At 42.3% G+C, this 72,089-nt stretch overlaps 1 protein-coding gene across 3 annotated transcripts; it reads right to left on the bottom strand.

The window, feature by feature from the left end:
* Positions 1–42,904: 42,904 nt before the first annotated feature.
* Positions 42,905–68,954, bottom strand: LOC147630366 (uncharacterized). Of its 3 annotated transcripts, none has more exons than XM_086810230.1 (4): positions 68,831–68,954; positions 68,084–68,406; positions 44,582–46,052; positions 42,905–44,443 (listed from the first exon to the last, which is right to left on the bottom strand). In XM_086810230.1, the coding sequence occupies exons 2-4, from the start codon at positions 68,319–68,321 to the stop codon at positions 43,582–43,584; spliced, it is 2,571 nt and encodes an 856-aa protein (XP_086666356.1). In that variant the 5' UTR covers positions 68,322–68,406; positions 68,831–68,954; the 3' UTR covers positions 42,905–43,581. The 3 variants fall into 3 exon arrangements, with proteins under 3 accessions (XP_086666356.1, XP_086666357.1, XP_086666355.1); XM_086810231.1 differs by having other exon boundaries at positions 68,084–68,425; positions 68,831–68,935; XM_086810229.1 differs by lacking the exon at positions 68,831–68,954 and adding an exon at positions 68,749–68,769.
* Positions 68,955–72,089: the final 3,135 nt, after the last annotated feature.

The following is a 72,089-nucleotide window of genomic DNA, read 5'->3' as shown; positions in this document are numbered from 1 at the left end:
AACCTGTGAAAAGGTGAGAAGTATCTACTAGGAGAGAATAAAGGGTAGCATGAGGAGATTTAGGAGGTGTGGAGATATTCTGGGAGAGGTGGAGAGAATCAAGCAAAAGAGGTGGAGTGAATCAAGGGGAAATTAGTGGGATTAGATGCTTGGATGTAAACTCTATAAACTGAGGCATTGGCCTAATGAGAATTTGTTGGTTTTTGATTATCCATGCCTACATTAAGCTATCAATTAATTACTCACTAATCATATCTTAATTAATTACTCACTAATCACATCTTAATTATCGTCTAATCTCTTTTCTAATTATGTTGATTCTAGCATTTGATCCACCATAGCTCATCACATTGCTGCAAATTTAACATAGACTACTGAAAGTAGCTCCAAGTCGTGGACAGTATAATTTCTTTCATGCGTTCTGAGTTTTTGGGATTCATAGGCCACTGCATGACCTTCCAGCGCAGCTCTCAGGGCAAAACCACTAGCATCAGTTACTACCTCAAAGGGTAAAGAGAGATTTGGTAACTTCAGAACGGGATTGCTTACCAAGGCAGCGGTCTTCAGCTTATCAAAAGCGCTCTGACACCTGGCAGACCACTGAAATGGGATATTCTTCTTGAGAAGATTATTCACAGGGGGGAAGCTATGAGAGCATACTTAGGTATAAAAATTCTATACCAACCAGTTAATCCCAAGAATCCCCTGACTTCTTTCACTGTCTTTGGTTCAGGCCAATCTATGACTGCTTGGACTTTTGCAGAATCTGGAAAAATTCCGTCTTTGGATACCAGAAAGCCCAAGTATTCAACATGGTCAACAGAGAAAGTGCATTTGCTCTTTTTTGCAAAGAGTTGGTGCTTCCTTAGAATCTCAAGAACTTTACAGACGTGAGCTTCATGGTCAGCTGCATTCTTTGAGTAAATCAGAATATCATCAAAGAAAGTAAGAACAAAATCATCCAAGTATTCTTTGAGAATGTCCTGCATTAGGTGATTGAATGTAGCTAGGGCATTTGTCAATCCAAATGGCATGACAATAAATTCATAGTGCCCATAGCGAGTATTGATGGCTATCTTTGGGATATCTTGATCATTAATCCTGATTTGGTAATACCTTGATTTGAGATCTATCTTTGTGAAGATCTGGGCTCCATTTAGCTTGTCCAGAAGCTCATCAGTTTTGGGGATAGGATACTTATTCTTAATTGTCAGCAGAGCTGATTGAGACCTCTGTAATCCACACAGAGTCTTAACGTTCCATCTTTCTTTTTTTTTGAAAGAGAACTGGCGCTCCCCAAGGTGAAACACTGGGTCTTACAAACCCTTGTTCTAATAGTTGCCTAAGCTGTTCCTTGAGTTCAATGGAATCAGGGACTGGCATTTTGTACATGCGTTGGGCTACTGGCTGAGCTTCGGGGGTCAATTCTATCACATGATCTACTTCCCGAATCGGAGGCATCTCAGTTAGCTCTTCTGCTGGGAATAAATCATCATACTCACTTAACCATTTTGGTTCTTTAGCCTTTAACTTTGTGTCTATTGGATTCATTTTGACAACATACATGAGCTGCTTCTTTCTAGGTCCTTTCAGTAACCTAGAAGCTTTTACTAATTGCAGATCTGGGGATCCAGAAATTCCAGTTCCTTGAACTTTGTTCCCGTGAAGGTCACGGAAGGAAATGGTTCCATTGTGACAGTGAATGTCAACTTGATTTTTGTGGAGCCAATGCATTCCAAGGATTCCATCGAAAACTCCCAAAGATAAGACTCTGAACTGGCAGTCAATTACATTCCCATCTAGATTAAACTGAATACGATCTGTCTTATGGTGAGTGAAAAGAATCTTCCCACTGGCCAATTCAACTTGCATAGGTTTCCTTGATTTCTGTTCTAAGACTAGCTTACGCAAGCATCCTGGGGAAATAAATGAATGAGTACTGCCTGAATCAATCAAAAGCTTAAATGGCTTACCCTTATACTAAGCTGGAGCATGGATGACAGAGAATTGACGATTTGGCCCTTGGTTTTCAATTGCGTCATAAATCTAACTTCTTTCCTCTTCCACTACATCTGCTATCGTAACTGCTCTGGCTGCTGTAGATTGGGGCGGAACTCTTTCTCTTTGGTTACCCTAGTTCTGGGAGGGAGTTTTGAGATTACTCTAAACAGAGGCAGATGGTTGAGCTGGAGTCCTCCTGGGATTACCCTGATTTTGGTGAGACAAACCCTGATTTGATTGATACGAAGGGGCTGGTCTTTGCACTTTGGGTCCTTGACTTCCTTATCCTCTTGACATGGCAAGAGTCGGGCAGTCTTTAAGCTGGTGATCGAAACCCTGACACCCAAAACACATGTTCTCACTTCTAAGCTCATCCCTTTGAATCCTTGAAAAAGGTGGGGCTCTTGAGAAAGTGTTCTGAGGGAAGGGTCTTCCTTCACTTTTGAATCTCCCAACATCTTGATTCTGATTAGGGCGTTGCTGCCTCTTTGTTGGGGGTGGAAAGTTTGAAGCGCTTCCCAGGGTTTGGAACCTTTTAAAGTTTGAGGGTGCAGGCTTTGGCGGGACCTTAACAACAAATGCTTTGGCAAAGTCCTTTGCCATTCTGACGGCTTCTGCCATTGAGACTGGTTTAGCATTTTTTACTAAAGTGTCCAATGGCTCGTTCATCCCTTGAATGAATCTGGCCATCAGCTGCTCTTCATCCAAAAGTGGAGAATATTTGAGGAGAAGGGCAAATGCCTGATGGTATTCTTCAATTGTTCGACTATCCTGCATTAGTTCCAAGAACTCATTCATTTTGGTTTCCAAGAAGCCCAGAGAGGACAGAACCTCTTCCTGAGGTAAGCTTTAAGATCTGACCAGGTCTGGGTATTTCGGTCGAGATGGTTTGTCTTGCAATGGTTCCTCCATGCGATCCTGGCCGTTTCCACAATTTTCAATCTGGCGAGAGCCATCTTGCTGCTCTCGTTATAACCGGTTACATCAAAATACTCTTCCATTGCCTCGATCCATTTTTCCACTACTTCTCCTAATTGTTCCCCTTCACCCTTGAAGGGACCAGGTTGGGATTGGTGCGGGGCTTTACGAACGTCTGGATCTAACTCTTCATCATCGATAAGAGGATCCGGTTGCCTACCACGGCCCGCGCGCCTCATGATTCTGACAAAACGATATTTTTGTCAACTTAACTTTGTCAGATTTATGACTATTTAATTTTTGAGATTTATTTCTTAAACAAATAAATATTCCATCATAATTCTTGAAAACAAGATTCACTCTGATAATTTTATTAAACCAATATTCACAACCACGAAAACAATTTGGAATCTTTTGCAAAACATCATTTATTATCAAAAGTTTTTGATATATAAATAGAGCGTCTCGGCTGCAAAAGTCACTGCCTCAATCACGTACACATAAAAAGGCGATACTGCGATGGAGACATGCTATGATATACACGATTCATCACTGTTAATGGTGCTATAATTATTCTCCTAGGAATAAAGCGGCTAAGAAGTCTAAAAATACGGCAAGAAATTCTAAAATTCCGGGGTGAATGATTATAGAGTTGTACATAATGAACAACTCCTAGCCTTATCAAGATCACGGCTAGCGAGATATTCTGTTTGAGTCTCTGTCGTTGATTGGTATTTACGTTAATACTTCGCCCTCTAGAGAACCACATATGCTGACGTCGCTCTACTGGATCAGGAAAGTATAGATCCTCAAAGTGACGAGCGAGTCTCACTCTACTTTCTCGGGTTGTAGCGGAGTTGATGAGATTATCAAAGGCAAAGGCGATCATATCCTGACTCTGGGAGAGTCCAGGAATGCTAGAGAGACTTGGGGTATCCATCTGAAAATCCAGTTCAATTTATGAGTTTTCAATTTATGAAGCTCATTTCAAACATAATCTTAACAAGTGAAAACATTATTTCCCAGATTTACTTTAAAATTTTAGGCAATTTCTGCTGCTGTTTCGTAAGTTTACAATAGCGCTCTAATACCAGCTGTGAGACCCCTTTTCCCCCTCTGCACATCGGATTCTCGGTAGCTAGCAGAAGCGGCGTGGGGTAGGGTTTCCCACTCGCGGGGCCTCACCCTCGAATGTCCGGACACGAGACTAATCTGGTGGTCATTCTGAAATCAAAACCGGAAAAATTTCCCTTACCTGGAAAACGGGGACGATTCCACCTTTTTGATTTTCTTACGAATTTTCTAATTGGGGTCAAGAGACTAAACTATCCTTCACCTGATTAAACCAGATAGAAGGAAAACTATCACTGACTTAATTTGAAGAAATCAATGCTTTTTTCCTAACCGAAATCAGGCACAGCCGTTGATCTAATCATTTGAGGAAATTCTTTAGGGTTTTATTTAGCTACTCAAATTCTAAGCGTATTTCTATTATTTTAATTTAATTATTAAAACTCCACTGATTCCAGGTTAGCCACCACCCAACCACTGGGTTAGCCATTAGCCACCACCCAACCACTGGAATTGATAGAACCATGGGTTAGCCACCACCCAACCACTGGAATCGATAGAACCAGACAATTACTCACCCATCCATAATTGAATGATTTTCTTAACTTTTTCTTTCGAATACAGATATGCACACACTCCTCTTTAAAACTTTAACATATAAAATAATCCATTGACAAACAGTTATTGGTTACAGATGTCATAACTCAAAATTTCCATCCAGTCCCTTGTTTCACTTTGGACTCTCCGATGAGACCAGCCGGTCAGCAACAACGAGATCTAGTAACAGATTACAATAACCATTTCGTCCATCATACATATCTTCCATGACATACGTATGGTTGTCCTAGGCACTGCGAGCCCGTGCATCGCCTGGTGGTCAAAACCCTCTAGGATCCTCCTTAGGTGTCCTGACACTTCACTCAGGGAGGACCGCTTTGTCAGCCCTCGTCCATCGTACTGGAAGCGCACCATTTTAACCGTATCGAGGCCGGTCAATAGGCTTTGCCACGTGAGCTGTTCTTTGAACACTCGCCTTCAAGGAGGCACCTATTTCACATGTGTGGAGGAGTTTTAAACTCAAAAATAATAAGATATTTTTATCTCTCCTCTCTCCTGGATAAAACCAAATCAAAAGGGGAGCCAAACTGGTCCATATCTTATCCAAATTCAGCCAACAAACTGAAGCTGGAAAATTCTAGAACTCAATTGGACTCAGTTATTGGCCTCCCTCACCTATAAATAGACCCTCATTCTTTTGTATTCTCATATGTGAACTAAACTATGCCGATATTACTCTAAAATAAGCATATTTTCTATTATCCTCTAATAATCCTCTACAAATTGAAGAGATTGGAGCTTCTCTCTCTCTTTAACCTTCCTTGGAGTCTTCATCAACATACTAAACCAATTGATTGGTTGGGGGCCTCTCCATAGACTAAAGAATCAAGCAAATTAAGAGTTAAAGTGTGATTTATGGTCTTTTTTCTTAATCTCTAAATGTTTCTCACTTCTCAACCCCTCTCAAGCTTAAGAAGCATTCAATTAAATGGCTCTTTAATGCAATTGAAGCTCTCTAATGAATTTTAGTGATAAATCTTATAAAGTTTCCAGTACTACAATTAGTCAAGGCTTCCAAATTATTAAAAGGGCTCAGAAAGAGGCAAGCTGTGTATGTCATTAAAATGAATCCAGTAGACATAAAATGCAAGGCTAAAGAACTAGAGTGGTTAAGTGAGTATGCAGATGTGTTTTCTGAAGAGCTGACTGAGATGCCTCCGTCTCGTGAAGTAGATCGTGAGATCGAGTTAACCCCCAGTGGCTCAACATGCATACAAAATGCCAGTCTTCCCTGAAGCCATAGAACTTAAGGAGTAGTTAAGACAACTGTTAGAATAGGGATTTGTCAAACCTAGTGTCTCACCTTGGGGTGCACCCATTCTCTTTCAAAAGAAGAAAGATGGAACGTTAAGGCTCTCTATTGACTACAGAGGATTGAATCAATTAACAATTAAAAATAAGATGGAACGTTAAGACTCTGTATTGACTACAGAGGATTGAATTAATTAACAATTAAAAATAAGTATCCTATTCCTAGGATTGATGAACTTCTGGATCGGTTAAGTGTAGGACCCAAATGTTCACAAAGATAGATCTCAAATCCGGGTACTACCAAATCGGAATCAAGGAGCAGGACATCCCAAAGACAGCATTCAATACTCGCTATGGGCATTATGAGTTCACATCATGGCATTTGGATTGACTACTAATGCCCCGATGACATTTAATCGTCTTATGCAGGGTATTCTCAGAGAATACTTGGATGATTTTGTTCTTGTCTTCTTTGATGATATCTTGGTATACTCAAAGAATGCTACAGATCATGAAGATCATGTGGGCAAGGTCCTCGAAATCCTACGAAAAAACCAACTCTTTGCAAAAAAGAGCAAGTGTTCTTTCTCTGTTGACCAGGTGGAATACTTGGGATTCATACTATCAAAGGATGGGATTTCTCCTGACCCCGCAAAGATTCAAGCAGTCGTAGAATGGTTGGAACCCAAGACAATAAAGGAAGTCAGAGGATTCCTAGGACTAACCGGATGGTTTAGGATCTTTATACCTAGGTATACTCAAATAGCATACCCTTTAACTAACCTTCTCAAGAAGAGTACACTTTTTCAGTGGACTACAATGTGTCAGAGTGCCTTTGACAGCCTTAGTAACCAACCCTATCCTTAAGTTGCCAGATTTTACCAAACACTTTGAGGTAGTTACTGATGCCAGTGGGTTTGCCTTAGCCGGTGCTCTTATGCAGGAAGGTCATGCAGTGGCCTATGAATCCAGAAAACTCAGAACACATGAGAGAAATTATGCCGTCCATGACTTGGAGTTACTCTCAGTAGTGTATGCTCTGAAGTTGTGGAGACATTATCTTTTGGGACAAAGGTTCACCTTTGATGACAGATCATCAAAGTCTGAAGTGGATCTTCACCCAAAGGGATCTCAACATGCGTCAAAGGAGATGGATGCAGACCCTGCAGGAATTCCATAATTAAGTATCGACCAGGGAAAGAAAATGTGGTGGCAGATGCGCTTAGTAGAAAAGCCTCCTTGCTTGCAATTACAGTGGTGTCAAATCCATTGATCAGTGAAGCAAAGGAGAAAATCATGCAGGACAAATTCTTTGCCCCTATTGCTACCCTTCTAATGCAAGAAAACATCAAGGTGAACCTTTGTCCCAAAAGATAATGTCTCCACAACTTCAGAGCATACACTACTGAGAGTAACTTCAAGTCATGGACGGCATAATTTCTCTCATGTGTTCTTAGTTTTCTGGATTCATAGGCCACTGCATGACCTTTGTGCATAAGAGCACCGGCTAAGGCAAACCCACTGGCATCAGTAACTACCTCAAAGTGTTTGGTAAAATCTGGCAACTTACTGTCTTCAGTCAACAACAAAGGCACTCTGACACATTGCAGTCCACTGAAAAAGTGTACTCTTCTTGAGAAGGTTAGTTAAAGGGGATGCTATTTGAGTATACCTAGGTATAAAGATCCTATGCCATCCGGTTAATCCTAGGAATCCTTTGACTTCCTTTATTATCTTGGGTTCCGGCCATTCTACGACTGCTTGGATCTTTGCGGGATCAGGAGAAATCCCATCCTTTGATACTATGAATCCCAAGTATTCCACCTGGTCAACAGAGAAAGGACACTTGCTCTTTTTTGCAAAGAGTTGGTTTTTTTGTAGGATTTCGAGGACCTTGCGCACATGATCTTCATGATCTGCAGCATTCTTTGAGTATACCAAGATATCATCAAAGAAGACAAGAACAAAATCATCCATGTATTCTCTGAGACTAGCTTGATGGAATTAATGGATATTTTTATGTAATTTTTTAGAAGAATTTTAGATAGATTTAATTTATGGTAAAAGAGGAATTCCCATGATAATTGGATTGCACTCATTAAATGAGAAAACGAGGGATTTAAGTTTATTCAAAAAAATAGGTATTGGTATTTAGTTAAAAGAAGAATTTTCATGATATTTAAGAAAAGATGGATTTGAATTAAATCTTAGTGTCAAAAGATGAATTTTCACCATAATTCTACCTAATGAATTAAGGTCGAGAAATTATGTGGCATAAGGAATATCTTTGGATATTTTAATTGGAAAAATCACTAAATTGATATTTACCCAAAACTAGATGTTTATCTGAAGGGAATCCTTGTTAGAACTAAACCGAATGAATTTGGTTAAACTACAAGAGGGACGGACAGTAAACCTACTTGTCCATCTCTTGATCTAAATCAAGAGATGGACAGTAAACCTACTTGTCCATCTCTTGATCTGAATCAAGCAAAAACTTAGTGAGACCAATTCTAGTTCCTAAATACAAAGAATAGACTACTGGAACTAAACTAGTTTTTTCTTTAACCGAACTCACCAAGAATCTAGTTGGACAAAAATGATGGGTAGATTACCCTCATGAGAGATCAAGGATCCTCATTATGAAACTGGGAATTATGGAGAAAGAGGTTTTGTGGAACCAATCTCAAACTGGGAATTTTACTTGCATTGGAACCTCCGTTTTTCCTTCAAAGGCTTGTTTTACGCCAGAATGCTGGGGAGGAAGCATTTGGCATATGTTTTACTAAGAGGAGGTTCGTGGAATAGCTGGCGGGGAGTAGTCGATGGACGTCACTTGCGGCAAAGCCTACTGAGGTCTTGAATAGCGTCGGTACGGTTAAAATGGTGCGCTTTCGGTACGATGGGCGAGGACCGATGAAGCGGTCCCTGAGTAAAGTGTTAGGACACCTAAGGAGGATCCTAGAGGGTTGTGACCAAGCAATGCACGGGCTCGCAGTTACTAGGACACCCATGCAGCGTACATCGAGGAAGATTTTGGATGGACTAAAAGGAAAGATTTTTGGGAACCAAATTTTGATACTGGATCTCGTTGGTTGGCCAGCTGGTCTTCAACAGAGAGTCCAGAGGACACATTTTGTAATACAATGGACTCAAAATTTTGGAAGATGATGATCAGTAATATTATGATTTTTATTGAAGCCAGCCGAATCTGTTATAAATGGCAATTTCATATTGGGTGTGTACGTGGTATGCCTACTTTAATTTTTGCATGAATCGCTGGTGGCTAGGGGGCCTGGGAACTCTTTTCCTCGGTACCCGAGAAAAACACAACCAAATCTTTATAAAGTAATCCCACCAATACAGTGGTCCGGGTGGTTGGCTAAACCCATGGGCCGATCGGAGGATTCCTATGAAACAACTAAATACGATTAGTTACGTTAATTAGAATAAATCCTGAGAAGACCTTGTTCTGTGGGAGGGGATCAGCGCGGCTGTGCCTCGTAAAAGTGAAAAAAAGCGGTGATTCCATGGACCAAGTGCAAGTCTCTTCTTGATCTGACCATGTGACTTCAGGTTCGATCAGATCAATTTAACTAGTTAAGACCTTGACTCGTTAGAGTAATTCCCCCGTTAGAAGATTTTCCCATGGTGGAATCGCTCGTGCCTTAAGGGCAAGGGGAGTTTTTTCGGGCTCGGTTTCGGAGGAACCGGCTAGGCTAGAATCTTGTCCGGACATCCACAGGCGAGGCCCCAAGTGTGGATCCCCGCCCTGCACGGGAGGCCGACACCGCTTCCACCACCTCCCGGCAGGGTACCATGGAGGGGGCAGGGGTCTCACATTTGCAAAGTCTTTTGCATGAATTTCATAATGTGTTTCCAAGCAACTTCGTATAGGCTTAGTGCTAGTGAAGCCAGTGAGGTAGAGCATCATCTTGCTGACTACCTCACTAGGGGTTTCATTAGGCTTAGCAATTTGCCATGGGCATCACCAATTTTATTGGTGAAGAAGAACGATGGGTCTATGCATTTATGCGTGGACTATCATGGTTTGAGTACAATCACGATAAAGAATAAGTATCCCGTTACCGCAAGTTGATGAGCTTTTTGATCAACTGCAAGGTGCGCGATACTTTAGCAAGATTGACTTAAGGTAAGGCTATCATCAACTCTGCATCCGCATGGAGGATGTGCCATTATGAGTTTTTAGTTATACCATTTGGTTTAACTAATGCTCCAACTACGTTTATGATGCTTATGGTGGATAGAGTCTTACACCTGTATCTTGGTTGATTCATTGTAGTATTTCTTGATGATATTTGTCTTTAGTCGCACCACAGAAGTGAATTTTGCAACACTTAAGATTAGTGTTCGAATTGCTAAGGCAAAATGCACTTTATGCTAAAGAGAGCAAGTGTGAGTTTTTTGCCAGAGAACCATTATTTGGGTCACATATGACCAAGATGTCTCGGTTTATTCCAACTAAAACCACAGTGAAAACGCCAGAGTTAGCTCGGCTTTTCATTGAGAATATCTATCGACTTTATATAGTCACAGTGATAGAGACTAGAAGTTTAATAGTCACTTCTGGGGCAAGCAATGTTCAAAAGGTTGGACACAATGCTCAGTATGAGCATTGCTGAGACCACCCCCAAAGTGATGGTGGTCAAATAGAAAGGGTTAACCAAGTACTCGAGGATATGCTAAGAGCATATGTGAGTAAATGGCAAACGAATTAGGAAGATTACCTACCAATTTTAGAATCTGCCTACAATAGTGTGAAGCATGTTGCTACAGGATTTAGTCCTTTCATGCTTATGTATGGGTTTCAACCCCAATCTCCAGTAGTTGTAGGGTTATCTACTGAAAGAATTTAACAAGTGAAAGTTTTTTTGCAAGATTTTCACAATATGCTGAAGATCGCTAAGGAAAATGTTAAACGGGCCTAAGATCATTACAAGCATTATGCGGATGAAGATCGCAGAGTGGTCACATTTGAACAAGGTGACCTAGTATTTCTCAAGGTTCCCTTGAGTTTGAAAACTTTAAAGATGGGAAAAGTACCAAAGTTGTCGCCTAAGTATTGTGGACCTTTCACAATACTTAAGCATGTAGGTGAAGTTGCCTACAAGTTAGGTTTGCCAGAAAATTCCAAGGTTCACCCAGTTTTTCATGTTAGTCATATGCAGAAACGACTAGGCTAAGATGCCAATTTGGTGGATACAAGTGTTCTTGTAGATTTAATTGAGCCTCTGGTATTACCACACGAGCTAGAGTGCATCTTGGATTATCAAGAGAAGCAAACTCATCTTGGATTATCAAGAGAAGCAAACTCATCACGAAATTAGACAACAGTGTCTAGTTAAGTGGAAGGATAGACCGGAAGAAGATTTAACTTGGGAGGATGTTAGTACTCTCAAGATATGATATCCTACCTTTGTTTTTTAGGACAAAAACTCTTCCAAAAGGGGGTAGTAGTGTCAAGACAAGAGTAGGACTAGGGAAAGTCGGCGGTTTAGGGGAGTCCATACATGTGTGAACAGCCAAGGCTATTTTAGTCGGCTAGGATTCTTATATCCGCCAGTTGGGTGTAGAGTTGCCCTATTCTCTTCTAGCAAGTTCATGGAGGTTTCATGGGGATCTCACACTCAGAAGAATGGCATGGATATCTTGGGGGTTATGTGTAAACTTAAACAGTTTAGAGGGCTATGGATATTGAACCCTTAAGTTTATGTTACTTATGAATGTAAAATTTTTGGTAAGATTTTTACTCTAAAGGCAACCCTAGGCTATTATGCTTATGGCTATGGTGGGTCAGTTTCAGGTGAGGTCTAAGGGTGGGTTTTGGAAGGGGCTAAACTAGATAGACAAGGTGTTTCTTTGGGCCTAGCTTAAGTGCAAAGGTTGTTTATGTGCTAACTTCTATTTGCATATGTGAAAGAAATATTTACCTACTTTGAAATGAAACCCCTCTATTTAGGTATACTCGTAGTTCTTTGATGGGGTGGAAAGCCTAGGTTTTTCTTGGTCCTTTGGCCATGATAAATGCCACATCTACTAGGAAATTGAATAACAAGGGTCTATTGGCCTTCTTTGAATTTTGGAACGGTCTTGTGTTGGGGTGGAGGCAGGCTGATCGACATAAAATTATGAATAACATGGCCTTCTCTCAAACCCCATTCTTGCAATAGTATACTAAACATAATAGAAACTTTGATGGTTAACTCTTAGTTTGATGGCCCTTCTTGGTTGTCTGACTGGGTGTGGGAATCTTCTACTCCTTCCCTTCAGTCTTCAACCACCAAAGTCATCTACAATTATCTAGTCTATTACCATGCTTAGTATGTAGGGTTGAACACATTGTGGAAGGTGCATTGGAATGTTAGTCTAGAATGGCATTATGTTTAGATTGTGGCATGATAAGATCCCTCCTAGGTTTAAGGTATTCTTGTGGAAAGTGGCTAGGCAAGTTCTTCCTTCTAGGCAAAATTGTTTAGTAGAGGAATGGGTTCCCCTTTTTGTTGTGCCTGTAAAGCTCCAATGGAGATAGTTTGGCACTTTTTGGGCTTGTCCTACTTTGAGGGTATTCTGGGCACATATCACTAGGTGGGTGCAAATCAAATTTTGTATGGGTATCAAACCTTATGGATGGTTATTTGGGACTGGTCCTGCTCTTAAACTTGACACTTTGTTATTCTCTAGGAGTTATGGATAAGGAGAAATCAGTTAAGGTTTGCGTGTGATTCTGTGATGCCTCTTGTGGTTAAAACTATTTGTACTAAAATGTGTGACACTATTATCTGATATGTTCAAGCTAATTCTGTAGTGATGTGGGAAGAGAGAGAAAGAGAATGCACTCATAATGGAGTACCACATGCACATGCACTCAAGGGAGTACCGCCATAGCCATGGAAGCTTGGAGCTCCAAGAAGTATGATTTTGATTAGTCAAATGATTAGAATCCCCTAATTACAATTTGTTCACTTATATGCTTGCCTACCTTTTCACACTCATTAATGTTGGGCCTCCATACTTGCATGACCATATCCATGCCTTTGGGCTCCCTTTATATCCAAGACCAAGCCCCCTTCATTACAAACCATCCCCACTCAAAGATTTCGTCCTCAAAACCATGCATGGAGCAATGTATGGGCTATTAGAAATCTTATTGACTTCCCTCATGAATGCGAAAGTACATTTATTGCAATCCCAAAAGTGTCTCACACAAAATCCACATAGAATTGTCCACTTTTTTACGTACATATGGACTACTCTCTATGATGTCCATAAGCTCACGGAGTCTTGTTGAGCTTTGATTGATGAGTGGAAAAGTACACCAATAGCCATGGCTCTCTATACAGTAAGTTTACAACAATGACACCCTTCATCCCATCAATGATTTTGATTAGTCAAATGATTAGATTTTCCTACTTATAAATTTTTCACTTATATACTTGCCCACCTTAATGTTGGGCCTCCATACTTGCCCGGCCATATCCATGCCCATGGGCTCCCTTTATATCCAAGACCAAGCCCCCTTCATTAGAAATTCTTTGTCAACACCTACATGGACTGAACTTAAAGGAATGTACTTCAGTATTTGATGTTGCTCTAGCCTATTATTGCTCAAATGTTTGATACAGTGGGGTCAACTCTTAGTGGATGATGATCAGTAGGTTCAAATTTGGAATGCAGGGCAAGGTGCATTTTCATCTAGATAAGTGCAGTTTCAAGAGGTGGATTGCTAGCTACCTTTGTTTATGGACTATGAGAATTTTCTTCACTACTCTGTGCTCAAAGATCCTGAGGTGGGGGTATCTCAGTCAAAATGTGGGGAGTTTATTGTTTCAACCATTTGTGGATATGGCTTTAAATGCTATGTACTTTCATATGTTAGATATGGAGGATTTTGAGATACTGGTGCAGGTTAGTTAGGCTTAGCAACATCGGGTTTTGGTGGCTACCTATTTTGTTGGTACTTGGGCTGGTGCTTAGAGTTCGTCTTCCTGTGGTTTTTTTGCTATCTATGGGCTTCTTGGGGTGTTGATAATGGTATTATAAATGATGTACATGATGATAGTGATGTAATCAATGTTTTTTATTTTTTTAATATATATTATATTCCACATAAATAAACATTTAGGTACAAAAAAAACATTTTGGAGACTCGATAGAAAAAAAACATTGGGGATTAGGTGAATGGAAAGGGGAATAAATGAAACATTTTGGGGAAGAAATTTATAAAAATATGTTTGGGATTAGGTAGAAATTTGGGGCATTAAGTAGAAAAAAATTCATTTGGGGGGGTTAGATAAATGAAAAGGGAAATAAATGAAATAGGAAAAAAACATTTTGGGAAAGCAATGAGAAGGGGAAATTTTGTGATAGTGGAATAAAATAATTTAATAAGTAAAAGGTCAATTAGATAATTACCTTGGTATTAAAATTTATACTCTCGATTTTATTGAAATAATAATATTTTTATGTACTTTTTAAATTTACATATTAATTGGATTTTACCATAAGTACATCTTAAATTACTGTTCTCACATCTCACAAACACTTGCACCTGCAAACTAACCTCATCAATTCCAACCCTCCATGTACATCTCTGGATGGGGGGGACTGGTGAGCACAAGCCTAGCCCATGGTACAACCCATCGCTTAGAGAACTCAGGTATATCCCTTAAACTTCCATGCCTATATCCTCCTCCAAAGCTTCAACTCCAATTTAAGCAATAAAACCTCACCCTAGTAGCAAATCTATTTGTCAAAGTAAAAGCCCATATAAGCACAATACCTTATCGCACCAAGAAACTCCCTGGACTATGCTAATCCTTCCATGGGGTCCTTGCACTCATTTTCTTGATCACAGGGTGCATATCGCTTCTTCCAACTACCTTATGTTGAAGGGTCCACACGAGTTTGACATCCAACAAAGGAGGCTCGTCACATGGAGTAGCTCTACATTGCCTATCGCTTCCCATGCTACCTTGACAAGCTGCCTACCATCAAGGCTGCCTAAACTGCCCATCACTTTGCCCTACATCTGGTTTTATGGATCGATCTTGAACCAACCACTTAACCTTGGCAACTCCATAGCATATCTTGGACCATCCACTTTCAACAGCATCCTCACCATTGACTCGGGTGACACAAGGACGTGGTTACTATTAAGAAGGGGGTTTAACATGGTCTTTCCCGCCTGACCTATCGTAAGGCACTTTGTCATCTTACTCGTGCAAATGGGCACTAATCTTTTGTAAGACAATATAAGAACATATAAAGCAACCTTACCACGTGCAAGTCTACGGACTTAATGTAGATAGTTTCTTAAGACTATTAATAGAGATCGGATAATTTTTAAGTTTGGTCGATCTAGTATGAAAACTACTCACTTGTATATAAGTCATTTTTTACAATAAGCAATACATAATCATTCCCTTGAAATAGTTTCTTCTAAGCTTTCCTTCTTCTTCTTTCTTGTTGGTATGCTTTTGCTTGCTAGATAGATGCATGCTTAAATGGGTATGATTGTAGGATTCCCTCTTTGATTAACTTCTTCTTCACTTTTGTTTTTTATGAAAGAGAACCATCATAAAGGATCATCTCTTCTTGCCTCCATCAAGGCATTGAGAGCTCTCCCTTCAACCCTTTAGCAAAAGAAGATTTTTGGTGTGACAACAAAGTGAGGACATGATAGATGAGCTAGTGCACCCATAATGGAGAGTTGCAAGACCCAACGACATATACTTTGGTAAGGGTAAGGTAATCTCTTGACTTGAACAATCACTCTAGTACACCTGTTAACAAATTTAATCATTCTTGTCTCATGAACTTTACACTTGTCAATTGTACTCTAGTTACACCTATCACATCAACAAATTTAATCACTAGGCTTGCCCTAGCAACAATGGTAGAGATTGACAACAAGTTCTTTTTAATGCCTACATAAAAAAGACTTCTGAGAGAGTGATTATCCCACCATTTGTAGTGAAAACAACCTTACCACTCCTTTCACTAGATACGAGGAATTGTTTACATGTGACGGTTCCTCCTTGAGGAGCAAACTCAAGGGAGGGAATTAAATCATGCTGAGAAGTAATATACTTGCTAGCACTAAGGGCCATAAATGCAGTGCACAATGAATGCCCAATCATCTTGTGCATAGTTCATTAACTTCGTATTTTCATCACCTTGTGTTGATGTATTAGCCCATAGACATGCCTGACTCTTTCTTCTTTTCCTTCTCCAATCTTTTTCTACATTCATTGATATGGGTGTGATTAGTGGAAGGCATGGTTCCATGGGTGGATGTTGGATAGACCATAAGGTAGGAAGAAATGTTTAGGTCTATGTGCTTATGTGCCAATGGCAAAAGGATGTGAGTGAAGGGGGTTAATTGTACATTGGAGACTTACCAGTTTCTAGTTATAAGTGGAAGTAGATTTAGGTTTGGTCTTAGCGAGATTTTATGTTGGACTTACGATTTATTTAATAATACTACTTAGGTGATGTACTTGCTGTTGAGATATCAAGCTCATCTAGTGAGGCGGTGGACACTGATGACCTGCCTGGGGGATAGGCCCCACACTTACACCACTGGCATGGTTGGTGAGATCATGGGTGATATGCGGCCAGTGGGATGACAGGCTATGTGACAGCCATTCTAGAGAGACTGGCATAGTTATAGCACCAGCTCATTTAGTTGGGTTCACACTATAGAGAATCCTAGTATGTATTTGGTTGAGTATCTTTTCATATCGTGTGCTCTTATCTTTATATATGGTGTGTTGAATGTTGTGTGAAGAAGAAGAAGAAGATTTTCAGCCTCTCACCTTGTGTGTTCTCTTTTAGGGTTTTGTGAGTGTGTGTGTGTGTGCGTGTGTGCTTGCAAGAGCTCGAGCTCTCTTCTCCCCTGCATCTTTTTATGGTATTAGAGCCTCGTTCATGCTATACCAGTCTTGAAAATGTGATTAATACATCACATAAAGGCAAAGAGAGTGGTTGAGCCCCTTAGTATGCCTGACATTTCCTCAGGGCATTCTCATGTTGATGGAGAGTCTAGTGGCTCAGAGATGAGCCTTGATGAGGATCTTGGGATACCAGCTATGAGAACACCTGGTGTAAAGAAGGCTATGGAAGCCATGAATGCAAAGCCGCGAAGATCTAGGAGAGTGAAGAATCATGTGCAGAGGTTTACCTATATGATGGTTATGTGGCACATCACTATGCATACATGGCAAAAGTTGTGCAGGTTGTAGAGCCTACATACATTGATGAGGCTATTGGAAATGTGTGTTGGGAGAAAGCTATGGATGAGGAGATGGATGCACTATATGGAAATGAGACTTGGGATTTATTGCAATTGCTTGAAGGCAAGAAAGCCATTGGATGCAAGTGGGTGTACAAAGTAAAACATAACAGTGATGGAAGCATAAGCATGTACAAGGCTAGATTGGTAGCCAAAGGATATGCGCAGACATATGGCATTGATTATGAGGAAACTTTCAACCCAGTTGCCAAGATGGCAACAATGAGAGTTGTGATAGTAGTGGCTACATCAAAGCAATGGTCTTTACATCAGATGAATGTAAAGAATGCATTCTTGCATGGGGATTTGCAGGAAGAGGTGTATATGTTGCAGCCACCTAGTTATGAGATGTGAGTCACCCCAAGCATGTTTGCAAGTTGAAGAAAGCCTTTTATGGCTTAAAACAAGCACCAAGAGCATGGTCTGACAAGATTTCTGAATATCTTGTCACTATTGGCTTTCATGTAGCCAATGCAGATTTCTCGCTGTATGTGAGACACAGTGATAGAGGGGTTGTGTTTGTTGTCATCTATGTAGATGACCTGATCATTACGGGGGACCATGATGCAGAGATCTTTGATGTAAAGATCTTGCTTAGACGACATAAGTTTGAGATGAAGGATTTGGGGGAGCTTAGATATTTCTTGGGCATTGAGGTGATTAGGTCACCACATGGTATTGGATTACTGCAGAGACAGTATGGCTTGGACATGTTGTCCAAGTATGGTATGACAGGCTGTAAGCCTATCTCAGTGCCATTGGATCAGAATGGCAAGTTGAGTGCAGATTCAAGAGAGATTTTGGAGGATCCTACTATGTATGGGCGCATAGTAGGAAGCTTGATCTACATGATGATCACCAGGCCACATTTGAGCTATGCTGTTTGGTTGGTGAGTCAGTTATGCATGTTCCTCAAAAGCCGCATTCAGTTGGTGAGTCAGTTTATGCAAGTTCCTCAAAAGCCACATTTGGATGCATTGAGACACATACTGAGGTATGTGAGGTCTACTTTGCATTGTGGACTATTTTATGGGACAGAGATATGTGTATATGGGTACACAGATGCTGATTGGGCTGGTAGTATCTCAGATAGAAGATCTACTAGTGGCTTCATGTTTTCTTTGGGGAGTGCTGCTGTGACTTAGAGCAGCAAGAAGCAGCCTACGGTTGCTCTATCTAGTACAGAGGCCGAGTACAGAGGTGCTGCTATGGTAGCTTGGTTGAGAAAGCTACTTGCAGATTTGGGTCTATCAATGGATAGACAAGTTGTCATTTTTTGTGACAACATTAGCAGTATACAGGTGGCCACAGGAACCCCGTTTTTCATGCTCACACAAAGCATATAGAGGTCCACTACCATTTTGTCAGAGAGAAGGTTTTGGGAGGAGATGTTGACCTTGTTTATGTCAGCACATAGGATCAGGTCTCGCTAAAAGCAATAAAAAGAGGGTGAAATGTTTTAACTTCACTTACCAATTGTCTAGAAGAGCATAGTTATCGGCATTTTTACATTAGTTGTCCCTTGTTAGAATGTCAGTAGAGACCACATTCACTCTTCTTCACACCAATGGCTTCTTGTCGGTGGTCATGGTGTTACCTTGTTTTTGACATTGGGTTTGGTGTATCGAGTGGTTGCTTGTGGTCACGCCAACTAGGGAGAAGGTAGTGGATGAAGATTTTTACACTACCAGAGAGCAGGAAAGGCGATGATGGCCATCAAGATCATCCCCAAACTTCCTAGTCTTGTAGACCTTCTTGTTCATTTTAGTCCAGTGATAGTAGCTATTTTGGCTAGCTCTCAACTTAATGAAGGACTCATGGGTAGGATGTCATGCATGGAGACAGGCCACCATGCAAAGACCACAAAAGTTACATTTATACCATGACCCTTGGTGACTTCGATGGTGTGGCAGCCATCTCAGCTACATGTGTAAACACTCCCAAAGGGTGATGCTTTGTTGTAGCAACCCTCAAACAAAGTGGGCCACCATAAGTCTATTAATAGAAATTTTTTTATAGTGGTGTCTGTGTCGAGAAATGTCCCCTCTCAGGATTGGACTTGCTCAAGTACATTGATATATTTAAATTCTCAAGGTCAACACCTCATGATCCTATCCATGCCTAGCTTGTACAATTTCCCTACAATTAATTGGTAAGGGGCTACCTTTTTAATAAGGTGCCATGCTCTATCTCGATTGAGGGGTCTCTCTTAGTAAAAACGGTTAGCCGAATAACGGCGGTTGATCTCTTCGGCCCATTCCAAAACAATGCAGTGTTTGAATAGCGGGGCATCAAGTAGTTTGTCCTTTACTTCGACCAGCAGTTCTCCATTAGGGATACATGGGCATGCACATAATGTGAGTCTTTCTGCACGGTCACAACGTGAAATCAAACTCTAGTAGGATAAAAAGCCATCGACTTATTAACCAAGTAGAGAAGCGCCCAATGATCTACGAAAAATACAAATTTCTTTGTCAAAAGATAACGAAATGGTGGTCTTTCTTTATAGCACAGACCATTAAGAGTCCTTCCCTTTGTGTGGTGGTGTAGTTTTGTTCATCATTGTGCAATTGGTGTGGCTAGCAAAACTAACAAGGAAGTCCATGTTATGCTCTCTTGGTTGTGCCAAAACATAGCCAATTGTGAAAGGCAAGGCATCTATGTGCACATGGAAAATAATATCCCAATTGGGAGATCTTAGGATTGGTGAAAGTGCTAAGGCTTTCTTTAAAAGTGTCATAGGATTTTTGACACTCATCTATCCACTCAAAGATGACAAGTAGTCTATATAAGAGTCTTTATGTGTTAGCGTACAGGATATCTTCTTATAGTATTTGACATTCCCCATGGAACTCTTGACACCCTTAAATTTAGTGGGTGGTGAAAGCTCAAGAATTAGCTTTATCTTGCTATCATCAATAGAGATGCCATGTTCAGAAATAACATGGCCTATTATTACTCCATGCCTCACCTAAAATTGGCATTTGAGTGAGCTAAGGGATATTCAATATACATCTTTACGGTACCTTCCTCTCAGCAGCAACAAGCAGCACCAGAGATGTGCTTTCCATTTGGAATTGATGTAAAGGTTATCTATGAAAACCTTGACGAACTCACTAAGGTATTCCTTGTATGTTATGTACATAAGACTTTGGAAAGTGCCTAGGGTGTTGGATAGACTGAATGGCATAACTCTATATGCATAAGTGTCCCATTTTGTGGCAAATGCAATCTTATGTTGATTATTCGAGCCTATTTTCACAAGCCTGAGAACCCATCAAGGAAGATGTAGGCCTACTACTCGTTATACTCAGTTTGATGAATGGTAATAGTAGGTAATGGTCCTTCATCGTGGCTATATTAAACTTTTTGAGGTTAACACAAACCTGAATCTTTCCATTTTTCTTAGGCACTATGACTATTGGGGATAGCCATTCCATGTGCTCTATTTCATAAATGAATCCAGCTTCAATAAGTTTGTCAATTTTATCCTTGACCATTCTAGAGTATTTTGGATTCATTTGATAGGCCATATGCCTTGATGGGGTCATGCTCCTTCTAGTGTGTTTGGCCACCTCCAAGGGTACGCTCTTCATGTCAGTGTATTTACAAGTGAAGTAGTCTTGGAATTCTATGAGAGTAGGCCAATGAGGTCTTTTTCTTCTTTTGGAGATAGGTCCTTTTCCAATGTATATAGGTTTTGGATCCTCATCAGGTCATGTTATGTTGATCTCCTTAACTTTAGCCGGTCTATTATAAGATGTTCATGCTTCCCCCACAAGCAGTTCTCTTTACCTTCCCAAAGTGTACAAAGTGATCACCCACATTATATGTTTACAAAGTGATCAGGCTTCCTCGCAAGGGGTTCTCTTTACCTTCTCAAAGTGTACAAAGTGATCACCCACATTATATGTTTTGAAATACTCAGGCACTTGTCTAAGGTCTTTAGCATAGGCACTCTCTTGCAAGATGTTTCACTTAGCTTCTTTTTCACTCTAAGGCTTTGTTTTTTGCCCATTTGGCAGAGAGAAAGAAGAACTAGAACTTGGTTTCATGTGATAAAGGTGCTTCTATAATGGGCTCTTATGGAGATAACAACTCTTGCTTGCACTATGTATACTTGCTATTGTGTGTATTATCCGTGGTGGTACAACAAAAGAGACATGTTCCGATTATCATAATTATGGTATTTGCACTGCTTGTTGGTGGTGGTTTTCTTGGGAGAAACCGAGCTCAAGGTCAACACCAAATGTTTGAAACATTATGCATTGGACATGGTTTGATTGCTTGCTATGGGAGAAAACCTTAAGGTTCTTAGTCCTGCTTCTCGATCCTTCACATGAGTTGCACCCAAAAATAGGGCGATTGAATGCCTTCTTCATAAAATTTAAGACATTGTTTATAGAGCTAATTGGTGAATCCAAAGTTTAGAAGACCGTAGCTCCTATTTCTAGGGGTTTTGTTATTCCCCTGTTCACTTGTGTGTTTTGTTTGGTCCATTTCTTCCCAAAGCTACTCACTTGAGGTGGATCTAAGGAGCACTCTATTGAGTGCTAGTCATTTACTAGATCAAAGGATTAGTAAGTTTGAGGAAGTGTGGTTTGATGAACTATAATTGATTATATTGTTGTTTCTAACAATTAGTCCTGATTGAGTTCACATCAAAGGTCTTTAGTGCTTCTGGTGTAAGACTCGAAATGATTTCAGACACTTTTTTTGGGCTGCTAGGCTCTCACATCTATAGGTTCATGTGTCCAAGTTTACATCTGTAAATTTACATGTCCATGTTCACACTTCTAGGCTCATGTCTATAGGCTCGTGTGTTTAGGTTCATGTCTATAGGCTGACATGTGCAGGCTAACATATTCACATTCAAGTTTAGAGGTTCACATGTCAAAGTTTACACCTCCAGACTCACGTTTCTTGGCTCACATCTTTAGGCTCATGTGTGTAAGCTCATGTCCTTGTATGAACTCAGCTCACGTACTTCCCTTTTTTTAAATAAGCCTATTTAGGCATGAAAGTCTAAGAATTAGACCTATGTGACAAGGTTAGTGTGCACTTCTTATATAATAATTATACTCCATTTTTTTAATATTCCAAAGGATAAGAATTTTCCTTAAAATTTATAGCTAGTACAGATTGTATGACAAGAAAATATTCCAAGGACATAAGTAGGTATATCCGTACGAGTCTTTATGGTAATAATAATTAGTATGTATAATGTTAGGTAGTCTCTAGGCTAATGTTTATATACCTAAGTGTCCAAACTCAGAGCTCACATATTCAGGCTCACGGCTCACGTCTCTCTACTCACATCTCCAGACTTGTGCCTTTCTATAGGAGATTATGGGCTCGTGTCCCCAACTCGAGTAGTTTGGCATATTTTTTGGTATTTTTAAAGGTTTTTAGACTTGATGGGAGGTGATTAAGGATCCTAATCCTAGTTAATGGTTATTATGTAAGTAATTGAGTGTATTTTAATTATTTTTTATTGCTTACATGATGCTAGCTACTAATTCAAAAGGCCAATGCAACGAACCCGCAAAATACTCAAGTCACCACACACCTAAGATTGAGTCGTATAAAATGCATAATTGACCATTTAATCAAAGATTGTCCCTATAGAGATGTTAGAGAGTCTTCACAACTACCACCACTAATCCAACCACCACGGGACTCTAAATGATTAGGGTATGATCAAGGATGGTGGCAACACTACTCAATGTCATAACTCATGCACAAGCACCTTTGTTAAATCTTCTACTCACATGACGAGAAGAAGAAGAAGGGAAAAAGAAGGTGGGGCGGGAGACTCTACAATGGTGATTTAGGATGGTTTAGATGAGGGAACAGTCAATACTACGACTGCCACCGAGTTGAGCCATGATAATGTGTTGACAAGGAAAAAAGAAGCAACGACACAGAAGGAAGCCAAACCGGCTAAGAAACCCAGGCGTGGGTGAGTACCCAAATGCCCATAAAGAAATAAAAAAACTAGAGGCTGTACAAGCCCTAGTTCGAGAAAGCCAAAAGAGGTTTGAGGAACGACTAAATGCCAACCAGGCTACTAGAATAGTATATCCTGGATGAAATACCATGAGGGAAGCAAGATAGCTAAATGTGCTAGAACCTATGTCAAAACACAGTGAAGGTGAGACCAACTTGGAAGAAGGAAGAAAGAATGATTTATTCTCAAGGATGTTTAAGAAAATAGGAGAATCTCCTTTGTATTAATCAACAATTCCTGTCCTAGAATAATGATGTTGGTCAAGACCGAATGCCCAGTGGTTGGCAGGGCTAACAGTGTTTCACCACCTGCGAAGATAAAAATGTCAATTAGAACATAGCTGAGAGGAAACCCTCGATTGTGAATTGATTTAAAAGATTGGGTGGAAGACAAAATGCAGCCCAATCCACCAATAAACAAAGAATTACCTTTTCCTCTTGAAGAGAATTTAGAATTGGTTAAAGGAAGGGACAACCTCCCAGAACTAGTTCAAATTTTGGTTAATCAGATAGGAAAGTATTATGAGAGTGACGACACGGATACAACACTTCTGATGGTGCATAAGGGTTATCAATCTCTTGGGATCCTTGATGGTGGAGCCGCAGTAAGTATTGTCATGAAGCAATGTTAGAAAAAATGGGGTAAACTAGCCTTAGAGCGGACGAACCTCATTGTGAAAATGGCACGCCCTATGGGAATTTTACAGAACCTAAAGATGAACTTGTCTTCTCATTCTGCTAATACTACCATAAGTTTGCAGTCATGAATTTTATTGAGCACACAGATTCGTATGATGTTACAAGTTGGTACACGATTTGGCCACGGATCACATTTACTTATGAAGGACTCACAAATGTTAAAAGTAGACGGTATGAACTTGAAAGGCGTATTCAATGGATGGGAGGTTGTTAATGATTATGAAACAACGGACAGAATAACATTGGTACAATTATGTACAACCCATGAGCAACTAGAAGTGTCATAGGAAGATAATAACTTGTACACTCCTGCAAGAATTAGATGCATGTACTAGCCCCACGATAGATTTCATGGGAAAATCTTGAACAATAATGCATGAAAAAATATGAAATACATGAATATAAATAAACTATAATTCACCCTAATAGAGCTCAACGTAGAATCAAGGAAACCTATAAAATGCGACATACAAACATATAGATTAAAGATACTAAATGGAACTAAACTTATAAAAATGATATCTAAGCATAGAGCTTGTTGTTCAAAGTAACCTTAAAAAATTAGAGCCTGGTTAGGGTTAGCGTAGAGAGCCCAATTTTTCCTACATATAGACAATAAAGATCTCTATACCCAAAAAAAAACCCAGTACAAGAGCATAAGAGAATGGGAGAGTGTAGAGCCTTAAAGGAAGAAGAGGGAAACATGATTATTAAAAAAACTAATTAAAACTTTTGAAATATACCAAAAAGGAGCATGAAAGAGATAAGGCATTATTTTAACTTTTTTGTTTGCTAAGGAGAAGATGAGGGAGAAGAGAAAGGAACCTATGGAGAAGAATGAATACTCTACTCTTTCCCTCGAGCTAACCTTCAAATAGAAAATAGAAAAAGACACTTATACCTTTTCTTTCCTCAAGCTAAACATCAAATAGAAAATAGGAAAAGACACTTATACCTTGCTCTTTGATTGATTTTGATGGAGCTTCTTTGCTTGCTCGAGGAGCTTCATTGTTATGCTTGCTTGAGTGGGGGGACATTACGTTGATTTCTTGCTTAATAATGGGAGGAGATTAGATAGGAGAGAGGAAGAGGGGAGTGGGAGGAGGCTAGATAAGAGAGAGGAAGAGGGGAGTGGGAGGAGACTATATAAGAGAGAGAAAGATTAAAGAGGGGAAGAATGCTTACTTGCTAGAGGAAAGAAGGGAATGATAGTGATTAGATAGGCAGGAAAGAGAAGATTAGTCTTTCTTAGAGAAAGAAGGGAATGATGGTGATTAGATAGGAAGGAAAGAGGAGATTACTCATTTCTTAGAGATGAGTCCTTGCATGAAAGATGTAAGGGGAGATTTTATCAAAGGAGTGAAGTACTTGGAGTTAAGGGAGTGGTTGTGCCACACACAACACATGTAGCATCCAATCTCTACCAGTTTTTACAGTTATATAGCTGAAAAATTGGGAGAGATTAGATGCCGCTGTGATTATGTAGCAACATTCCAAGCTCTCCTAGTTTTTGTAATTATGTACACGCCTAAATTATAGTTGGTTGTGATTTATCCACGTATATAATTGCGATTTAGATGTGTATAACCACGTGTACATAAAATTTGGAAAATTGAATCCACAAAGCTGAAAATTCTAGAGAGCAACAAGTTTTACATTCACAAATGTGATTTTAGTGCTCATATTGGCATGATGTGTTTGTAGGCACCACCACATGGCAATAGGTCATCTTTGTCGTCAAAAAAGGAGGCAAGATCAGCCAAGCTAAGAATGGTTACACTAAAATATATCGTGTCCATGTGTATGATGCAAAGGTGCAAGTGTGCTTCAACATTGAATTATGATAAGACATGTGGAAGAATACAGACAATTTGAACTGCTTAGGAATCATGATTCTTCAATGGGCATGTAGATAAATGTCATGAGGATGATGAGTGCATGAAAAATCCTATTCTCATCCATTAATTATTTTACTTTGTGCTATATTAGGATGAGGAAAAGGAAGAGACATGTCGTAAAACCTTGCATTCGATGCCACACTATTCACAATTACAAGTAGACGGTTGAGGAGGGAGTTTAGAATCAACCAAGAGCATTTGGGTGTTGATTTGTATTTATGAGCGCTGACCCTCCTCTCGTGAGGATTTCTTTCCTCCAATGCCACATGAGATCATGCAAAATATTGATGTTGAGCAGATGGTTAATGACTTGTTTAACATTGAAGATGTGGAAGGAGAAGATGCAGAGTCCGACATGAGATGTGACAAAGCAAGATTATGACAAATGCCATTGTATGAGGGGTTTCAATACTTAACGCTTCAAGCAACCTTGGAACTACTAAATTTGCAATCCATGTATGGATGGAGAAATGCTAGTGCTACGAGACTTCTTCAACTTTGTATAACTTTGAATGACCATTTGACTTTGTGTAACTCACAATGACCATTATTTGTGAGTTATCTAAGTAAGCTCTACCATTATTTGTGAGTTATCTAAGTAAGCTCTACCTTCATTTTTATAGACTTTAAAGATGATGCTTTCTCTAAATAATAATGTACCTGAATCAAGGGAAAAAGCAAGAGGGTTTTTGGCAATTGGCATGGAATAAAAATAGATACACATGCTTGTATCAATGATTGTACCCCCTTTTTTGAGTGTTCACAATAAGGTCATCAATTTCCCAAAGTGCAAAGCACATCGATGTGTTTTTTTTTTGGTTGCAAGGTACAAGTATTTCTTAAAAGCTTTTGAGGCAATTCCTCATCATCGCATGGCCTCAACATATGATTTGATGGAAATCAATTGATGATCTCTTCACGTAGCATGCACAAATCAATCCAGTGATGGTATGATAAGGATCCTGATGGATTCACCCGCATGGAAACATATTTAAGGAAAAATGGCCCAAATTCAAATAGAAGCCACATCACTTGAGCTTGGATTGGGGATGGATGGATTTAATCCATTGGGGATGGATGGATGGATGGATTTAATCCATTTAGTGTAAGTTTGACATCATGGAGCACATGGCTGTTCATGGTGGTGAAGTATAATCTCCCTCCTTATAAGTCCATTAAGAAAGGTCATACAATGCTTTCCAACTTGTGCCCGACAAACACAAGGCGAAGAACATTGAGGTATGAGCTTTAAATATTTTGGGGTGGCATCAAAGTGCATGATGTGTCACCATTGCATTGACAACATAGTGTGGAGGTGAAAGTGATTTTAGTGTAGAGGATATATGACTTTCTCGGGTATAGAAAGTGCTCATGTATGCTTTCTATCCTACTTTTATCTTGCGGTATGTGGACTTTCCATGACTTTCTAAGATATAGCAAGTACTCCAGTATGCATATCTTTCAGTGATGGTTTAAAGATTGCTTTCAATTTGTCTTTGAGGGGGAGAGTAATAACAAATCTAAATTGGGATTTGGAATTTGGGCGAGAGCATACTTGAGTTTGAGGGGGAATGTTAAAATATGTAAGCTTAAGTATAAAAGCGTCTGAACAAGGTTTGAAACCTTAGTTGAAAGAATACAAGCTCAAGTAATATTTGGGAGGAGAGAGCATGGTGTAAGATTCCTTCCCAGCCCCTCAAGATGTCCAGTTTCTTCCCCAGTAATCAATCCCCCTTTTCAGAATAATAAAAGATCTTGTTTCTACGTGTTTTGACCTAGAGAGAGAAAATGTTCTAGAGAGAGATAATTCAGTTTTTAGATATCTTTGGATGGAAAAATATCCTTTCTTATTAAAATAAATTCTCTCGAAATAGAATTTTAAAAAGAAATTCCTAAGGTGCATTAGAAATAAATTATAATCTGCACAAAAGACTTTAGCCTAAGGGTCCAAATTTTTTGAAAATTTTGGATTAAGGTTCTTATGGACCAATAAGATTAATCCAAGGAGATAAATTGAAGATTAAAAGAAAACCCCCCAAAAAAATGAGTAAATGCTCACATAAGATGAAGAGTGGACTAAGGACCAAAGAAAACAATTAAAAAACTGAATTTTGACACCCCAAAGTGGGGATCTCCCCTCATGAAGGAGGTGCCTTTTTCTCATCATTACCCCCCAATTTTAAATCAATTAAATGAGATATTTCCTCTCTCCTCTCTCCTAATTCAAAACTAGATCTAAAAAGTAAGTTGAACTGACCCAAAAATGGTCAAAAATTGACCAATCTGATTTGGAAAATTCTAGAATCAGTTTCCTTGGTTTGAGGCTCACTTTTTCCTATAAATAGAAGCCTCCCCCTTTGTAAAAGCTTAATAGTGTTTATGCACTGTTACTCTACTCTGCCCTGAGCCATCTACATTGGATTTCTTGATAATTCAGTTGTTTTTGGCCTAATCCTCTCCAAAGAGAATTGGTGGCCACTCTTGCTTCAAACAAGAGTAGAACCCTCAATCCCTGAAACCAAAGGAAAGCTTACAAGTTCCATGTGAGCTAAATTTTCTAACTTGTTTAATTTTTAAATCTATGGTTTTCTTGATTTTCATGTTTTACTATTGGTTGAAGTAAATTCAAATGCTATGCCTTGATGAAAAGGCCACCCCCTTCTCTTCTTTACATTCGAGCCTTTCTTAATCATAGAAAGATTAACAAAAAGATTAATTAAACTTTTCTTATTGTTTACTCTCTTGAAAATTAAAAATTGTGTAGATTAGAGTCCTATACATCTAATTGGGATTAATTTAAGTCAATTAAAGAATTAAAAAAATGAGAAATGGTCAGCCATACAAAGGAGGTTATGGTAAAATTTTCCAAAATTTTGTGAAAAAGAAAGTTTGTTTTTATGTTATTCCACAAGAGTAATTCCCACCATTTTTTAACTCTAAAATAAATATTCTAATTACTCCATGTATATATTCACTTATGAATATGCATGGATATCACTGACATTAATTATTAAAATTGATTTCTATGCATAGAAAGATGCATAATGGAAATTTTTTAATTATAAAAGTGTTATTCTCATTAAATTTAATTTCTATGCTTAGAAAGATGTATAATGGAAATTTTTTTATTATAAAAGTATTATTCTCATTAAATTTAATTTCTATGCATAGAAAGATGCATAATGGAAATTTTTTTATTATAAAAGTGTTATTCTCATTAAATTTAATTTCTATGCTTAGAAAGATGCATAATGAAATTTTTTTATTATAAAAGTGTTATTCTCATTAAATTTAATTTCTATGCATAGAAAGATGCATAATGGAATTTGTTTTAAATATAAAAGTGTTATTCTCATTAAATTTAATTTCTATGCATAGAAAGATTCATAATGAATTTTTTTTAATTATAAAAGTGATATTCTCATTAAATTTAATTTCTATGCATAGAAAGATGCATAATGGAAAAAAATTATTATAAAAGTGTTATTCTCATTAAATTTAATTTCTATGCATAGAAAGATGCATAATGGATTTTTTTTTATTATAAAAGTGTTATTCTCATTAAATTTAATTTTTATGCATAGAAAGATGCATAATGGATTTTTTTATTTTAAAAGTGTTATTCTCATTAAATTTAATTTCTATGCTTAGAAAGATACATAAAGGAATTTTTTATTATAAAAGCGTTATTCTTGTAAAAATTAATTTTTATGCATAAATAGATTCATAAAGAAATTCTTTTTAGTTTAAAAGTGTTATTACTATTAAAATTGATTTTATGCATAAATAGATGCATAAAAGGATTTTTTTAAAGTGTTATTCCCATTGAAGTTAATTTTTATGCATAAACAGATGCATAAAGAATTTTTATATCAAAATTAGAATTCTCTTAAATTCTATGAGAAATTGATAAATGAATAATTAAATACTCTAAGAGAGAAATTTCTATCGTTTTATACTCACACGGATTGTAAAAAGAAAATTCAAAAAATCTATCGAGATCAAAATATTCAGATAAATGATTAATTTATTCCTCATTGAAATTCGTAACTAATTTAGAAATCAGTTAAGTGAATATTCAAAGAAAGAAATTCAGTAAATTAGTAACTGAATTATCAAACCTTTCGAGAAAGATAGTTCAGGAAAAATCTTATCAGACTCGAACCTTGAATCAGACTATGACCAAGACCAAACTCTTTCGTCAATTTCGAGGAAAGAAGATGTGACCAGTTTAGGAAAATACCCTCAAATCTCCCGCCAAATCTAAAACTAAGTTTGAGACCCTTTGAATTGATCTGTGGATCAAGGTTACAGAATTCGAGGAATTGTGTTATTAAATTCTGAAATTTGATCAAGAAGTTTTGGGGATATTGATTCAAGAAATACTCCTTCTATTCAAAAGAAAATCCAACTGAAAACTTGCATAGAAACCCTGTTTTCTTAAAGGATTATCTTATGCCAGAATGCTGGAGGGAGCATTTGGTATATGTTTTTCTAAGGGAAGTTCGGTTGCAACAGCTAGCACAGGGAGTGTTCAAAGGACAACTCACGCGGCAAAGCCTGCCCAACTCTTGACCAACCTCGGTATGGTTAAAATGGTATGCTTCCGATATGATAGACGAGGGCTGAAGCGGTCCCTGAGTGAAGTGCCAGACACCTAAGGAGGATCCTGGAGGGTTATGACCAGGCGATGCATGAGCTCGCGGTGCCTAGGACACCCATGCGTATGTCGTGGAAGATATGTATGATGGACGAATAATTAAAGTAATCTGTTTACTGGATCTCGTTGGTTGACCAGTTGGTCTCAACGGAGAGTCCAGAGTGATAATGTTATTTTTTTTAGAAACAAGGGACTGGATGGAAATTTTGAGTTATGATATCTATAACCAATAACTGTTTGTCAATGGATTGTTTTATAAGTTAAAGCTTTAAAGAGGAGTGTGTGCATATCTGTATTCGAAAGAAAAAGTTAAGAAAGGCATTCAATTATAGGTGGGTGAGAAATTGTCTGGTTCTACTGATTCCAGTGGTTGGGTGGTGGCTAACCCATGGGCCGGATGGGGTTAGGCTGGAATCAGTGGAGTATTGATAATAAAATTGAAATAATAGGAATAAGCTTAGAATTCGAGTAGTTAAATAAAAACCTGAAGACTTTCTCAAATGATTAGGTCAACGGCTGTGCCTGATTTTGGCTAGAAAAAAAGCGTTGATTTTTTCAAGTCAAGTCTGTAATAGTTTTCTTTCTATCTGGTTTAATAAGGTGAAGGATAGTTTAGTTCTCTTGACCCCGTTAGAAAATTCGTTAAGAAAATAAAAAAGGTAGAATCGTCCCCGTTTTTCGGGCAAGGGAAATTTTATCGGTTTCGATTTCGGAATGACCACCAGATCAGTCTCGTGTCCGGACATTCGTGGGGGCGAGGCCCCGAGTGGGAAACCCTACCCCGCGCATGAGGAAGCTACTTCCGCTGTGCTATCAACCGAGAATCCGGTGCACGGAGGAGGCAGTGGGGTCTCACAACAGCTGGTATCAGAGCGATGTTGTAAACTTATGAAACAGCAGCAGGAATTGCCTAAATTTTTAAAGTAAATCTGGGAAATAATGTTTTCACCTTCTAAGATTATGTTTGAAATGAATTCATAAATTGAAAACTCATAAATTGAACTGGATTTTTAGATGGATACCCCAAATCTGTCTAGCATTCCTGGACTCTCCCAGAGTCAAGATATGATCACCTTTGCCTTGGAAAATCTCATCAACTCTGCTACAACCCGAGAAAGCAGAGTGAGGCTCGCTCGTCTCATCACTTTGAGGATCTATACTTTCCTAATCCAGTAGAGCGACGTCAGCATTTGTGGTTCTCTGGAGGGCAAAGTATTAACGTCAATACCAATTAACATCAGAGACTTAGACATAATATCTCGCTAGCCATGATCTTGATAAGGCTAGGAGTTATTCATTATGTCCAACTCTATAATCATTCACCCCAAAATTTTAGAATTTCTTGCCGAATTTTTAGACTTCTTAGCTGCTTTATTCCTAGGAGTAGAATTACAGCACCATTATCAGTGATGAATCGTGTATATCATAGCATGTCTCCATTGCAGTATCGCCTTTTAATGCGTATGTGATTGAGGCAGTGACTTTTGGAGCCGAGACGCTCTTTGTATATATCAAAAACTTTTGATAATAAATGATGTTTTGCAAAAGATTCCAAATTGTTTTCGTGGTTGTGAATATTGGTTAATAAAATTATTAGAGTGAATCTTGTTTTTAAGAAATATGATAGAATATTTATTTGTCTAAGAAATAAATCTCAAAAATTAAATAGTCATAAATCTAATGACAAAGTTAAGTTGACAAAAATCTCGTTTTGTCAGAATCATGAGGCGCACGAGCCGTGGTAGGCAGTCGGATCCTCTTACCGATGATGAAGAGTTAGATCCGGACGTTCGTAAAGCCCTGCACTGATCCCAACCTGGTCCCTTCAAGAGTGAAGGGGAACAGTTAGAAGAAACAGTGGAAAAATGGATCGAGGCAATGGAAGAGTATTTTGATGTAATTGGTTATAATGAGAGGAGCAAGAGTATTTTGATGTAACTGGTTATAATGAGATGAGCAAGAAGGCTCTCGCCAGATTGAAAATTGTGGAAACGACCAGGGTCGCATGGAGGAACCATTGCGAGACAAACCGTCTCGACCGAGATACCCAGACCTGGTCAGATCTTAAAGCTTACCTCAGGAAGAGGTTCTATCCTCCGAGCTTCCTGGAAACCAAAATGGTGATTCGTGCTTCAAGAGCATGCAGTAGCAAGTTAGGATGAAGTCCTAAGTGATGTACTTTATGGATATATTATGAGAGTAGTCATTGTAATAGCATTAGGCCTCTTATGAGCCTAAAGTGCCCGGCCGGCCACAGTTTAAGTGAGTGTGAACACTTATGGCCATGTATATAAGTGAATATCTCTCATAGTACAACATACTCTCCCATTGTGCAATTGAGTCTTGCTCTTGCTAATATCTCTCCCTAATGCATGCTAGTGAGTGTGTGTGAGTGAAGTGAGGTGAGAGGAGGGACGAGTACCCGTAGTGCAACATGATGGTGTGACAACGCTCGCGAGAGGCACGGTGGAATTGCTTCTCAAGGAGTTGTAGAGCTAAGAGACCTCAAGGGTTACGAGCTCGGCCATTGGAAAGATCCTCACCGTCGACAGTTGCAGTTCACCAGGTAATCACTTTTTGGATGTGTTTCAAGGAGGGTTAGGGTAAGCCTTAACAGGTAGGCATCCATTGGATGCACTCATAGTAGCCAAATAGTTGCTTCAGTGTTGGCCCCTTTTTGATGTCAAAGGCCAAGCCTTGAGTGCCTTCATGGTGATAATCAGATTGAAGAAGCTAATTGTGGCAACCACAGCGGGATCTCGTGCTTACTCGTACTGCTGATGAATTCATGTAGGCGCTTGAGTACGCTGGCTTTGGTGCACAGGTTCTGTGGCATCGAAGGAGAGAACCATGAAAAATTGTAGAGGAGTTTTGGGTTCTTGGCCTACTCCTCATGAAAAAGATTCCATGCCCTTTAGCGGCGACGGATCAGCAGATAGTTGGGGTTGGTTGACGTGGCGCCTTATAGTATTGGTCCCAGATGTAAGGTTTGAGTAGGACGACGCTGACAAGCCGGTTTCTCTCCCATGAGATCGAACGTGATGGGACGAGCAGTGGGCAGGTGGCCTATGGTAGCTTCCGTATTGTTGAGGAGGGTGTGTGCGCTTCTAGCCACGATGCTTGGCATCGAGGTAGGGTCAAAGGACGTGGAGTTCCATGCGATCCATGACTTTGGTGATGGGCTTCGCCTAGAGTTGTTGAGTGAGAGGGATTTGGATGGCTTGCTCTCGAACTCCGTGCAATCAAGTGGATCGAACCAATTGAGGGGGTTAGCGGAGGGTTGATCTCCTCTTGCTCTCGTGGTGGTTGGTAGTGGGGCTTCTCCTTCTTCCAAGGGTGGGGGGGAGGGGATTTTGGGTGGCGGTGGTGATGGTGATGGTGATGAGGGTGGAGGGGTGGTTGATGTGGAGGCAATGGTGGTGAGGCTTGCAGTAAATAATGGGGGAGGCTTGGTTGCTAATGTTGAGGGTAAATTGGTGAGGGCTTTGGGGGGAGGCCTATGTTGAGGGTTAAAGTGGTAGGTGAGGGAGGTGGAGTGTGGAGTGTGGAGATGGGGGGTGTAGAGGATTGTGAAGGGAAGAGAGTTAGTGTTGTGGTGGTGTGGCGAGTGGGGGTGGATGTGTGCTTGTACTTGGTGAGAGAAGCTAGGAGAAGGAGGTTGATGTGGGGGAGACGAGGGTGGTGGTGGCTGTTGGGGGGATTGGTTACTTGGTGCTCCTCCTCCGTAGTTGTCATTGTCGTCATCATTTTATCATCCTCATCTTAGGAGTAGTCGGGGCTGTGGGAGCAAAAGAATGCCTTAGCCTCTATAGCTTCTTCAGGGGTGAACTCCATGGGGAGAGCCACATGTGAGTTGTTGAATTGCATGATGCCGATGGCATGTATAACCTCCATCTGTAGATGGCATCGTTGGTAGAGTATGAGGAGGCATGCTGCTAAGTACGGTGGGAGCTCATCTCGACGAAGGGATCTGTAGGTGGCATCATTGGTAGAGTATGAGGAGGCATGCTGCTAAAGTACGGTGGGAGCTCATCCCGACGAAGGGATCTGTAGGTAACATGTACAATCTCCCAGCATGTGTGGTGGAGGTGGGGGGTAGGGGTAAGGGCATAGCCCATCCAAGATGGAGAGGTCTATGGTGTCATTTTGGTCAGTGGGCTACCCAAAGCGGAGGAGATGGGACCAGTTGAGGAGGTTACTTGGAGGGGATGGGTAGGGAAGTCATAGAAGATGATGGGGTGGGTGAATGAAATATGGCCCTGAAAGAAGGAAGCTAGGAGGGCAATGCTATGCAGTGGTAGCTTGGTTACGATATAGGAGTAGGTGGTTTGGGAGAGGGGTTCATCGAGGATTATATCATGTTGAAGTAAATTGAGGCAGACGGTTCGGAAATGGAGCTCGAGGACTTGGGGTGGGATCTGGGGAGGAATGGCGAGGAGAGGGAGCTCTCTATGGCGGTGTCCATCACTGCATCCTTCTTTTCGATCACACTGGAGACAAGGCTAGATGGTGTGGGTGGGGGTTGGGCGGCTCATGCTTCAGCAGCTTTCAACTGCACTGCTTTGTGATGGAGAGCCTCCTTTGCGACCTCGCGCAGTAGCGTTGCATGTCAAGGGTGGTTTGGTTGAGGGCTTCTTCAACTATTGCTGCTCTTTGTTGGAAGTCATGTGCTGCAGCCTAGGCGAGGGAGAGTTTAGTGAGGGCTTGCTGCTCTACCTCCTATGCTGCCTATAGCTGGTTCTGGAGCTCGAAAAGGGAGGAGAGGGTATTTGCCAGTATATTGTTGGGGGTGGCCATATAAAGATCCTCCGCATTTTTCCTTTCCTGTGCTTCACAAGAAACATTTGTTGCTATGCCACTATATAGCGATCTCCTGCTACCAATAGATGCAGTCTATCATGTGAGTGATGAGTTCACGGGCCATGTGGGAGAAGCCTTGGGGTGAAGTCTGGCACTTCCCCATGTGATGCATGGACGCTCTCACAGTAGGCTTCACGGGATCTACAACTTCCAGTTTGTGTCCGGTTGTGTCCAACGAAGGGTTTCCATAGTATTTCTGTGTGAAGAGGCAGGAGATGAGGGGCTAGCTTCTGAGTGATGAGGAGGGTATGGAGAAGATCCTACGGTGGGGGGTGGGGTTTCATAGAGGTTTCATAAAAGGCTTGGCACTGCACCTCCTCCTCAGCGGCTTCACGTTGGGCTTCAGCGGCTTCACGTTGGGCTTCAACAGCTTCCAACTCCTCTGTGGTTGGGCCCTAGATGGATTTGGGTTTTCTCCTGCTGCTTGGGTTCCGAGTGATGGCACTTTGGGGGTGGAGAGGTGGGAGAGGATTGAGAAGGAGGGACAGATATTAGCACTACATCAGGCCATGTTAGCTGTATTGCCCTGGGGAGCTCCTCCCATCTAGCCATGTGGTAGAGTACCTTGGTGAGGAGGGATGCTATTGCGACCTTTCCTTTGGGGGTGGCACATACCGAGTGTAGCTCCTTATGTAGGTACTCAGCCCACTTAACGGGCATGCCCTAGTGGACCCTGGCTAGTGTTGAGAGGCTGCACCTGCTAAATTAATCCTTCCACCTGGTTGTGAGCAAAAAGAGAGGGCCCTGGGTGGCATCACAATTTCCTCCTGTGTGATATTTGCCCACTCCACCCCATCCTTAGTGGTGCTGCTGCCTTGGAAGGTGCTGCGAGTCAAACATGGGATGTTGGTGAGGTGCACATAAGGCTGTTCCATTCTTGGGAGGTGGAGGGCTTCTCGCACCAAGTCGACACTTAGATGGAAGGTGTGGACCCGACTGTCATTCTCTAGCACTTGACATGTGGCCTCATTGGCTTCATATGTCTCTGTAAAGTGAGGCATTTCCCCAAGGTTCCAAGGTTGGCAGCCCGGTGAGCCCAAGTTGCAGGCTGCTGTGGCCGGATCTATAGCAACGGCTCAATAGTAGGGCCCGGTGTGTAGTATAGGAGCTTGTGCTCCATCTTATGATTGTTCTTCACATAAGGGAGTGGACCATGTGGCCGCCCCCGCTGACCTACTTCTCATTAGGTTCTCCCCGAGATGTGACAACTGGGTGGGATGGCGGCCATACTCCTCAAAGCATCCCCCTATTGGGCGCTTCTTTTTCAGGGTGGGGTGCTTGTGAACCTCCAGGGAGGAGTCGGAAGTCTCTGCCATGGGGTGAAGGATGAGGGATAGGAAGTGAAAGCTCAAGAAAACTTTTTGCAAGAGTTTGGGTAGGTTGAAAGTAGAAAGTGAGAAAATGGGAGGGGCGGGCCCATATTTATAGCTTTGAAAAGGACACGGCCATGATAGAAGTTGGTATGGGCATGGCAGCTCTAGGGTACAAGCGTACGCTTTAATTGGTATGGGCGTACACCTTAAATGGTATGGGTGTGGCATTGGAGGTAGAGGTTGGAACAGCCATGGCAGTTGAGGTAGAGGTTGGAGCGGCCGTGGTAGTTGAGGTAGAGGTTGGAACTGCAAGGTATGGGCACACGCTTCTGAATGGTACAACCATGGCAAAGTTGAATGAGAATGGTACGGTCATGGTGGCAAAGTTGAATGAGAATGGTACGGCCATGGCAACGTTGGAGGAGAATGGTATGGTTGTGGCTTCTTTTGGTACAATAGTGGTAAATATAAAATATATTTTTTGGGCTCCCTGCCAAACAGGTTTTGTACCCCTAGGCTATGTAGCTAGCACCCCATTGTGGGTTTTGTACAGACTCCATGCCCAGTCGGCCAAATGGAGGAGATGGTTCCAATTGGGTGATGGCAAGATTGGTATCTCCTCGAGGAGTTCAGAGGCTTGTAACAAGGGAGTAGCTAAGAATGGAGAGGTTAAGGGGGGGCTGAGTGGGAGTACTCCGAGGTATCCTTATAATGATGGGTGGGGGAGTAGCCGAAGTTGAGGGTATCTCATTGTTATGGACCATGGGCTTCGGTTGGGGGGGCAAGGGGTTGTCGTGAAGTTTTTGATTCCCTTTCTCCTATGTAGTATTAGTGGTAGAGGCCACTTTGGGATTCCATTGGAGGATTGGTAATTGCGGAATGACAAGAGTAGGGAATGTGTACCTAGGGACCCAAATTTGGCAATTGCCCTTGTAGTAATGTTGAGCTTGAAGCAGAGGTTTTGGGATCCACCGAGAATTTGTTGTTGGGGGCAAGGCTTAGTGTTTGAGCGAGAATAGTTTGGCCTTGGGGAGCGTTTGTCCTATTGTACCTTGTGGGCTTAGGGTTGTCGAATCGGTTGCTTGCAAGAGGGAAGAGGAGCTTGTGTTGCTGGTATATGAGTATGCGAAGTGGATTGTCGGGGGATCCACAAAATGGATGTACCTTCATAATACCCTTGCACTGTGAGAGAAGCCTGTTAGGTACCCACTGTCAAGAGTGCTTGCCCTTTGTGCATTTGTTAGAGTTATTAGGACAGTTAGTGTTGTTAGTTTTGTGGGGGGGGTCAACAACGGTGTTGACTTTTGAGAGTTTGGTTTGTGATGTGGCCAAGTGGGGGAGTTGAGAGGATACACAAGGCATGGAAGTGTCCAGAGTGGGGAGCGGCCTCTTTTTGAGCAGTATGGATCTGTGTGGATTGGAGGGGGATGAATAACGGTGGTGAGGGGAAGAGGATCATCTTGGCATGAGGGCAGTGGACATGGGTTCTTCATCCGTCATTAGGACTGTAACTTGGCTTGAGGCCAGTTGTAGGATAGTCATCCTTACATCCTAGTTGCACATGTTGTGTCCCATCCAACCTCTTCCGACGAGAAGAATCTCTTCATGCATGGTTCTTGCCAGGCATTACATAAAACTTACCTTCTAAGGGATTATTTCCAATGTGGAACAAGATTGTGATTGTGCCTAAACAATGAACTTCTTGAGAGGCCACTATTGTGACCATGGTAGGAGTCTCTTTCAATGGGGGTTTCTCGAGGGAAAGCCAAGTGTCATAAGACATTAAGTTGTAATTAGCTATTATGGGCTACTGCACCTCCCACCAAGAGGGAACTCCACACAACTAGAGTTGGAAGAAGCAACAGAGACAACAACTATCATTGGGTACTTACCAATGCTTCGAGCTCACGTCCCTTAAGGCTCTCCAAGCTCGCTTTTGGAAGATCCACTCCTCCAATCTCCACCTCCACGCTATCGCCTTGGAGTCGCTCACACCCCACTAATCTAAAGCCTTGGGTGGCCACTATCTTATAATGTACAATGTTTATAGTGCCATTATATAACACTTATTAATGTCCTCAAATGGAGGAGTATCTTTGTTAATCTAAAGTGGGATTAACATCCCCCCATACCTGATGTAGGTTCTGTTCTCAGAACCTCTTACCTAGGTCGAAAGACCTGGTCACTGAACTCATGTTTGCAGAAGTTCCGACAGGATTAAAGATTTTTAAGGGTTCTTCTAAATGCGGAGTGTGATGTCCAGAATGCGATTTTTACCATATCCTCGAATGTGACATGCATGTAACTTTGTAGACACCTGAGGTGATGATAATAAAGCATCATACCTTGTTCATTCGGTCCTTTGTCATGTCGAAGCAAAGCTGATCGGCATCAAATCCAACATACCTTTCCTTTGGTTGATCGATAAATCACTACAGTCAACTTCATGAATCTGACGGGCAACTACTATGTCTGGATCTGGAATCTTTCACCACGCTCGTATCCATGTGAGCATTTTCTATCTTTAACTTGTGATATCCTAGAATGTGGATGGCAAAAATTGAGGGAAGTTGTAACAGACGTGAGAATCCATGTGCTTTGCTTCATGGAAATGGAGTGGAGTGAGCCTTATTTTGATTAGCATGTAAAGTGGATCCACTCTTTGTGTTGGCGGCGGGGAGCATTGGTATTGATGAAAACTGTACTCTAGCACTGTGAGGTGATTCCTTGCGCCAATTAGGCTATATGCCAAAATCCTCGAGTTGGGGGTTAGTATCATCTGTGTTGATTGTTGTATATCCTCCCCTTGTATGTACTGGATGTTGTTTATACCATCGGCAGAAACAACTGGTCATGAATGTTACAATGCGGATTTCCAGATCGACCAAGTGTGGGTTGGCTAGTTTGGTGTGTTGTGCCACATTTTCCTACAAGGTTCCCTCTCTTCCCATTGGTAGCAGCTCTTCAAATTCAGGCATTGGGGCTCGGACAGGGTATCGTACATATGGTTGCGTGGTATAGTAGGCATCCGGCATGATTCTTCGTGTAGGCTCAAATGGTGTAATTTGCATTAGCACTTTGAACATCAATTTAGGCTTCAAGAGGGGATTTCCTACCCGAATGAAGCCCTCATACTCTGCAGCTGTCAAAGACTCAATGACGTTTGGATCAGGAAAAGCTTGTATGTCATCTTGAGGGGGAAGATCACATACCTCATCGAGCTGCCATGGTGGAGATAGAGTTGCTGACAACTCCTTAGGGGGGGAGAGAGAAGGTTAGTGGGAATATGAACTAGGGTAGAAGAGTAGCGAGAGAAGATACAATTGACCTTAGTTTTGTTTAGTAGGAGATACACAGGAAAGGGATTTAGTAGCTTAATGGAGATGGAAGTAAACACCAGGTAAGTAATAGATGTGGAGGATCCTAGTGTTTCTTCTTGTCCTTCTCCTGAATTGGGGGTGGGCTTGTTAGTTTTCATAAATTCTTGGAGGTCGAGGATTTCTTTTGTGGCTATATTGGGATATTCAATATGTTCTTTATCAAAATTATAAACCACAATGGTGAGCATTTCCTCTAGGGTTTATGATGCTTTTATATAGTTTTATAATACCATATGGATGATATAATGTTTATTCAGAGAGATTTAGATATTGATGAGTATTGTAAACTTCAATCCACCCTTGGCTAATTACCCATTAGTAGCTACATACAACAACTTCGTAGTTGGTCGATGTTAATGATATGTCATCTAGTATAAATAGGTCGAGTTTATCGACACACTGTCATCCAGGATGGCCAATTGTTGCAGCACCCGCATCAACTATGAAGGTTGAGCACTATTGGGTGTAATGGGAAGAAGAAAATGTTGACTGGGTTGGTAAGTACTCGATCCCCTCTAAGGATTCCCATTACTAAGGTGGGATCTGTATCTCTTTCCATATTCTGATGTATAACTATTAGGTTTCCTAAACTGAGGTCCTCGAGGTTAATTTTGTATTGAAGAAGAGAGAGGGTTAGTGTAGATAAAAACAAAGTGAGAATCTGAGGAGGGCATCTTTGACCCAGTAGGTAATGTCTCCACAACTTCAGGGCATAGACTACTGAAAGTAGCTCCAGGTCGTCTCATGGACAACATAATTTCTCTCACGCATTCTGAGTTTTCGGGATTCATAGGCCACTGCATGACCTTCCTGCATGAGCGCACCTCCCAGGGCAAAATCACTGGCATCAGTTACTACCTCAAAGGGTAGAGAGAAATTTGGCAACTTCAGAATGGGATTGGTTACCAAGGTGGTCTTCAGCTTATCAAAAGCGCTCTGACACCTGGCAGACCATTGAAACGGGGTATTCTTCTTTGAGAAGATTAGTCGGGGGAGGAAGCTATGAGAGCATACTTAGGTATAAAAATTCTATACCAACCAGTTAATCCCAAGAATCCCCTGACTTCTTTCACTGTCTTTGGTTCAGGCTAATCTATGATTGCTTGGACTTTTGGAGTTTGGAGAAATTCCGTCTTTGGATACCAAAAAGCCCAAGTATTCAACATGGTCGACAGAGAAAGTGCATTTGCTCTTTTTTGCAAAGAGTTGGTGCTTCCTTAGAATCTCAAGAACTTTACGGATGTGAGCTTCATGTTCAACTATATTCCTTGAGTAAATCAGAATATCATCAAAGAAAACAAGAACAAAATCATCCAAGTATTCTCTGAGAATGTCTTGCATTAGGCGATTGAATGTAGCTGGGGCATTTGCCAATCCAAACGGCATGACTCTAAATTTATAGTGCCCATAGCGAGTATTGATGGTTGTCGTGGGGATATCTTGATCATTAATCATGATCTGGTAATACCCTGATTTGAGATCTATCTTTGTGAAGATCTGGGCTCCATTTAGCCTGTCTAGAAGCTCATCAATTCTGGGGATAGGATACTTATTCTTAACTGTCACAGCAGTTGATTGAGACCTTTGTAATCCACACAGAGTCTTAACGTTCCATCCTTCTTTTTCTGAACGAGAACTGGCGCTTCCCAAGGTGAAACACTGGGTCTTACAAACCCTTGTTCTAACAGCTACCTAAGCTGTTCCTTGAGTTTAATGGCTCCAAGGACTGGCATTTTGTACATGCGCTGGGCTACTGGGTGAGCTTCGGGGATCAATTCTATCACATGATTACTTCTCGAATCGGAGGCATCTCAGTTAGCTCTACTGGGAATAAATCATCATACTCACTTAACCATTTTGGTTCTTTAGTCTTTAACTTTGTGTCTACCGGATTCATTTTGACAACATAAATGAGCTGATTCTTTCTAAGTCCTTTCAGTAACCTAGAAGCTTTTACTAATTACAAATCTGGGGATCCAAAAATTTTAGTTCCTTGAACTTTGTTCCCGTGAAGGTCATGGATTACTCTGAACAGAGGCAGATGACTGATGAGCTGGAGTCCTCCTGGGATTACCCTGATTTTGGCGAGACGGCCCTACATATGTTCATCACTAAGGGACCATTTACCCGAAATCTAGTTCCCCAAAATGCTTGAATACCCAAGCTCTTCTCAATCCATTTAGACAACTTTGTCCAAGTTCCTCTGATTGCTGAGCAGTCCCAAAAGGCATGTTTACCATTATTTACCATCTTCAACTTATGATCTACGACTGGGACAAATACCATTAGAGATACTTCTCGTTTGAAGTTTAGAGCCAATAGGCAATGCCACATACCAACCTTCCACATAAAAACCTGGAACTTCTCAAGAATTTGACTATCCTATCCCCCCTTCTCATCAATGAGTACAATTCTCTAAATTGCCACCCTTTAGCTTGATACCATTGAGGCAAGACCAATCTTTAATCCAAACTGAGTCATCAGTAGCAGTAGAGCATCGCTCCCTTTGAGTCAAATCAAGTACCTAAGCTACCAAGTCTCTCTTCTTACCAAATAAATGATATTCCCAAGTTATGTGGTCCACATCTTTCCACCCTACCACATCCCAATCCCAACAGTCATCCAAGTACCTAAGGCCTTTGTTATTAAGCTTCTTAGCTGCAGATCTGTCAAGTAAAGCCAGGGAAGTCAAATTTGTGTGTCCACCAAATACCCAAGCTGAGCATAGAGTTGCCAGTCACTTTGCAACCCCCATCCCAAGGAATGAGACCCAAGCAGTCTTTCCATCTTGTTTCTCTCTCTCTCTCTCTCTCTCTCTCTCTCTCTCTCATATGATCATGAATGTGTAACTATTCATTTCATTTTCACTTCTATGATCCAATTACCTTCTATAAATTATTGTAACACTCTCAGGTCTCATAGACCCTTTGGGTCTTTATCAAACGTTTTATATAACACTCTTAGATACAAATCACCATTCAATGTTTCTTCAGTGAACTGGACCTTCATCTACAGACTATGTTCTAATCAGAAAGACACGATAGTCAATTGCCTACTATCAAGCCTATAACTGCAACTGTTCTGAATAAAAAGTCATATTCACTGCGTTCTCTAGGACTAAACCATGCCATTGACTATAAAAACAAGATGATGGTTTTGTGTGTCCATAACTTCACTAAACTAATTAAAGAAGGTATTTATTTGGATTCCGTAGGCTGCACTTTGAGCTTGCCACGTTGCACTTGTATGAGCACGCTGTTTGAATACTCTGAGGCTGAGACAGCCTTTCGTACCCAAAATATGCCTCTGTAGAGGTAATGCCTACTTGGGAGCATGAACACTTCGGCAGATATCACCCTATCTGCTTTATTTGTCTATTACACTAAACTCTACACTGGAATTGAAAAGGCATGGTGGGAAAGACTCTTCGAAAGATTTCATATACATGTAAAGACACTGGCTGAAGCTAAAAATCATTTTCTTCTTGCGCCTCACTGGGTATGCTGGGCAGCTGGTGCACCCTGCAGGTTAGAATCCTGGTCTTCTGAGTTCGGACAGCCATAGATCCAGCAATCTGACCAGTGCATTTTCAGTGACAAGCTGGATAAACCACCAATAGACCTGCTGGCGTTTTCGAAATCTGAATGACATCAGGAAACTGCTTCAAAATGCATTGAAGCTTGTTGAAATCAAAACCCTCCTTGTTCAAGTCTTTACCACTTGCACGGAGGTAGTCCTGGTGAATTTTGGTAATGTCGTAACCATCCTGTACTACAGTCATCAGATGGGTCAACCACGACTTTAGATCCCGGACAACCTCAATCTGCCTTAGAGCTTTCGCATCACTTCCCTGCTTAGACGTTCCCCCTTTCTTGAGGCGATTGCTTCTACGGATAGATTGTTTGGATTTGACTGAGTTGTTGAGGCCTGTGGTGTTCCCATCCTGCTTGATGAGATGAAGCAGCACAAGCCCAGTTTTGGTCGGCTCTACATAAGCTACATCTGGTATCTCTTTTATGAGCTCCTGTAGACTAGTAAACCCTAACTTCTGGTGATCCAAGTGCATGCCTGTTGCAATTCCAAAATCTCTAGAAAGGAAAGAGATATCATAGCCTGTGCTGCTTTTTATGATCTGAGGAAGCCAGCTTCTAAGTTTGCTGAGAATGGCATCCTTGTCCCATGTACTCTGCACACTTGCAGGCGGCACTGACTGACTTGTGTTTACTGATTCTCCCTGACTTGACAACTTCAAGTCTCCTTTCTGGGTTTCACATTGAGAGTAATCTAGCAAAGTTTCTTGCTTCACTTGCAAACGCGACCAACCTGGTCCTTTCTTCCTCAGCCATTTTTTCCGCTGCATAGCTTGCTGTAAGAGATTAATTATCATACCAATGACAAGATTTTTGATGTGCGCGCTACAATACTTCTTTAAAATTTGAGCAGCATCGTACCTAAACAAGGGGAAGGATTCATTAGCAAAGTTCAACATGCAGATTGGGCCATGTAAAACTAAGAAGTCAATATGAGGCAGCTTTCCACAAGTCTTAGAGAGAGGAGACAACTCACGAATCATATGAAGCCATACTTACCGGCTGCAAGAAGCCAAGAATAGTTGCTTACTTTCACCATAAAGCAAAAATTGTTGTAGTTCAAGCCAGACATCATCAGGGTAATCGTAGAGCATGTTGCCCGGATCCACGGAGTTCCATGGTTCTTCATGGTTAGGAGGAAAGTACATAACCAAACCCTGATTTAGCTGTGTCTTTGTAACCTGGTTTAATTCTGCCGCCTTGATTAAGGTGTGTTTTACATCAACTTTCTCATGTTGCAGATCCCAATACCGGATGCAATCATGCAAGTTGCCTTCAGTAGGTGCAAGCATGTCCCATTGAAGAGTCTTCATGGCACTGTAAACTTTTCCTAGACAGGTGTCATGTGACAATTCATCCAAGTTTCTCGTTGCCTGTGAATGTGGCATGTCTGCTGAAGAGGCTGCTGCAGGCTGATTCTGAGGCAGCACATTATTAGCAGATCCATTATCACCAACAATATGCTCGAGAGATCCACTCTGCATCAGTCCCAGTGGTGTACTGTGAAACTCTGGTGCCAACGGAGGCATTGGTACATCTGCATTGCACGGTGGTGCACTCGATGTGATAGCCTCCTGGCTATCTTTCATTTCTGCTGCTCCTGGCAAGAAAGATGGATAATGCTCGAGGTCTATGCTGCGAGCTGAAGGCTTCTCAACAGCATGTATCCCACTTTGACCTGCCTTAAGGTTCGGTTGATTTGCGGGAGAGAAACTATTGTTTCTTGCTTCTCTAGTTTTTCTGTTGGAAGGTGGCTCCTTCCTGCTTTCACCTGAAGGCTTCTCAACAGCATGTATCCCACTTTGACCTGCCTTAAGGTTTGGTTGATTTGCGGGAGAGAAACTATTGTTTCTTGCTTCTCTAGTTTTTCTGTTGGAAGGTGGCTCCTTCCTGCTTTCACCTGACAGTGAAATAGATGAGTAAGACCTAGTATCTATAAGCGAAGGTCCAACGCCTGCAGTGCAATCAATCCCTAAGCTTTTCCCCTCTTCGGCTGGCAGATGAAGATTCTCAAAATTCAAAGTCTTCAAATGCTCTACCGTATGATTCGCTTCTGACTGTGGGCCTTTTTTCTTGGGTGACGAAAATCCACCAGGACCAACAAAACTAGACTTAACTGAGTTTTCACGCTGCTGAAACTTGTCATTCGAGCTTGAGACAGAACCAGGCTGTACAGCATTTCGTGAGAATAAAGGCTCTTGTGAAGCGTTGCTCGCTTTGGGCTCTGCCAATTGTCCCTGCGCTAAATCTTTCCAACACCAGACCTTCTTTGCAGCCCCAAGAAGGGCAGGCTTGACAAACTGTGCTGGGCAGGCTAAAAGGATGCTGTATGTTTTCCATCTGAGTCGATGTAATGCATTGGCAAAGTCTCCATCACCTGATATAAGAAGAATGTTGGCAGGTGGAGGATTATCTAGAGCCCACAGCAGCATCGCCACCAATATGGCCTTGTCAGCTGCATCCTTGTTGCCTGAGAAAGGAGAAGCATGTCAATGCTCATAACTACTATGCTGAAGGCTGGAGCAACCAGCAAAAATTTCCCTCTGCTACCTAGTTTATCTAATAAAAAGTTTTGAAGTACCGAGTCTTGTCATTTTAATCATCCCGAAGCAAAATGGGAGCTGTATCATCTTGGAGGATTCATAATGCCTTTCATGTTAACCTTTTAAAACCCTATGCAGGACCACCTCCAAAGGAGCCCATTATGGACGAAACGCCGGAAGTGGATAAACAAGAAGGGATATTGCAACCAAAACAGATTATCTTTCACATGGCTAATTAGGAAGAAAGAAAGGAACATCACCAAAAAATTCCTTTTGAAGTTCCAAAACTAGTCTCATATAGATGCTAAATGGATGCCAAAGGAGTGTTTCAAGGACTATCGTGACCTTACACTTGTCAATTAAAGTAGCCACTTATCATTTGGATTGAAGCACTCCCTCTTCATTTGGATAACGCATTTATCATCTATTGTAAAGATTCAGGCACTTTGTGCCCGTGGTTTGATTCAATAAATTCCTGCGAAGGGGGAGGGGCATGTTCCCCTCTCAGGGAGGTCTCATTTCTCTTTTCTCTCTATCCTACTTTCTTTCATTATTTGTGATTGTTGATTAAGTGGGTTTGCTACAAGTAGTTCTTCAATTTCGACACTTAAATGTGCCCCTGCATTACATGGATGTGCTTCATGTTCCCAAGCTCTCCAGCAATCTCCTCTTAGTTTTTCAGATTGCGGAGAAAGGATATGGTGTCGATTGAAGGACTTCGATGGCTCTTTGAATGAGTTCCAATCTCATCTACTGCAACTTCTTCACGGCTATCGTGCCTTAGTAGCTCATGTGGATACAGAATTGTGGCATGCTCGCTACGAGTATCTAAATCATACTTCTCTGTAACTGTTGCCTTGACTCTTCTCAACAAATGGTCGAGGGTCTTCCACCACTGAAACCCTCCCGCTCCACTTGTGTGGCTTGTCTTCATGGCAAGCAACACCGAGATGCCTTTCCTCACAAGGCTATTCATCGAGCCTCTCATATTTTGGAGCTCATTCATATGGACTTGTGCGGCCCCATGCAGACTACTACCCAAGGAGGAGCCAAGTACTTGATGCTTATTATTGACGATCACTCACGCAAAGTTTGGGTTCATCACTTGGCAAAAAAATCTCAAGCTTTCTCCCGCTTCCAAGAGTGGGTGACTTTGGTCGAGACTGTGACCACTTAGAAGGTTTGCTAAGTCCGCTCCGACAATGGAGGAGAATTCATCTCCAAAGCACACCTCACACTCCTCAGCGAAATGGTGTGATTGAACGCAAGAATAGGACTGTTCAAGAGATGGCCCATAGTATGCTTTCTTCTTTTGATCTTCATCCCTCTTTCTCGGAAGAAGCTGTGAGCACTATTGTTTACATCATCAACCGTTCTCCTACAAAGGCAATTTCTCAAATGACTCTAGAGGAGGTTTTTACAAGACAGAAACCTTCCGTCTCTCATTTCAGGGTTTTCGGTTGTGATGCCTATGTTCATATCCCTAATTCTGATAGATCCAAATTTGATCCCCCAAGTCCAGCAAGTGCAAATTTCTTGGATATAGCTCTTGTTCAAAAGGTTACAGATTATGGGATCCGGAGTCGCGATCCTTGGTGATGTCTCGTGATGTTCACTTTATTGAACCATCAGATGATTCTCACTCTCATCCCAAGCATACCATCGAGGTCCCTCCTCCTTCCTCGGGGCCACCCCAACTCCACCACTAGATTCTCCACCGTCAACTTCTTTAAAGTTGACCCCCACTTCCTCCTACCATAGCTTCTTCTCGTCTTCCTGCTCTTGCAACAGAGGATTGCCCCCAAGATTCCACAAACCACTCCTCGTGATTCTCATCTCTTTAATATGGAACTTCATCAGCTTGCTAATTCTTCAACACAATCTTTGACACGGGCACAGAGATTACAGCAACTTCGTCATTCTTGTAGCCTCACCCTGATGAGTACAGTGATACAGTCATATGAGCGTACTACAGCTAAAGAGGCTCTTGCTCTTCCTAAGTGGCGGGCAGCCATAGAGGCCGAGATTGATTCCATTGAGAGGAATTGTACATAGGAGCTTGTGGACCGGCCTCTGCATCGATATGTCATTGGAGTCAAGTGGGTTTTTAAGACCAAGTTTCATGCTGATGGATCTCTAGACAAACACAAAGCCACATTAGTTTCGAAAGGGTACTATCAAATTGAGGGTGTGTATTATGAGGAATCTTTTGCTCCTACAGCCAGATACACAACATCTAGACAGTTCTTGCTCTCTCTGCTCATAAGCACTAGCCGGTTTACCAAATGGATGTCAGGTCTGCCTTTCTTACTTACATGAGGAGGTGTATGTTGAACAACCTCAAGGTTTTAGGTTCCTGGACATGAGGGTAAGGTGTACGGATTGCACAAAGCCCTTTATGCTTTGAAACAGGCACCCAAGGCATGATATGATAAGATTGATGCATTCTTTCTTTCCCTTGGATTCTAGAGATGCTTTGCAGACAACAATCTCTCTTTCTTTTCTCAGGATGCTTTGCTCTGTTTGATTGTCTTATATGTTCATGATTTATTAATCACTAGCTTACATCTTACCGAGATTGAAAAGCTCTAGTCAGAATCATTAGATTTAACTCTCACCTTTGAGATGACTCATTTAGGCTACTTCCTTGGGATGGAGGTCTATTAATCTTGCAACAGCTCCTGGTGACATTTGGGATGATAGAATGCCGTCCACTTTCTTGTCCAATGGATCCTAACTCAAAGCTCTCCCGTCATGGTCCCTCTTCCCTCTTGAAGGACAGTACACAATATCGAAGGCTCGTTGGTTCTCTTATTTATTTGACTTACACCAGGCCCGACACTTCTTAGAGTGTCAATGTTCTTAGTCAATTTTCTTCCTCTCCTCGACATTCTCATTGGCATGCCACTCTGAGGGTTCTCCAATACTTATCTGGTACCTTGGACTATACTATGGTCGCTCTTTCAGAGGAGGCGTTGAACTTGTTGGATACTCTAATGCTGATTGGACAAATGATCAACATACTTGATGATCCACTTCTGATTATTGCTTAACTCTTGGTTTTGATCTTATTTCCTAGAGATCCAAGAAGTAAAATACAGTTTCATTATCTTCTACTAAAGTTGAGTACCGTGCTTATCTGGATGCCTGTTGTGAGCTATTATGGTTGTTCTAGATGTTGAGAAATCTTGATGTACTCTCGCATTATCCGATCCGTATTCTTACGGACACCCAAAGTGCCTTGGCATTGGCTAGAACTTCATCCTTTCATGGCAAGACCAAACATATTGAGGTTCACTTTCACTTCGTTCGTGAGCTGGTCGCCAACGGCATCATTACACTGGAGTATTGTCCTTCTCAGGACAACCTTGCTGATCTCGTGAAAGAAAGTGAAGCAAATAGAACACACAGGTGTAGGCCCAGGTACAAGACCTGTAAATGCTAGAAACTGATGTTTATTGCTGAAAACTGAGCGCGAGAGAAGCCCGTAGGTGCTGTACAATGGTAAGAAGAAGAAGCTGCTAATGACCTCAACTGGATGTGGCGGTAACCACTGTAGAGGCTAGTTGTTTGCTCTTTTCTGCCTGCCATTTGGTACAATCCTTCTTGGCATGTCCTATGTGGTGGCAGATGTAACGGGATGCGGACAAGTGTATTGGAATTGTATAAATGTGAACAAGATTTTGAGCACTTAACACTTGAGCATTACAACCACAAAGCTGAAAATAACAGTACACCACATAAAGGGGCCGATGATAGGCTGACCCCAACGGGATGCGGACGCGTGTATTGGAATCGTATAAATGTGAACAAGATTCTGAGCACTTAACACTTGAGCATTACAACCACAAAGCTGAAAGTCAGGGCGGGTGCAGAGCCTACCCAAAAACCACACGACTCCTGCCAATCAAGATTACGAGTGCCTGGGGATTCACCACCAGCCTGCACCTGATTCTTCCAAATACATTATGAATGAATACATTTCAAACAAGAGAATCTGTAGGTACATCCGCCCTACACACAGGTACATCCGCCCTGCACAAGATGTAAATGGATCTTTAGGCCCTATTTCCACGCGAGAAACTGATCCAAAAACCTGTGTTCTCCGCGAGCAAGTGTCCCCAATGCTTGCCCTAAGCACCTGCTATACCAGGAATCCTTGAGACACATCCATGCTCACATATTCCATTGCTGTCCGGCCTGTTTTGTGCAATAACCAGTCCAAAACAGCAACTTTCTGTCGCGAGAAATCCACCAGTAAAGGGTCCTACAGCCCTATGGAGGTCCCTAGAGCTGTCCTGTACTGTCCAAGTTGACTTTGGACACCTGTAACCAGCCCAAAACTCGCAATAACCAGAAATTGCAGGTCTGAAATTTACCAACCAGCCCTTTAGAAGAGTGTGGGGATCGTTGTCCAAGCTTGTGTGAGTCCGGGAAGCAAGCAACCAGCCCTGTAGCAACTCCCAAAGCTCCAACCAGCTCTCCAATATGTTGAATAATGAGTAGAACAGCCCAAAAGGGCCTCTTGAGGGAGGCGCCTTTTTCAGGTGCCACCTCAGGGGCCTGGTGGGTACACATGCTGGCTGACATGTGTCCCCATAAGGTGTCCAGGTAGGTGTCCAGCCCATAGTGCTCCATTTGTCCTGTTTCTATAAGTTTAGGTCCAACCAAATGGGAAATGGCCATAAGCTGTCCGGACTTCATTAATTTTGGTCCAACCCGAACGCATTATAAGTTGTCCAGCCACTTATTAATGAGTGTGGACCTGCAAACCAATAAACCTTAGTAGTAAATGAAGTAAGTTGTAAATTGAGTGTGGACGCACTTACCACCTACAAAACCCATAAGCCCACAGTTTTAGGCCCAAACAGGAGTGCACACACGTGTCCACGAGGTGCCCAGGCGTCCCCGGTCCCTCGGACTTCACAAGCCAAAATAACAAGCATTGTCCAGGCAGCAAGACAATGTCACACAAAGTAAAATAAAGTTATGGCATGCATCATTTATGCATTGTGCACATGTAAACTTGGAGAACCACCTATCATCATTCTTGTACTTGAAAATATTCCGCCTGCCATCATAACACACCATGTGTGCATGGCCGGAATCCACACGGGCACCGCCCGAAAGTCCACAAATATCCTGCCATGTCCTTGGACTCATATGCATCCACTCATATGATCCATACACATGCCCAGGTATAATACATACATGCATCCGCATGTTTCTAGGCCTGACACACATCCGCATGTCCCTAGAATATAGGGGTTTGTGACAGCAGAAAAAACAACAGTTCTCCTTGAAGTACCGTTCCTTCTCATATGATTGCAGGAATCCTTCCGTAAGGCCCTCCTTGATCTTTTCTTCAGGGGTCTTCCTTAGTCCATCCTGTCGCTCCTTCCCAGAGCTATTCAGACCCTTCTTCTTTTTGATCCTTGTTGTTGTTGTCCTTGTTGGGAGCCCCCTTACCTGACTGTTGGTTAGACGCCTAGTTCTGCTGGGTGGTCTGCGTCTACTACTGAGGTTTGGGGGTGACGAGCGCGATCTTGGGCTTGCCTCCATTGAGCATCATCTCATGATTCTGCCCAAGAGTCAAAGCCCTGTCATATGTCTGAGGTTCAAAATTTCGAACGGGGGACCGAATGTTTGGATCCAATCCTTGAATGAACTGCTTGAGCTTCTCCTCCTCGGACTTCCAACTGTTGAGCTAATGTCATCACCTTGTTGGAGTAAGTGAGAATAGGGGAACCGTTCTGGGTGAGTTGTAGAACTCATCTCATCTTCTAGATTTGTCATGTACTATGGAGGTAGAAACCTGGTCTTCAAATCTGACACAAAAGTGTCCCAATCATAGTCCGGTAAGCCAATGTAAGGATCTGTATGAAAATGGGACCAATGTTGCCACCAAGTGACTCCATCACCCGTCAGGTATGGAGCCGCCAGATGGACTGTGTCCTGGGTTTCTGTGATCTTGGAGAGAGGAAAGTGGGCAACAAACTGGTGAATCAACTGAGTCACAACCGAATGGTCGCACTTGTCGTCGTACCTGGTGAAGTTCGGTGAGGCACGGATAACTGTTGTCGAGGCTATGGCTGGGGTTGTGGAGGATTGAGCAGGGTGGAAAGAAGTTACTAGAGTCCGAAGCGTCTATTGGAACTATTCCAGCAAGTCTTCTCAAACCTGTTGCTCGTTGTACGCCTTTGCTTCGAGCTCCGCCCGCAATCACTCCTCTTTGGCCTTGCATTTGGCTTTCTCAGCCAGCTGTTCGGTCAGTCTTGCTTCCAGTCTCGCTCCTCCTTTTCAGTCATCCAACGACACCAGTGTTCCATTGAGGAACTTTGTTCTTTAGGTGTCTCCTGCTAGGACAAGGTTGCCTGTAATTCTGCCAGTTTTTTTTCCATATGCACTCTTTTGAATTGAATCTGGAGTTGCCGTATCTGCTCCTTTAGCTTCTGGGTGTCTTCGTCTTCTTTTTGCAGAAGCGTTTCTTCAACTGGTTCTTCTTCTTTTGTGATGTCTTCGGAGCTTGATGCCATTGTGGATAGGCGAGTGGTTTTTCCCGATCTCAGCTTTACCATCCAACGGATGCCCTCACCCTAGGTTGCCTGGTTAAATCACGTCCCAAGCTCTGATACCAATGTGGCATGCGCTGAGCTAGGACCATGTGAAACAACGAGGCCTTTTCTTCAAACGTGAGTTTAGAGAGTTTAGCAATCCTTTAAGACAGCATACATGAAACTGAAAATAGATGTAGTAGAGTCAACACCAAATGGGGTCCTGAATTACCCACTAAAGGGCCCACCCTGCAAGCAAGAGTATTTGCTTTATTTCTTTATCTGGAGAACTGTAAGCAAGCTGAACTGTGTCCACAAGACTAAGCGGACAAACTGACTGACTGACCGCCAAACGCAAGGACAAAGCGACCAAACGCTGGGTAGAACTGTGCATAGGCTTTAGGCGTCTGTGAAGCTATCTTCGAGAGTAATACACCGGCCCAAGGACTGAGGGAAGGTGCGCTGCAAACTCCTGAAGAGACTGAGCTTCTATGCCTTGGGCTGAGAGCACAAGTAGGCTGAAAGTAGGCACAAACACAAGCCTAAGCATACATGCTTGACTGCTGATGCTGAACTCTGATTTTTGTGAATTAATATTTTGGGACTGAACTGTACCTGCCTTTTTATATGACCAAGGGAAGCCAGTCGGCTGCTTCAACTGCTGGTCGGCTGGCAGAAAACGCAGCCGACTCGCATTAAATGCCAATCGGCTGCAGCAAATTGCTCACGACTAGCATTTAATGCTAGTCATCTGCTGCAATCATCCTGGTCGACTGGCTGCCTGTCCTGGCCGACAGGATCTTGTGAGCATGGCAAGGGGTTTGGCTACCTCTTGCAAGGCTAGCCACAACTTGGGGCTGCCTTGGGGCTGGCCTTAGGGCTGGCCCCCTCTACATGAAGTGCAACTACATGCTCCTAATGCAACTACTGCTATGGCTGACCTCTACATGCTCTTGAATGATGAACACTTCCTGAATTCTCCACAGTGGGCTAAGAGGACTGACCTGACAGCTGGGAGATTGACCTACGTAGCTCATGCCTGACATGTCCCGGACTGGGCTCACAAAGGGGTCACGGCATACGACAAATAAACCCTAAAAGGTACTACTTATGTACATGAATCTTGCACTGTTGATGAGCCAGTTCGTCACCGTGTACCACAGTGCATGGGTGCACATGACAAGCCTCTTGTACATGTTTTCACTCACCATCATATATACACTCACTCACCCATTTCATGCTGTGTTGTTTTGCTCTAGTCTCTCGTACATCTGGTTCTTTTGTCCTTTTACACTCACATTCTCGAGATGGGATAAGCATAGATCTTGAGCAGACACGAAAGGTTTGGATTGTTGGGGTAAAGGCATTATGCCCACCCTTATAGTGTGTACTAGCCCATAAGTTATAGTACATAGTACACTTAGTACATTAAAAGTACTAAGTGCACTATGTGTACTAGTGCAATATACAGGTGTGATAGGGGAGTCACACACTCACACTCGGTGAGTTGACTTATCCCCACAACTCTCTCTCTCTCTCTCTCTCTCTCTCTCTCTCTCTCTCTCTCTCCCTTCTTCTCTGTGTGTTTGTCTCTCACATGAAGCCCTAACCCTAATTCTATCTCCCTTCAACTGGTATCAGAGCCACGGTTGTGTCCGTGTGTGTGCGGGTGTGCGGAGTCATCTTCATCGCGAAGAAGAAGCTCGGCTATGGAGCCTTGAGCTTAGCACAGGGCAGATGTGCGTATGCAGGCAGAGCCGATAGCCTGGAGTAGAAGCGCAAGGAGTCAACGTTAGCAGGTCGACTATGTGTTGACGGGCAGAGCTGCATCGCCTTATCTGCAAAGCAGCGCACAGCAAGAGTAGTCGGGCGTCGAGCGGGAGAAATAAGGAATTTTCTGGCCGGCGCTGCAAAGCAACGTGGTGAGGCAGGCGAGCGAGGAGGAAGCGCAGCGGCACCTCACCAGCACGCGCAGGGAGGCTCTCGCTCTTTACAAGGAAATACGCGCCCAACGAGTTTTTGGCTTAAGCTACGGTGGCGCTCAGCCCATTGTGTATAGCGCTGGCCAGAAGGCGTAAGCTTTGCAAAGCTTACGTGTCCCCGTGGAACTCCACGCCTGTCACCTTTCTCAACGCATTGTTGCCCGTCGCCTGTCATTTTGTCTCCACGCCTTCTGCAACACGCCTGAGGAGAGCTACGTACTTACAATCCCATTTTGTCTCCACGCTTTCTCCAGCACGCCTGAGGAGAGCTACGCACTTACGCTTCTGTGTATAGAAGCTCCAACCCGCTGCAATTCATCTGCACAGATTTTCAGCAGCAACAGCATCAATACAGCAGCACCAAATTCAACGCCCCCTTTCTGCAACATTATTCAAAAATTAAGAGGTATTTGCTTCAATTCTTTGGGAATTTCTTATCAATTCAATCAATTGAGCAGGTACAGGTGCCAAATTGCTCAAATTTTGAGCAAAATTGGCAAAATTGGGTGACATTGGTCACATTCAGGATCAATTTGCAGGAAATTGGATGTCGAAATTTGGGGCTTTTGATGTAATTGTGCAATTGGGCATTCATACATGCTGTATGATGTGAGCAATCTCACATTCAGGCCAAAATTGCTGGAAATTGCAGTGCAAATCAAAGGGCTTTTGTGCCGATTGGGTCGATTTGCATGCAGGCACTCGCAATTGATGCTTTGGGCAATGTGTTGATGCCTGTCAAGCACTCAATGTGCCTGTAAATCAAGGGGCTTTTATGTACTGGATGTATATGTGGCCAGGGGGAAGCATTGTGAAGACTCTGGATGCCTTCATGTGCGTCAATGTACCATGTATGATCAGAAATTGATCTTAAATCAAGGGGCTTTTCAAGATTTTATGCTTGTTGAGCTTGGCAAAGCAGCAGGCAAGACTCTTATGCCTTGAATCCTCAGAAATCAGCTTGCAGTCAAGGGGCTTTTGCCCAATTTCTGTTCGGGACTGTTGTATGCAGTGTTCGGGACTGTAAAAGTCTGATTTTCACTCATTTGGACAGCCAAGAGAGCATTTATTGTTGCTGTACTTGCTGGTACAGATTTGGTACAGCTTTGTACAAGTTTTGGCATGGCTGCACATTGATTTGAGTGAGGAAAAGGCTCATTTTCAGCTGCTGTACTTGCCGGTACAGGTTTGGTACATCATTGGTGAGCACTTAGTACTGCTGTACAGTACTTTGCAAGGGCAACAGAGCACATTTAAGGTGCTGTCCTAAATCTGCAGCAACCAGATTTTGGTGATTTCATCACATCCAGTGGGAGAAAAGTTGCATTCGTGCTTCCGCAGTGGGAGATAAACTTTGGGAGAACAACTGTGAGCACTTTGTGTGCTTTTGGTGCAGTGTTTGCACATTTTGCAGGGAGTCAGGCATTGACTGTGACAGGTTGCATATTGCTATGGCAACCACAGGTGAGAGCTCTTCATTGCTTCACATCAAGAAGCTTTAAGGCTCACATAACTATGATATTTGGCAAACCCAGTGCTATAATGTGTTGCTCCAGAAGAAGCAGCACAAGCCTATCAAAGAAAGGGGTGTAATGCCCGCTTCTCTTACTGCTGAAGAGTGGGAAGATATGGATGAGCTGGCAAGATCTACTATCATGTTGTCTGTGTCAGACTCTTTACTTTTCAGCATTCGTGAAGAGAAGACAGCTTGGGGAATGTGGCAGAGATTGCAAGACTTGTATGCCCAGCAAAGTGCCTCAAGCAAAGTGTATTGATTGAAGAAACTCATAGGTCTTCAGATGAAGGAAGGGGCATCTATGGCAGCCCATCTAAATGAGTTTAATGGTATTGTCAGCCAAGTCATTAATCAAAAGTTGGCAATGGACGATGAGTTCAAATCCACCTTTCTCTTATGCACTTTGCCAGAGAGTTGGGACACATTCAGGACAGCCACTAGCAATTCAAATGCTATGCTGTCATATGCAGATGTTGAGGGTGCTCTCCTTCAAGAGGAGATGAACAGGAAAAACAACTCTGTTGGAAAGTCCAATGCAATGAATGCACGTGGGAGAACCCAACAAAGGGGTAAAAGCCAAGAACGGGGAAGGAGCAAGTCCCGCTCCAAAAAGGACTTGGAATGCCATTATTGTGGCAAGAAGGGACACATCAAAAAGCAATGCTACAAATGGAAAAATGATCAAAAGGAAAAGGGAAAAGGCAAAGACAAAGACAAAGATGAAGCCAAAGATGTAAAGCCAAAGGGCAAAAGTGGAGTCAAGATTGAAGAAATCAATGTGGGCAAAAGTGGAGTCAAGATTGAAGAAATCAATGTGTCACATGCAGGTGACAGTGAGGATGAGGTCCTATTCACGTCTTCACTTGATGCCCATTCACTTCTTACAGGAGATGGTCATGGTATGCACTCATGGATCATTGATTCAGGTGCCTCCTTTCATGTCACAGGTTGCAGAGACTTGTTTGTCAGGTATACTGCTGGCAATGAAGGAGTAGTTTATTTGGGTGACAACCATGCATGCAAGATTCTTGGCAGAGGTGATGTGAGGCTTGTGTTTTCAGATGGCTCACAGCTTATGCTCCATGATGTCAGGCATGTGCCTGAGATCAAGAAGAACCTGCTTTCTACTAGACAGCTTGATGATGCTGATTATGTTACCACATTTGGTCGTGGAAAGTGGAAGATTAGTAAGGGCTCACTGGTTGTTGCCAGAGGCTCTAAGGTGGACACTCTTTACTTCATGCATGCAGGTGTTTGTCACCATGCTAACGTAAATGCAACCGAGCTGCCGGAAATCTCTATGTGGCATAGCCGGTTGGGACACATGAGTGTCAAAGGAATGGAGCAATTGTCTCGTTTGGGTTACTTGCCTTCTCTAAAGTTTTCAAGTTTTCAGTTTTGTGAGCATTGTATATATGGCAGGCAACTCCAGTGCCCCCACAAAAAAGCTCTTGGACAGAAAGTTGCTCAGTTAGAGCTTGTGCATACAGATGTATGTGAGATGCCTCAGCTTTCTTTGGGAGGGGCAAAATACTTTGTGTCCTTTATTGATGATGCCACACGCAAGGTGTGGGTTTATCCTCTTCGTTTAAAGAGTGATACATTCTCAGCGTTTGAGAAGTTTGTTGCTCTTGTTGAGAATCAAACTGGCAAAACACTGAAGGCTTTGCGTTCCGACAATGGTGGAGAGTATATGTCCAAACAGTTTCAGGACTTTTGTGATGCTAAAGGCATCAAAAGGGAGCTCTCTACTCCTTATGATCCTCCAAAAAACGGGACAGCAGAGAGGATGAACAGGACCATTCAGGAGAAGGTCCGTTATATGCTGTCACATGCTGCATTACCTCATGGTTTTTGGGCTGAAGCTGTTATGACAGCCGTTCACCTTATAAACAGGTCACCTAACACGAGGCTTGGTGGGAAAGTGCCAGAAGAAGTATGGACAGGGAAGCCTCCGTCATACAAGCACTTGAGAGTGTTTGGTTGCGTTGCGTACGTGCACATACGCAAGGAAATGCGCACCAAACTTGATCCTAAGTCTCACAAATGTATATTCCTAGGATATGGTGACAGAGGTGAAATGGGGTATAGACTTTGGGATCCCGTGAATAGAAAGATTATACGCAGCAATGATGTCATTTTTTATGAAACATGCATGTATAAGGAGCCTGCAAGGCAACAGGAGCCTGGCAGAGTCATCTTTGATGATGATGGACATCATGGACAACAACCAAGGGCTGTAAATCAGCCATTACAGCAGCAAAACCAGCCCTTAAATGGTGCTGAAAATGGTCCAAATCGACAGCCAGAGATGGCAGAAGATATCCCTATGGATATACCACAGTTAGAGGAGATACCGGGCATGATTTTTCAGCCTTATGGCATGGAACAGGAGCCACCAATAGGTGATATGCAGGCTGGACAGCAACCTACAAATGATGGTCATTGGGTACGGAGGTCCACAAAAACCTCCAGAGCCCCTGACAGGTTTGTTCCAGGGGTTGACTACTTGATGCTCACTGACTGTGGGGAGCCCTCATGTTATAAGGAGGCTTTACAGAGGGCAGACAAGGCTCTTTGGGAGCGTGCCATGAAGTCAGAGATGGATTCTCTGCACAAAAATGGAACATGGAAGTTGGTGCATTTGCCTACACGCAAGAAGGTTTTGCCTTGCAAGTGGGTTTACAGGCTCAAAGTTGCACCTGATGCAAAGCCAAGATACAAAGCCAGGTTAGTGGCTAAGGGCTTCAAGCAGGAGTATGGCGTGGACTTTGATGAGATCTTCTCTCCAGTGGTCAAAATGACCACTTAGCTTTGGTTGCTCATGATGATCTGGATTTGATTCAGATGGATGTGAAGACTGCTTTTCTTCACGGTGATCTCCATGAGGAGATATATATGCAACAGCCAGCGGGTTATGCAGTAAATGGAAAGGAGAAGCTTGTATGCAAGCTGAAAAAGAGTCTTTATGGGCTCAAACAGGCACCAAGGGAATGGTATCATAAATTTGATACATTCATGAAATCCCAGGATTTCAGGAGAAGTGACATAGATCATTGCTTATACACCAAGAAAGCTTTGGATGGCAGTCTATTGATCCTCATCTTGTATGTTGATGATATGTTGATTGCCGGGAAATCTCGTAAAGAGATGGATGCCTTGAAGAAAAGGCTGCATCAAACCTTTGATATGAAGGATTTGGGTGATGCAAATCACATTTTGGGTATGCGGATACTTCGGGACAGAAATCAGCATGTGTTGTATTTGTCTCAGAAGGAATGTACTGGCAAAGTTTTGCAGAGGTTCAATATGGACGGGGGGAAGAAGACTAGTACTCCTTTGCCTCCATATGTGAAACTCAGTGCTATGGACAGCCCACAGTCGGATAGTGACAGGGCTGATATGGCCAAGATTCCGTATGCTTCAGCTTGTGGCAGTCTCATGTATACCATGGTTGCTACTAGGCCGGACATTGCATTTGCAGTGGGAGTGGTTTCTAGATACATGGCCAAACCTGGCAAGAAGCATTGGGAAGCAGTGAAAGGTGTCATGAGATACCTGAAGGGCACACAGATTTGCTTTGGCATACAGGATGCATTAGTGCATGGTTACACGGATTCGGATTATGCCGGTCATCCAGATAACCGGAAGTCTACTACCGGTTATGTGTTTACATTCACAGGAGGTGTTGTGTCATGGATATCCAAGATGCAGGAGTGCACTGCCTTATCTACTACAGAGGCCGAGTATATTGCAGCCACAGAGGCTTGCAAGGAGGCATTATGGCTATCTCGGTTAGTGGTTGATTTGGGTTTTACAGGGGATATTCCATTGTTGCATTGTGACAGTCAGAGTGCCATCCAGTTGGCAAAGAACCCTGTCTTTCATGCAAAGACGAAGCATGTGGATGTGAAGTATCACTTCATCATAGAGGTGATAGAGAACAAGCAAATTCAGCTTGTTAAGATTCATACGGATGATAACCCGGCTGATCTGTTGACAAAGAGTTTGCCTCCGGAGCGGTTTGCTCATTGCAGACACTTGATGGGCATTGGATGAGGCCAATTTCAGCCTTGATATGGCCTTGTATATTATCATGTACATGCTGATTTTTCTTTTCCTTCATTTAAGGGCACTTTGCCTTTAAGTGGGAGGTTGTTGGGGTAAAGGCATTATGCCCACCCTTATAGTGTGTACTAGCCCATAAGTTATAGTACACAGTACACTTAGTACATTAAAAGTACTAAGTGCACTATGTGTACTAGTGCAATATACATGTGTAATAGGGGAGTCACACACTCACACTCGGTGAGTTGACTTATCCCCACAACTCTCTCTCTCTCTCTCTCTCTCTCTCTCTCTCTCTCTCCCTTCTTCTCTGTGTGTTTGTCTCTCACATGAAACCCTAACCCTAATTCTATCTCCCTTCATGGATTGGCCAGTTCCTCAAACTGTAAGACAACTTGGGGTGTTTTTGGGATCCGGTGAGGGATTATTCGTAGTTAATCATACCTTTCACATACCTCCTTAGGAATAGAGGACATAAGTCCAATAGCCCGATCTCTTGGAACGAGAGGCTTGATGAAGCTTTTCAGGCTCTCAAGCTTAAGGTGAAGGAAGCACCTCTATTGGCCTTGCCAAATCCTAGCAGACTATTTGTGGTCGAGACAAATGCTAGTGATTTCACGATAGGCGCAGCATTGTTCCAAGATGGCCAACCTGTAGCATTTGAAAGCAAGAAGCTTGATGATACGCAGGTCAGATGGCACACTCAAGAGAAAGAACTGTATGTCATTATACACGCTCTGAAAACTTGGCGATATTGTCTTTATGGAACCAAGTTTGTTGTACTAATCGACTATGAGTCCATTAAGTACATATTTGATTGACCTGAGTTGAGGAAGAAGGGACGGTGGGCTGAGTTGATGCAAGATTTTGATATGGAAATAAAGTATCGAAAGGGTGGCCTAAATAGAGTGGCGGATGCCTTGAGTAGAATTGGGAAGGTGAAATCTTTGAGCTTCACTGTCATGTGCATGACATGCTCATGTATATTCTCAGGGCTAGTCCAGAGGAAGGCAACCAAAAAAAGAGCATAAGAGCCAGAGTTGGAGCACAAGGAGCAGTAGCAAGACTTGGAGAAGAAGCATAAGATGTCGGCTGTACCAGATGAGGTCGGCTGCACCACGCGCTTCAGTCCATGGAGAAGCGCAGCCCGACCAGCGTTTTATGTATTTCAGGCCAAGTCGGCTGGTCCATCGGCCAGCTCCTACAATACTCAAGAAGACTATATAAAGTAGTGTTTGCTCATTGGTTGGATCATTCAACTCATTTAGGAGTTGGGTCATTAGGGTCCCAGATAGGGACAGATTTTGGTGATGTTCACCTTTTCCAAGGAGGCAGCCAAGGGCTGTAGATTAGGAGTACCTTTTTAACCATATTAATATACTGAATTTCCAGCATATCTCTCTCTCTCTACTCTCTCTTCATGTCTATGTTTTGCATCAGATTGTTTCCAGTGGTGTTTTGGGCTGAAAGAAGACCCCCAGACCTTCCGTGTGTTATATTGGTATCAGAGCATCAGGCTCAGCAAAGCTAAACACTGAATCAGTCCCATATGAAGGTGTACAGGTCCAAGGTACAGGAAAGTACACGGATACGAAGCCCAAGGCAAGGAACACAGGATCGGGAAGAGCTCCCAAGAGGTTGGTTGGTGGTCTACTACAAAGCCACAGGGAATGGCATCCTGTGAGCCAAATAGGTTTTTGGGCAACGGTCCCAAGGGAGGATTATCCTCCAAGGGTGATGTGAGAGTGCCAGACTCATTTCTCAAGAATGAAGACCAAGACAGTGTTCAGAGTCAGGGCAGGAACGGATTGGGGACTGGAGGGAGCAGATGCATAGATCTTATTCAGAGTCAGAGTGGCTTGGAGACCGGGCCGGGATTTTAGAGAAAAGGGTTGCTAGGGATGAATGGATGATAGAAGGACTTCTGGCAAAGATTGGGATGATGACAATCATCCAAGAACAGGTTGGAATCCTGTCATCAAGTTTAGCAGAGGGGGATGTCATGTGCATGACATGCTCATGTATATTCTCAGGGCTAGTCCAGAGGAAGACAACCAGAAAAAGAGCGTTAAGAGCCAGAGTTGGAGCACAAGGAGCAGTAGCAAGACTTGGAGAAGAACCAAAAGATGTCGGCTGTACCAGATGAGGTCGGCTGTAGAGCAGGCGCTTCAGTCCATGGAGAAGCGAAGCTTGACCAACGTTTTATGTATTTCAGGCCAAGTCGGTTGGTCCGACAGCAGTCGGCCAGCTCCTACAATGCTCAAGAAGACAATATAAAGCAGTGCTTGCTCATTGGTTGGATCATTCAACTCATTTAGGAGTTGGGTCCTTAGGGTCCCAGATAGGGATAGATTTTGGTGATGTTCACCTTTTCCAAGGAGGCAACCAAGGGCTCTAGATTAGGAGTACCTTTTTGTACCATATTAATATACTGAATTTCCAGCATCTCTCTCTCTCTACTCGCTCTTCATGTCTGCGTTTTGCATCAGATTGTTTCCAGTGGTGTTTAGGGCTGAAAGAAGACCCCCAGAGCTTCCGCATGTTACATTCACTAAGATTGGGGCTGACCTTTATGACTCTCTAAGAGGGCTATGTGAGACCGACAGTCACTTTGGTCAGTGTTGGCAGCAGATCCAAACAAGGAGCTCCATAGATGCAGACCAAGACTCGGGAGTCATGCCACCTATAAGTGTGGCAGGTGGTCAATTCATTATCTGAAACAGATTACTCCTCCAGAATGAGAAGGTTTGTTTACTGGAGAACGCTAAAATTAGGAAAAGAATCCTGTACGAATGTCATGAAGCTCCTACAACAAGTCATGCAAGGATACATCGAACCTATAATTTAGTAAAACGGACGTTTTACTGGCCTAAGATAAAGGCGTATACTCAAGACTATGTGAAAAAGTGTCATCAATGTCAAGCGAATAAGGTTGAACGCCTTAGGGCTGGAGGTATGTTACATCCTCTAGAGATCCCAAGAGGTAAAAGTTTCCAAGGACTTCGTTGTCGGTTTGCAACAAAGCAGCAAAAAGCTTCCAGTGGCAGATTTTATCTCATTTTTCCAACGAGTATTTATCTACTACATATCTAGCACGAGCGTCGAGATTATCGAGATTTATAATACCAATGTAATGTCCCACATGATATCTGAAACCGGCCTTCAGAAACTTGATGGGCGGTGAAACAAACACTCGCACACAAAACACTTCAACACCTTTGAGGACCTGGAAAAGGAAAACAAACAGGGGGAGCTAGAGTGCTCCTGCAAAAAGTACACGGACACCGGTTGCCCCCAAATCACAGTGGCGCCCCTTGCGGTATTTCTTTAATTTAATCAAATTTAAGTACAAAGTACAACTTGCAGAATCCTCCACCAACAGGATCCCTTATAGTTTCACCCAGGTCTTCCAAATGAGTGCTTAGCAAGCCTTACCCCATGTCTTCTTCATCGAGAGCCCTTCTCAAAGCCTTAACCCTTGATCTTTGTCTTCATAAGCATTCAAGCTAAGTGTTCGAGGACCTCGTACACACTCAAGGCTCAAGACTCGCTAGCCGGCACCTCTCATGGCATCCTTGCTCTCTTGTAAGTCTACCTTAGATGTGTCCCATGATCTAAGTCCTTCCACTTGCTAGCCAAGGCACTTTTCATAACACCCTTGCTCTCTTGATTAGGAGAGCCTCACAGCTTTCACTTCACATAAGCCATACTTAATAGAGACCTTGACTTTGGAGGGTTTGATAGCAATCTCACGGCTGGCTTCAGTCGAGGCTCAGAAGGCGTAGTGTCCTCAGAGGCGATCTGATGTCCCGTAACAAAAAGGTGCTGCATGCGAGGGGGCAAAGGGAGCTTGTCCAAAGGCCCGCTCCCATCCTGCTGGTCTAAGCCTGTCTGGTCTAGCCTGGGATATGCCCCAACGATGCGGCCTACTCCATGCTGCAGAAAGCCGCCTGCTTGGCTGCTTCCACACACGTAGCCGCCACCAGCATGTGGCCTGCTCTACGTCTGCCAGCACCCGGCTAGTTCGCTGTTGTGCGCCCATCCCTTGCACCTCCTTCCCAAACCTGTGGTACGCCTTCTTGGACTTGCTTTTTGGCGACTGCCTGCTGCCGTGCATCCCCACCCACGATGCCTTCTCTCAGCCCTTGCGACTGGCTACAGTCATGCACCCCCAGCCAATGCCTTGCCTTGCCTACAACGGTGCCTCAGTTGCCGTGCGCCAACGACCAGCCAACCAAAGAGAAGAAGCGCCATACCCCCACCACCTCAACTCTACCACCCTTCGCTTTATATCAAGGATGCAGTTCGCTTTTCTCCAAAACTAAAAGCAATAGCAAAAGCACATCCTCCAAATAAAAGTTATTATTTTATCATCAAAGGTTTTAAAACCTTATAAACTTAAATCCTTTTGTCCCCTTCACACTTGGGCTAGCCACACATAGGTTTCTTTCTCGATTCCAAGCTAATGTCTTTCACACTGTGCATCCCGCGCCCGTGCCCACCTGCTTACTGTCCAGAGGAAAAACACAGGGTTATAACATACCCCCCTCTTGAAAAATGGCAAGCTTCCTCGACTGCACTCAATGGCACAGTAGGCAGCATCGTATGAGCAAAGACTCCCCATATGACAAAAGCAATGACCCTCAAGTGCATCTGGGTGATGAAACAATCATCCTGGACAATAAGGCCACACTGTCACGTCAGTGACAAACAACTCTTGCTTGTTCCTTCAAAACCTGCAGCAAAAGTCTAAAACCAAGTGGAAACACGTAACCTGTGTTAGCCAAAAACAAAACCATGCATCATTCTACATATGGCACACATATGCATGACACACATATGCATTCACAAACAATATGCTCCTCAAAATGCTCTACCTACTTTAAAGTAACAGTCTAAGGGCTGCTCCCAAGCCTTGCGCCATGGACATCCCGCAGGACCCACGACTGGAGGTACAAACATGAGCATATGAAGGCACTCTCAATGCATCTAAACTATACATCCACGAAGTACTTCCCACATATGTCTCATGGCCATCCCGCAATAGTCAAACCCAGTGGTGCATCCATGAACATAATAAAGTACTTGATGTATCATACCAATATACATGCCTCACACGACACAATCCAGAGCATTACCCGTGTATTCTCAAGGGTGCCAGGATCCAATGGCACCAGAATACAAAAATACCTCAGAAAGTGTATGCATACATGCACAAATAAAGTTCGATCCATATATCCATGAACCAAACCACCTCTAGGACTGCTCGCAAGACTTATGCCCTTCATAGAGTCTTGAAGTGTTAGCTCAGGTTGCCGCAGACTTTGAGCTCAGCCAAACCATGCCATTCCAACGGAGACCAACTCCACAAATAGCATATCTCAATATTCAATTGACCAATCCTGTGGTCAAGAACAGCCAGAACCATATGACAAAGATCAATGTCCCAATCTTCCTCAGTCATACCTTAGTTCCAAAGGCAAAAACCATCCATAGTTGCAGTTATAATTCATGGTGTGGCCAACTGTGAACCATACCTAGCTTTACCATCTCATGTGACTAGTACACAATATCATAGAAGTCCCATAAGCAGATATACTGTCAGCCTCCAATACCTTCGGGTGAATACAAAGATGTCACCAAGCGACTTCTAGATGAAAAACTGAGCCTGTCTGTAACAAGGGAGCAGAGGTGCTACCTCCCTCTTGAGCATCAGGCAATGCTCCAAACCTATGCTCTGCTGAACCTGAATGAGCCATAGCAAGAGTCGGCTCCAACTCAAAGGCATCAAGATAAAGCTACAATACCTAAGGTGAATCTGCTAAGTCACCCTCCTCTATCCACTTCGCATCCAAAAGTGAATAGTTCGTGAACTTCACAAGATAGCGACGGGAAACTTTACCTTGTACCTTTCTTTCCTTGTGTGCCAGTATCTGCTCGAGAATAAAGACCTCATCAAGTTCCTCCGCTTCCGTCTGAGCCTCATCTCATACATCCACAGGCACCCAAAACTTGCTTGCACTCCACCCAAATGGTGTGACAACCACGGACTCGCCTCCTTGAGAAAGTCGACGATATCCCAGCAATGGAACCATGTAACCGGCCTTCAGAAACTTGATGGGCGGTGAAACAAACACTCACACACAAAACACTTCAACACCTTTGAGGACCTGGAAAAGGAAAACAAACAGGGGGAGCTAGAGTGCTCCTGCAAAAAGTACACGGACACCGGTTGGCCCCAAATCGCAGTGGCGTCCCTTGCAGTATTTCTTTAATTTAATCAAATTTAAGTACAAAGTACAACTTACAGAATCCTCCACCAACAAGATCTCTTATAGTTTCACCAGGTCTTCCAAATGAGTGCTTAGCAAGCCTTACCCCATGTCTTCTTCATCGAGAGCCCTTCTCAAAGCCTTAACCCATGATCTTTGTCTTCATAAGCATTCAAGCGAAGTGTTCGAGGACCTCGTACACACTCAAGGCTCAAGACTCACTAGCCGGCACCTCTCATAGCATCCTTGCTCTCTTGTAAGTCTACCTTAGATGTGTCCCATGATCTAAGTCCTTCCACTTGCTAGCCAAGGCACTTTTCATAACACCCTTGCTCTCTTGATTAGGAGAGCCTCACAGCTTTCACTTCACATAAGCCATACTTAATAGAGACCTTGACTTTGGAGGGTTTGATAGCAATCTCACGGCTGGTGTGAGTGTAATACGAAATGGTCCACAGTATCTAGGGAATAATTTCGGAGATCGACCTGTCCGTAAAGTCTCGAAATCTTTTCTGAACTCGCAAATACACCATCGTTCCTTCAGAGAACTCTTTGGGTGAACGATGTCTATTAGAATAAAATCTGTCTCGGTCTTGAGCACTTCTAATAGATTCCTTCGCAACTTGTAACATTTCCTGCATATCTTGCAAAAAATTACGTGCTGCATCATGCTGAAGTCCTGAGAATCCTACTGTAACAAGTGATCTAGGTTGAAAACCATACATAAGCATGAAAGGACTAAAACATGTACTCGTATGCTTAGTACTGTTATATGCAAATTCTAACATAGGAAGATAATCCTCCCATGAACTCTGTCTTTTGGATACATATGCTCGAAATATAAGCTCCAAAATCTGATTCACTCTTTCAGTCTGGTCATCAAATTGAGGATGATCTGAGCAACTCAAATTCAAAGTTGTTTCCACCTTCTCAAAAACAAGTTTCCAAAAATCACTCATAAAAGAGTCCCTATCCTTGACTATGTCCCGCGATAACCCATACAATCTAAACAATTGCTCGATAAACTGCCGTGCTAATTGCATAGCTGTAATAGTCTTCCGAGTCGGTAAAAATCTAGCCATTTTTGTCAAGCGATCTACCACAATCCAAATAGAATCGTGGCCTTAATGTGTTTCTTGACAATCCAGTAATAAAATCCATGGAAAAAATTTTCCATTTATTACTTGAGATTTGCAAAGGATGCAACAACCCAGCCTGTCTAAAGCGTTCAGCTTTATTTGCCTAACAAATTTGACACTTGAGAACATAATCTTCTACATACCTTTTCATCTTTAGCCAATAAAAAGTGTGTTTCACTAACGAGAGCGTCCGGTGTACCCAGGGTGTCCAGCAGAAGGGGCGTCATGACACTTCTTAAGAATCTTATACCTAATGTCCGAGATCTGTGGTACACTCTATCTCTCTCTCTATCTCTCTCTCTCTCTCGGAAAACCCTCAACATCAACTCAACTCCGTAGCTTCAGTAAATTCTTTACTTGAAATGTTGTGTAGCAAATTCTTAGGTTAAAAATAACAAGAAACGAAACAAAAAAGTTAAGAAAGGACCTCGGGGAACGTGATTCAGTGTAATGCCTGTGTCGGTTAGTGCCTTCTGGGTGTTGTGAGGCAGAATGGTGGTATCACCAAACACTTGGATTTCAATGGGGCCTGTGAGGTTGGCACGATGTAGTGCACAGCTCAAGTTTTGGGCAATGAAGTGGGGATCCACATCCTTGGGTACATTGCAGTTCTCAATATCCCACCAAATGGAGATTTTGGACTTGCTGTCAACCTCTAGCGACATGGTTGCACTGTACCAGATTCTCTTCTTGGATGACTCACAGCAGCATTTCACAGAGACAGCAGCACATACAGATTCAGACACATTTCTGCATTAAACATCAAACCCTAATAGACAAATTAAAAAACTCATCACTTCAGAATATGCATAGAATAAGAAATCCAACCCTTGAAAGAATTACAGAAATTGTGACTCGCGCAGTACAACAACAGAGAAAACCTTCTAAATCGAACCCTAACTCCAATGGAGAGGTTTGTATTATAGAACAAATCTATGCACCCATACACATAATACAAAGGATTGGACTCTCTACTGAAATAGATCAGAGCATCTGTTAGCTTCCTGTCTCAGGAGAGTCAACAGCATCTTCTGAATACATCAAACCCTAACTCTAAACTTAAATAAAACACGGAAAACCTTAACCGTCAACCTAATGCAACGCAATGCAGAGAATGAGATGTTCTCTTCTGCGGAAGTCATCAAATCCTAGCCAGGAGTCGAGAGGATCGTACCCTCAGCCCTGTAAAGCGATGAAGCTCTGCTGCAAACCGGCGATGGTGAAGGGTGTAGTGACAAGAGTAAAGAAAGCTTTCTTGCAATAAAGAACAAGATTCCAAATAGCCTTTTTTTTTTAGCAGTGGTGCAACGATTAAATCATAAAAGCTTATCCGTACAAAAAGTTGGTGACTTGGCCATACCATACAACAAAAAATGCTTTCTCTAAAGCCTGAAAAATTATACCTTCATTTCAAATTTCAATATTCTAAAAAAATATTAATAAAAAGCTTTTAAAAGAATGGTGCCATTTAGAAAAATTGTAGGTTGGTTGGTCATATACACGCGTCGGTAATTCTCTTGCATGCTGCTCGTGGTTATGGTACGACAATGGCATAGCCGACTAAGAGGGCTGGGAACAGCCCTATCAGGAGCCTGCAAACTGGGAGGAGTGGGAAGACGAGGAAGATATGAAGTGTTTGAGGGAAGAAGAGATGGAGAAACAAGCTACAAGTCTGACTGGATTCGAGCAAGACTGGCGAGCAAATCAATGGAAGCCCCCCCAAGCAAAAGGATGCAGCTGTGGACAAAAAGAACATCCCGATTGATTTTGTAAGGAGCTTTCCTCAACTTAAAGTATTATCTTGAAATGCAAAAATAATCAAATTTTTTGAGAATGTGTGTGTAAATGGAGAATTTGTGTTAAAATTTTGTACTCTAGAGAGAGAAAGTGTTCTAAGCCTAGATAGTAGAGACTCAAGCTATCATGATCAATCCATGGTCTTCACATCTCAACTTGCTTTTAGGACTAAACAATTTTATAAAAACAGAAACCACCTTAATCAATCATGCTATCTTGATCAGTCCATGGTCTCCACATGTCAACTTGCTTTTAGGACTAAAAAATTTTATAAAAACAAAAACTAGCTTAATCAATCATGCCATCATGATCAATCCATGGTCTCCACATCTCAACTTGCTTTTAGGACTAAACAATTTTATAAAAACAAAAAACACCTTAATCAAATCATATAGGTTTGCATATTTCTCCATAATTAATTGACACAGAATAACCTTTTAAACAAGCCAAAAAAAAAAAACCAATAGTGCTCGAGTACAAGTCATGCCTAGAAATATGGAACTTTACATAAGAAAAAATAATAGAAAATCTACTCTTTATTAAACATAACTTTCTCCATGGCCAAAGCTAGAGAGAAAGGAGGATTTCTGGATTTTTGAAATTTGAAATGAAGGTAAACGCTTGCTATTGCAATGGGGAAGACCAATTCTCCAACAGAAGCTTGGAAGCCATCACCCTTCTTTTGTAAAGTCATGCCTAGAAATAGGGAACTTTACATAAGAAAAGATAATCGTAAATCTACTCTTTATTAAACACAACTTACTCCATGACAGAAACCAGAGAGAAAAGATGATTTTTGGATTTTTGAAATTTAAAATGACGATAAAAAACGCTTGCCCGTGGCAATGGGGAAGACCAATTCTCAGACCGAAGCCTTTTGGTCCTATACCGCCCCACCGACCAATTCCATGTGCCCATCACCTGCAATGGCTACCAAACTAGGGTTTCTTTCACCCTGTAGGAGCTCTACTTTGCTGTTAGGGTGTTGAGGGTACTGTCCATGTCTGGGGAGAGGTTTTTGGAGTTTGAGGAAGAGTTGGGGGCTGTGCAGAAGCACCTGCTCAAGAGACACAAGAGGGGATTTGTGAAAAGGATGATGCAGAGCTTCCTTTCTGATGCTGAATGGGAGGATCTGTGTGTCTCTCTCTCTCTCTCTAGAGTAAACCACTGTATAGAGCAAACCATACAGCAATGGCGAAGCATAAGGCCCCGAGATTGCCTGTAGAAACCCTACAGCAGACTACCAGTCACCATAACCATAGCCATAGCCATGGGCGAGTCTGGCAACAATACCCTCTGCTGCCCATCCCTCCCAAGAAGCCTGCAATCCCTTTTCCTGCTACACTACAACTGCTAGCCGAGGCCCCGGCTCCTTCTGCAGCAGCAGCATCCCTGAAGGTGGAGCATTTCGTTGCCATCTTTCTCCGTCGTGCCCATGAGCTCGAGGAGGCCTGATGCAGATGAAACCTGTGCAATGCAAGGGGTGCAGGTCCTGGCATTGTTAGCAGATCTGTAGCTGATGCTAGACAGCAGACTGGTTTGCTGAGTTCTGATGTCCACAAAGTACCTTTGAACTTTGTCCTCCAGTGTCTCAAAAGAAAAGAGAAAAAAAAAAACTTCCTTTAGTGTATTTTTCAAGGGAGAAAAAGGCAACCAATTTATCAAGGGCTTTTTGTTAATGAGTTTTTTGGTTCAAATTCTTCAAAACAAGAACATGAAAAAATATCTCCTCACCAAAAAGGGCTCAACATATATTCTCCCCAAATTTAAGGGTTGAAGCTAATTCATATCCTTGATAAATAAAAATAAAAAATGTATTTTAAATATTATTTTAGATGTATTAACTATAATCTAAAGTATACAACTAGTTAACTATTAGATATAATAGTAAGTTGTTAACTACTAACTACTAAGTTTACTACCCTCCACTCCAGCACCCACGATGGTAGTCCATGGCCCAGGTCCCAACGTCTCAACCTCATAACCGCTGTCGTTTCGGTGCAGGTGCTAGGGACCCATCATCAACGATGCAGTTGATCCTCATTGCACAAGGGCAAACTCAAACCAAAAACTCCAGCAGTGGAGCGAAGAAAGATGCTCATAGCTTCGGTAACGATGAGATATATCAAGGGGGCTAAGGGGCATCCCTGACGCAGTGAACAAGAGATCTGGAAGCAAACACCTCTACCACTATATGCGAGCACTTGCCATGCTTGAAATCAATCTCACCTAGCTTCTTCCATTGAAAGCTTTGCAAGGAGCTCATCTAAAGAAGGCAAGGTGGCTTAATTATACCTTCCACCAAAATCTCCCATGTCCTATCCTATCCATGCTCTGCAAATCCGGTGCTATCATGGTATCCCCTATAATATCCGTCAAGTGCATAGGAAAAAAGCACGCCGTGATTAGCATGAAAGGGTGGGTGCGGATTTATGACTGCACATATTTTGATAAGGAATTAGGTCATATGTTTTGTAAGTGTTGCAAGATAGAAATTCTAAGAGTGATTTCGGTAAAATGGACATATTTTGATAAGGAAGTAGGTCGTATGTTTTGTAAATGTTGCAAGATAGAAATTCTAAGAGTGATTTTGGTAAAATGGGTTTAAAAAATATTCAAATAAGTGCTCTTTCTAA

This window comes from Cibotium barometz, chromosome 16 (assembly GCF_041138505.1).
Source record: "Cibotium barometz isolate CiBa-2024 chromosome 16, ASM4113850v1, whole genome shotgun sequence".
In the NCBI taxonomy this organism is placed as follows: Eukaryota; Viridiplantae; Streptophyta; class Polypodiopsida; order Cyatheales; family Cibotiaceae; genus Cibotium; species Cibotium barometz.
This window is presented reverse-complemented; position numbering and strand designations above follow the sequence as displayed.

Bases quoted from the DNA above. Each gene is read 5' to 3' on its own strand.
- LOC147630366 (XM_086810230.1), bottom strand. From the start codon at position 68,321: ATGTCGCTAGAGGTTGACAGCAAGTCCAAAATCTCCATTTGGTGGGAT. The intron at 46,053-68,083 runs GTCCTTTCTTAA...CTCCTTTCTCAG, and splicing joins ACTGAATCACGTTCCCCGAG to GCAACAAGGATGCAGCTGAC. The intron at 44,444-44,581 runs GTAAGTATGGCT...CCCCTTGTTTAG, and splicing joins TTCTTGGCTTCTTGCAGCCG to GTACGATGCTGCTCAAATTT.